At 39.0% G+C, this 72,089-nt stretch overlaps 1 protein-coding gene across 1 annotated transcript; it reads right to left on the minus strand.

Annotated features, from left to right (window-relative positions):
- Positions 1-8,271: 8,271 nt before the first annotated feature.
- On the minus strand, positions 8,272-60,421 carry LOC117424187 (neural-cadherin-like). The gene is made up of 33 exons (XM_058992745.1): positions 59,195-60,421; positions 44,158-44,355; positions 43,621-43,846; positions 42,494-42,698; positions 41,840-41,951; positions 41,152-41,401; positions 39,072-39,214; positions 37,334-37,506; positions 36,083-36,251; positions 35,242-35,412; positions 34,765-34,937; positions 33,980-34,147; positions 33,540-33,789; positions 32,956-33,083; positions 32,559-32,745; positions 31,809-31,952; positions 30,967-31,250; positions 29,039-30,653; positions 28,405-28,498; positions 27,724-27,908; positions 25,503-25,729; positions 22,924-23,201; positions 21,216-21,430; positions 19,384-19,511; positions 18,845-18,972; positions 18,523-18,646; positions 17,082-17,262; positions 16,354-16,520; positions 14,530-14,794; positions 12,982-13,162; positions 12,215-12,459; positions 9,213-9,367; positions 8,272-8,912 (listed from the first exon to the last, which is right to left on the minus strand). The coding sequence occupies exons 1-33, from the start codon at positions 60,198-60,200 to the stop codon at positions 8,484-8,486; spliced, it is 8,604 nt and encodes a 2,867-aa protein (XP_058848728.1). The 5' UTR covers positions 60,201-60,421; the 3' UTR covers positions 8,272-8,483.
- Positions 60,422-72,089: the final 11,668 nt, after the last annotated feature.

The following is a 72,089-nucleotide window of genomic DNA, read 5'->3' on the forward strand; positions in this document are numbered from 1 at the left end:
TCAACATGTCGAAGAATCTGTAGCTGAGAAATAAAATAGCAGAAGTTCTAAACTACTGACCAGTCTAATAGGGAACAACGACCACAGAGGCTGGAGGCTGGCTTGCCATCACTTCGTATGGGCTTGGACCACTTATTCCCATGGAAGAACATGTCAATGTCTGCATAGCTGAGCATTGTTCAAGGATACATTGGAGTCGCATTACACAGACTACTCGCACCTTCAATGGCCAGCAACACCATGTCTCAATTGGGTTGGAACATTGTCCTAAGACCGTGGTGTTATGTGAAAACAATTTGTCGTGGCAATGGCAGTCATTCAGTTCGTTTTTATTTGTAAGCAACATTTCACAGCAGTATGGGAAAAATATTAACTGTTTATAAAATAAAACATTCCATTTTAATCCCATGGCACAGGACAAATAGATGGATGTTAAGAACCTTTAGAATAACAAGCAATGTGAAATTATGTACCATAAATAGGGTTCTCTCAAGCACAAGAGTGACCTTGTAATCTGTTCAGGAGCGCACATGCTGAACTGTGACGTCCGTGCGTGTTAAACTGCATAAACAGAACTTGACAGCTCACTAGACTCGCCAGCTTGAGGCTGTGCTCTTTCATTAAAACCTGAAGCAGCTTGAGGCTTCAGCAGCTTTCGTCGTGGTCACCTTCAAGCACACTCGTTTCTACTTAGCTTTTGTCTTTTTCTGTCTCGGGGTTATCTTGATTCTGTTAACAGGTTCTGAGTGTTGATCCTCCAGGAGTGGGGGTTTGACATTTGCACCAATTAAATCCAACAAATGTTAAGAATAAACAGAGAATAAGGGGCTCCTGAGTGGCTCATCCAGTAAAGGCACTCCACGTGGAGTGCAGGATGCACCCTATAGCCTGGATCGCAGGTTCAAATCGCTGCCGACCGTTCCTAGGGGGCGGCGCATAATTGGCCGAACTGGAACAAAGATAAGCAAACTATCCATAGTTAAAACATTAAATTCAGAAGTGCTCCAAAGCAGTGTTTTCAATTAGTTTTAAAGTATGTGGCAGAACAAGGTATTACGGGGCACCAAGCTCATTTAAACAATCAAAACTGAGCAAAACTTCTAGTAAACAGATTATGGATCTTATTTGGAGAGGACTGCACAAGTGTTCTGTTTGTGAAGAGGATCAATGATAATAATAACTCCATTCATTCCTATCAGGATCCTGGGTAGGTATAATATTCCAATAGCCAGCCAGCCAGGATGTGTAAATGTCTTCCTGTGTCCTCCAGCAAAAACAATTATATTTTTTCCTTTTCTTTTAGTTGTTGTTAGGAATGAGCGGTACATACTGTATTTATTTTCAAAGTTTGGCACGACTTTCTACTACTGCCTCCACAGATCATCTTCTCCCATTCATCTTCTGCTGTCAGCTGACAAGAGCTCAGGTGGTGATCTCCCATACCTTTCTTCTTAAAGACACAATGGGTGTGTTCACGGAGATCATTCTGCGCAGATTCTGTGCAGAATCTGACCAATTTAGCCAATGGGTGCGTTCACGGAGATCATTCTTAGAAGATCATTGGCTAAATTGGTCAGATTCTGCACATAAACTGTGTTGAATGATCTCTGACAAGCACCTATGGATACATGTTATGATATCATAACAAAAGGAATATGCTTTTTGGAATATTTGTGTAGCTGTTATGTACTGTAGTGCATTAGAGTACGATAATGCAACAAAAATGTACTGAATAATAATACCTGAAAATAATCTTAATATTTGGCAGGACTGTCATTTGATGCTGGATGTTGATAATATATATATATATATATATATTATCCTGAAATAACTGTTATTACAAAAGTAATAAAAGCATGGTTGTCTATTATCCAGTTTGTTAAGCAAAACAACAAAAAGCAGTTTCAATTGTTTGACATAATAGATTATTTGCAAAATATGTGAAAAGATATATATATATATATATATATATATATATATATATATATATATATATATATATATATATATATATATATATACTGCACTGTACTGTATATATATATATATATATAAGATACTTGGCAACCGTGTTAATTGAAAAACAAAGGGTAGGAACAGTTTAATGCAAGTGAATTTTCTGGTGTTGAGTAAAGAAGGTCTTGCCTTCTTTTCCATAACTTGACTGTCAATGCCATGTGAGTCATCCACACATTCTCACAGGAGCCAAGAAAATTGAAAATCAGTGATGCTTTACAAATGTAATATAAAAAAAATACGATCCCAAATCACTAGCTCGGATATTGTAGTTGGAATAAGATTTAAGAAATAACAAGAAGATCATCGTGGTTTAAAGATTAATATATTCTATATATACAGCAAGGAAATTAGCAAAAACCTGTCTAAGAGGATTGTGTTCAGTCCATTATGTCTGAATTGATGTTTGTGTTCTGTGACAGAATAAATAAGACTTTGATTTACTATTGTGGTTGTTGATGTGTTTTGCTCATACTGAAAATGTGAGATCTCGGGTACTTAAAAAAAACAGCAAACATGCTCAATCACAAGCCCTTTTCTATTGTTTTTTATGCTAATTAGCAGGTCAATAAATCGCCCTTGAGGGAAAACACCAAATGGGAGTTAAAGACAAGCAGCAGCACCACTGTTTTTAATAGCATTTTTACATTTCTCATACAATTTTATGGTTTTTGCATTCATTCCGTGTGTAGTTCTGGGTTGCGTTTCTCCCAAATTAAGGGATGATGTAAGTATAGGTGCAGTGCAAATAATTGCGGATGCAAAATTCAAATTGCATTGCGGACAGGCACTTATTTTGCACTGCGCCCTATGTAAGCCTAAGAGCAATGCAAATTACTCAACACGCACAAATAATGATCCGCAATTATGATAATAAGGGCCTCAGTCTATTTAGCGCCCGCACTTGCAGCCAGAGTTGTCAAGTCTGCTTATAATAAGCGGGATTGGGCTTCTTTTTTTTTTTTGAGAGTCGCGGGTTGGAATTTGCATAAACGCCCATACTGTAACATGGGTTGTGCTTGTTTTGGGCTTTTTTTGGGCTTGTTTTGAAGAATGACGTCGGTATTAATCTGTCAGAAATCTGGCAACCATGCTTGCAGTCCAGAGGTGACGGAGTTACGAGTACAGAGTAGGTGCTGTATAACATTTCTGGAGCACGAAAATACAAACCAAAAAATATATATATTTCAGAGGAAGGGCAGCAAAGTCCTATTGGTGCACAGAAAAGAAAAGTTTTCTGAGAAGGAGCTGAGAGTCCTTACGGCTGAGGTCACTCAGCATGAAACAAAGTTGTTTGAAAAAGCCTCAGCCAACGTCAGTTATGCTAGTATCCTCAGGAAATGATATGTATTGGCCTGCCCTTTTCAGCATGACATCCAGAAATGTGCCTAGCACTCTGGAAAAGACATGGCTATCCCTCCAGACATTCCAACTGTGGTCTGAAAGGAACCAGAGGCTAAGCAGTGCAGAGAACACAGCACTTTGATTCTGGTGTCTCATCCCTCAATTCAGCTATTAGGTCTAGGATGACCTGCAGAGTGACACGATAACACTTTAGCACCGTAACCTCCGACATCCCAAACAAAGTGACCCTGGGATTGAATATGCAGGGTCTTCTTCGTTTTGCCCTTCTCCTCCGAACGTGTTCCTGCCTCTTATCAACATGAGCCAAGTGTTGCCGCATCAGGAAGTGTACCACGGCAGCCATCCTGAAGCCAATGACAGGTCCCTGCAGTTGTGGGCTTTTATACAGTTCTTAGTTACTCACTTCTACAATGGTTTGCACCTTGTAAGAAGGTGTAAAGTTTTTGGCAAAAACTATAATGCTTGCACCCGCTTAGTATCCAGATACCAACTAATTCCATGCTGTTTTCTTCATTTGAATACATTTCAATATAATTTTAATGGATTAATGATGGCAAAGTGCAAATTTGATGGCGGGTGCAGAACGTCAGGTGAACACCATTCTTTACGTACGTCGCAATATAGGGTTTTGCACCCGCAAATCACTTTGCGCTATCATTAAATGTACCCCTAAGTATTGTATCTCAATCTGACTTTACCTAGATTTGAGCTGCTTTGAGCTTGTCTGGAGAATCCTACTGTAAGTGTGAAAACTAAACAGCCTCCCTCATCCTATTCACGTGATTCACAAAGCCAAGTAAGGGCAGATTTAGAGAAGAATGTAATAACTCAATACTGGAGCAACAGAATGCAGAAGCACTCAAGATTATTGTAAACACTAGAGTAAGGGAAATGTATAAACATTACATTTGAAGCTATTTACTCTTTAGGACTTGGCATGTTATTTCTCAAGCTGGGGGTGATCATGTTGACCCCTGAAGGCCATTCTCTGACCCTGTGATTACATTTTTTCCCCAATAATGTGTCTCGATTTATGCAATGACAGCTCGAAAAACTACCCACCTAATCTGAACACAGCTCTCAATATGGTTTCAGTTGTAAACCAATCTTGCACGTCAGCATCACTCTCCTCCAGACTTCACAAAGGTTCATGCTGGAGGTTGATTGACCTCAGAATTTAGGGGAATTTCTCATTCATGTGTTCTTAAGATTTTTTTTTTTTTTTGGCCATTCGATACAGGCTTTCATTAAATAAGATCATATAAAGTGCTCAGTTATCCTAATTCATACAAGATGTGTGGATGATTATTAGCTTATATTGTTTCCCATCTCGCTACTGACACTAATTGCATCTGGGTATCGTAGATCAAAAAGTATGAAACCTTATATGCTATTACTTGAAAATGAAAATTATGACTTGAAACTGCACTAGTTTAGAGGTTCTGCTCTACTTTCAGTAACACCAGCTTGAAAGAGAGCTGTTGGCATCAAATGTCTGTGCACATCACATTTCAAAACAGAGAGGATCATTGAGAATGCCAATATGTAATTTTAAGTGCTAATATAAACCAAGCAGAGAAGCGGGATGTATACTGTTACAAATTAAGTCATGTATAGCAAGATAAAAAACAGGTTATGAACAGTTTTAGTAATCAAATGCAAAGAACAGGTATGAAGCCAACAAAAAAAAAGTTTTTTAATACTTACAAATAACATTTGAAAATACTTACATTTTACCAAAAAAAAAAAAAAAAAAAAAACTACTGTATATTTCCAAAGACAAGATAAACAGGGTAAAGAACATATAAAATAACAAATGCCAGCAACAAACTGGCATCAAATATTCACTTCTTGAACAGAAAGAAATACCAATAATCGACCCCTAGATTTCCTTTTTGTTTAGCAGAAGGTCATTTTGAGAGGGTCTAATTTCTTGGATGCACTCACTCACTGACGCTGTATTGGTAGCATGTAATACTTCACAGACTGTTACTGCAATGTGCAAATTTAGGTCAATACATATTGTGAGTTTTGCAGTTTATATCCTCTGCATCAAAAGCTAAGCTCACTGTACAGCATGTAGTAAAATCATCGATTTCTGAAATTAGATTTACCACTGGTGGCACACAAAACTCAGAAAACATTGTGCTGATATACACACTGAATGTAGCCAAATATAAACAGTATACTAGCTTCTTGTGACCAGCTCCACACAAAGCATTAAGACCACTCACGGGCAGTCCCTTTGGTAACCAGAGGAGAGGGTTCATTGTTTATAAAATGCATGTAATTGTGGTCAATTCAAGTTTCTTTTGAAACTAATCTCACTATGAATATACATTTGAAAGAGCTGCTTAAAATGGTTTGGAACCATTGGCGCTGCAATGGTTAACACAGGATGACAGCAAGCGTATTAACTACTGTCACCTGTTGTGTGATCTTTGCATGTCCCAGGTCCTTCTGTGTAAATACCTTTATGTTATATCTCTCGGTTGAACAGGCTGTCACCAAGCCAACATGTGTACAGAAAACTAAATCCATTGGGTTCAACACATCCCAGATACTGGAAGCCCCAGCAGACAAAAAACAGCGGGTATTTTAAAATATATTTATATATTGTTTAATTATATTTCAAATATATTGTATGCATACAAACTAAGTTTATTTGCATAACATAATTTATGAAAAATATTTGGTATGGGCAATTCAAATCATTGTGTATTGTATTTTTGTAAAAGTTTATAAAACACTGGGATACACAGCTACTATACTACAGCCCCATGTAATTAGTGTTTTTACTGCCTCGGCAAAAAGCTTTCCCTGGACAGACATGTGTTGTGTGCCTCCTGTAATTTGGTTTCTGCTGCCATTGTTCTCTAATGGAATATACATTTCTAACACAAAGGGGAGTTGACATGTAAGCTTACGTTTCTTGTATTGTTATCTTCAATTCATTCCCCATGTGGAAAAACAATATACAGTTGTCCTGTAATTTGTATGTAAAATGCAAATATGCCATATATTGAGTTTTGAAAATTACAGCTATAGTACATACAGCATATTTGTCATATATGTTATATATGAGGCACATACTGTGAGTCCCTTTCCATATTTTAAGGAGAACATATTTAAGTATTGTCTCTCTGGTACTTTCAAAGAGTTCTGTCAAGTATGTGGAGATTTACATATGAACTGAAGTATATCATCAGCATCGTCATCATGTAGTATTTTCAGTTCGGTTAATTTGTCTTTGTGTTTCCAGCCATTCCATATGATATGAGCCAATTAAGTTTAATACCACTGCTGGACTTTTAGAAGTACTTGAATTATTCATAGATTTACAGTACTGTGCAAAAGTTTTAGGCAGGTGTGAAAAAATGCTGTAAAGTAAGAATGCTTTCAAAAATAGACATGTTAATAGCTTATATTTATAAATTAACAAAATGCAAAGTGAGTGAACAGAAGAAAAATCTACATCAAATCAGTATTTGGTGTGACCACCCTTTGCCTTCAAAACAGCATCAATTCTTCTAGGTACACTTGCACACAGTTTTTGAAGGAACTCGGCAGGTAGGTTGGCCCAAACATCTTGGAGAACTAACCACAGTTCTTCTGTGGATTTAGTCAGCCTCAGTTGCTTCTCTCTCTTCATGTAATCCCAGACAGACTCGATGATGTTGAGATCAGGGCTCTGTGGGGGCCATACCATCACTTCCAGGACTCCTTGTTCTTCTTTACGCTGAAGATAGTTCTTAATGACTTTCGCTGTATGTTTGGGGTCGCTGTCATGCTGCAGAATAAATTTGGGGCCAATCAGATGCCTCCCTGATGGTATTGCATGATGGATAAGTATCTGCCTGTACTTCACAGCATTGAGGAGACCATTAATTCTGACCAAATCCCCAACTCCATTTGCAGAAATGCAGCCCCAAACTTGCAAGGAACCTCCACCATGCTTCACTGTTGCCTGCAGACACTCATTCGTGTACCGCTCTCCAGCCCTTCGGCGAACAAACTGCCTTCTGCTACAGCCAAATATTTCAAATTTGGACTCATCAGTCCAGACCACCTGCTGCCATTTTTCTGCACCCCAGTTCCTGTGTTTTCGTGCATAGTTGAGTCGCTTGGCCTTGTTTCCACGTCGGCGGTATGGCTTTTTGGCCGCAAGTTTTCCATGAGGGCCACTTCTGACCAGACTTCTCCGGACAGTAGATGGGTGTACCAGGGTCCCACTGTTTTCTGCCAATTCTGAGCTGATGGCACTGCTGGACATCTTCCGATTGCGAAGGGAACTAAGCATGATGTGTCTTTCATCTGCTGCAGTAAGTTTCCTTGGCCGACCACTGCGTCTACGGTCCTCAACGTTGCCCGTTTCTTTGTGCTTCTTCAAAAGAGCTTGGACAGCACATCTGGAAACCCCTGTCTGCCTTGAAATTTCTGCCTGGGAAAGATCTTGCTGATGCAGTATAAATACCTTGTGTCTTGTTGCTGTGCTCAGTCTTGCCATGGTGTATGACTTTTGACAGTAAACTGTCTTCAGCAACCTCACCTTGTTCGCTGAGTTTGGCTGTTCCTCACCCAGTTTTATTCCTCCTACACAGCTGTTTCTGTTTCAGTTAATGATTGTGTTTCAACCTACATATTGAATTGATGATCATTAGCACCTGTTTGGTATAATTGTTTAATCATACACCTGACTATATGCCTACAAAATCCCTGACTTTGTGCAAGTGTACCTAGAAGAATTGATGCTGTTTTGAAGGCAAAGGGTGGTCACACCAAATATGGATTTGATTTAGATTTTTCTTCTGTTCACTCACTTTGCATTTAGTTAATTGATAAATATAATCTATTAACATGTCTATTTTTGAAAGCATTCTTACTTTACAGCATTTTTTCACACTTGCCTAAAACTTTTGCACAGTACTGTACATATAACTGAACTGTGTTGTCTGTCTGAAACATTGTTGGGATTGATCCAACTCTGATCTTTTCATAAATTGCAGTACTTGGGAGATTTACTTTTGAGCCACTCTTTGTCCTCATCTGCTTTTGAGGTTCCTTCGGCATGTTGTCTGCTGTGGTCTTTCCCTGTGAAGACTTCAGAGATCGCTGACCTCAGCTCTTTCGTACAGTGCTTTGAGCTTCTCGAATCTGGGCCCCCACTCCTTGAGATAGTCATAGCCCTTATCCTCTTCCATGCCAGCGGAGCTGAATGAGCTGAGGCTCCCGGCCAGAGATCCGCCCCCCTCTGTGGAGTAGACCTGCAGCGAGTCGAAGGGCGGGCTCTCCTGCTGCTGGTCTGCATCCCTGATGATGTCACAAAGGTAGCGAGCCAGGTCCTGGCTGGAGAAGGACAGGCTCTTCCTGGAGGAGTTGAAGAGACCACGATTCTGGCCCCTGGGTGGTGGGACGTCCCTCCGCAGGGGGGCATTGTTGTGATGCTGGTGGGCCCCTCCATGTTTGGCGTAGGCGGACTGCGCAGGGCTGGCATGGAGAGACTTCTGCAGTTCAGTCATATCATAGGCATTCTGAAATAAGGACCACAATAAAAAAAAACATTTTCAATTTAGAGAATAGCAGACTGATGTTCAAAAGCTGGTGAAATAATGAACTAACAGAGGAGGTAAGCATCAAAGGTGTATGTTTGTTTGTTTATTATTTATTTTGATTCGGGCTTCTAATTATATTTGGTATATAAATTATCTTGGTGGGACCTCTAATCTGTTGGGCAAATAAGCTTATAATACTTAAAGAGTGTATTTAATTGGTCTAATTAAATTAATTATTCTGCTTTTTAAATCTTTTGAATGACTAGCCACCTTTCTTACCTGGTCTTGCTCCCCTCCCCCTTCCTCGTCATAGTTCAGCACATTCTCATGGATGCCCTCCCAGCCGTCATGGTGCGCAGCCACATGATAAACACCTTCTTTTAATCCTTTATAACTCCTCCAGCGGGTCCATAGAAAAATACCCAATAGGAGCACTGTATACGCACATGGGAATGGGGGGAATGGTGAGAATCAAACAATCTCATAGCAAAGATCTGCCAGTAAAGGAGAGAACATTTTTACAACAAATGATTTACCTTCTTTGCAGTTTCTGTCGTTCCATGACTGAACTGCGATATGAACTATCATTAATGAAACATGTATGGAAATACCACCAAATCTCGGTTAATGAAATGAAGTTGAACCCTGTCCCGCCTTTCAGCAAATTAAATGCCATGAAATGCTCCATTCCCAATCTGCGTCCCTGAAAATGCTATATTTTGCAGTATTTGCACTTGACAGATGGCTTGCTTATTAAAACATTCCGCATTTATTCAGCTGTCCCAATACTTAAAGTTAACAATAGCTATAGGTTATAAAACCCACTTAATATGTTCATCAGCCACCCCAGAGTGGTGTTTTATAGACAAAGCTGTGTATCTATGTGTAACACACTGGCAATGTGGCATGCCAGTGACATCCCCTCTCAAGTACTTTATGTGGCAAATTGGTAAACATTTGTGAACTTGAAGGACTTTTTGAATACCCCATGCACACTGTAACTGCACTAATACCATTTACAGTGCTTTAAAATGTAACAATATATGAAAAATGCTTTACAATAAGTGCAGAGAATTCCTGTCTTATTACAAAAGACCTAACACATCGTGCTGGTTTCTAAAGTCATCAATTACAGCAAAGTTTAAAAAAATAAATAAATAAATCATTATATACAGTACATTTAAACAACATATACAGAAATCAGTTGTGTGACAGACAACGAATACACACAAATAAGGAACAAACATTGAGAATGATGAGCGATAAACAGAAAGTGATGAAAATCGGAAATAAGTGAGAGAGACAGATAGGGGATTTGAGACAGACTTTTCTTTTATTTAAAAAAAGATTCCAGGCACAACACAGTGTGATCATGTATCCTTAGAACTGGCGTAAGGCATTACATAATGTAGTGAAATAATTGTTTCCTCATTCCCACAAAAATGTAACATCCAACAAAGAGGACTATGACCTCCAATAAAAATATAAATCTTTATATACAACGTATACAGGGCTCCTAGTGTAGAAAAAGCAAAACATTAGGCCTCCATCTTAAAAAAAAACTACTCTGCAATGACACACGGATTTGTTCTTTGATTTAAACTGGTGAATGCATTCTGATAGTATATTGCAATTGACACTGCAACTTTATTTATACACCTGGTTGTTCGTTAAATAGTATAGATTTATTGTGTGAAACTTTATTTACAGTAGAATGTATTTAAAGGCAAAGTGGAATTGTCCTCTCACCCTTGCTGCATTATTAATGCCTCATAGATGTACAGTATATATATATATATATATATATATATATATATATATATATATATACACTTTCCGGTGGCACTTTAGATAACTGAGCATGAATAGCCATGTAATTACATTGTAGTAACTAGGGCAATTACCAGTGATCCCTGCTCTTACATGATAACTACTGTGTTGTTACATGAACAAATTGACTATTATTACATGGCGCTATTATTCCATGACTATTATGCCACGTAACATAAAAATGCAAGCATCCTATCTATTTACCAACAAAAGACTTTCCATTTTCCATTTTTCATACCTCATTTAAAAGCTTTTACTCCAGTCTGCAATTTAAGCTAAGAATGTGGGCAGCTAGACTCTTGTTTGACTGTGTACTGACTATAATTACAAAAATACTACCAGCCATTAGTTGCAATATTTATGTTAGCTCTTCTTGGTTTCTCTCCCAAAATTTAACCCATGGTACAAGGCAACTGATATTGTAAATAAAGATTCCTTTAAATTCAAAGGTAATGGGTAACACCTTACAGGGGAAGACAATAAACCATTGTTGCACATGCCTAGGACTCAATACAGAGTCTCTCTGCAATAGCCCCCAAAAACTGAAATAGAGTGCAGCACATTCAGAAGAATATCACCTTCAGTTGGGAATTAGTTCTGTGTCTAGTCTTTATCTTGACATGGAGAGAACAATAATAGTCAGCCCACAATAAATTCCCTGGATGTATCCACAGACAATCTGTCTGTTTCTAACCTTTGAACACATTTTAAATGTATCTCTCCGAGCATGAATGTACTGTAAAATGAAGGATTACTTCTGGTTTGTGCAGCTGCCAAACGTTAGGGGAAAAGCAGCAACGAAAAAGCTGAACTGTTGGAACAGAAATTCTTTTTCATTATTTTTTTTTTTAAAACTGTTTCTTTGGGCCAAAATGTAACAATGAACTCCCAGTAAGGCATGTTTCCGGCAATGTGTGCGTGTTGATAAATGGGATATTTAACAGTATTAGAATTTTCTGTGGGATGTAGGAGTCTTTACAAACGAGGCTTCTGTGTGGGGGTGTAGTGTTTGGAAGATTAGGATAAATAAATACAGCTTTATTTTGTTAAATAAAAGCAAAACTTTTTTTCTTTTTTTTCAGCAAACTGTTTTTGAAAACAATGAGGGAAGGAAGAAAACTTGCTCTGAAGTTAATTTTTGATCAATTAAAAACTCCCATTTCCTATCTGTGAAAAGAAATCTGCATTCAGTGTCTCTCATTATGTAATGCAAACCTGGTTCAAGTCAGTGCTTTCACAATAAACAACAGAGATAGACAGCCTTTTTCACAATAAATATACAGACAATAAACTGATAAGGCAAAGGATTAAAGGAAGCAGGAGTGTCCAGTTTGTAAAGGAGTTTTGCCAACAGGAACACATCATGAAACGCCCACAAGGGTGACAGTGGAAATGACAAAGAAAGAAAGAAAATCACCAAAGGTAGTACAAAATATAGTTGCCATAGCTACCTAGGAGCGCCAGGAAGCAAATGCAGATTGCGAACATGGAGCTGAAACTGAGCCCCACATCATCGTGGTATATAGCCAGCGTGATTTCACAGTGCCGGCCCGTGTAGCCCTCTGGGCAGTGGCAGCTGAATTTCGACGGGGACTGTGCGATGCAGGTACCATGGTGGCATGGCCGGTTGGCACACGGGGTGAAGACACAGAATTTGCCAGTGGAGTTCTCCATCAGTATATGGCCAGTAGGGCATCTGAAATAAACAACACAACATCATCAGGTTGGGTGTATTTCTTTACCTTTTCTGCTACAACACTCCCACTACTAGGCAAAGGGGCTTGTTCATCCCCATCTGTGAAGGGTTCAAGACCTCTTCTCTCCTGTTCTTCCGGGCTAAAAGCCTATCCTGCAGACAAGCTCTTCTGGAAGAGGTAGAGAACAATGACATGACGAAGCACACATCCTTCCAGAACAGCCATTCCTCTCTGTTACACCCTGTGTTTGCAGGAGTGCTATCTCTGTCAAGAGAAAAGCATATGTTTGGTAGCCAATTCACCCGTTATACAAATGGAGTTACAGCAAGAGTTTACAAAGAGCAATGTCCACTGTTATTGATGCGTCATTTTGGTAAATTGTTTAGACCCTCTAGATTTAACTGGGTTTATTTGCAGAAGGTATCCTTGCTCTTCATCTGACATGCAGATCCTCAGCTGTATTTCCTGGGGTGGAACAAGCCCATTTGCCAGTTGCTTTTGAAGGTGTCTCTGTCCGTTACCTGCAGTCGTGCATCCTCCAGAGGTCTACACAGACGAAGGGGGGGCTGCACTTGTTCTTCTTACAGGCGTCAGAGGAGCACCCCAAACTGACTCCCTGAGCGCTCACGATGGACGCCAGCTCCGTCCTCTTGGAGTCCAGTGGCACGTAGCGGTTATTCAGCCGGAGATCCCGCATACAGCCTGACGGGACCAGAAAACAGACAGACGCAATGATTATGAACTGCTACTGCCAGGCCTGTATAGTTTAGCATGTTATACTAAGATTTTCACGCATTAATACCTCAGCATTAGTAGGGGACAGAGACAAGACACAGTTTAAAAAAAAATTATTATGACTTTGTTTAAAAACACCAGATTTTCTATCTGTGTGTAATAACGGGTGTCAATGGTAATACTGCTATGCAATCGGGTGTCACATACATTCTTCTTTATTCTTACAATCAAAGCAAAGCCTACAGTAAGGAGCTGGCTTTTTATTCCCCTAGGTTAATTGTTACAAGTTGAATACTAAATGATGGATGGTTGGAGGTTCAGGGGAGTTATTTTTGCTTTAGTTTACCTAATGGGTTTACATTGTATTCATTATTTAAAAGAGGAAAACACTGATTTGTTTTACTGTTAAACCCTCTCCTTGAAAATAAAATAAGCTACTTCCCCATTTCTGTCATCCTTTTAGATTTCCTTTTTTTTAAAAAAAAAAGTGTACTCAAGCATCTCAATATAAAAACTTTTTTTTTATTCACAATGAATAATTCAGTTGTATGAATCAGTTATGATAGCTGCATAAATAAAACAACAGAGCATCACATTTCTTGTGAAAAATACTAAATAAATCAATCAATCAATTAATAAATAAATACATCTGTGACTAAAACAAAACAAATAGAATAAATAATGGGTATCTGTGAGCGCAGATATTTCTCTACAGAAGAAAGGGTGTTACTGGTATCAAACCAGTCTGATAACATTTACTAAAAAGCTAAATAGTAGCAACTACACAAAAGCCACTTCAGTAGGATTTAGCTCTTTAAACATGCATGTTTAAACACTACATCAATACGCTGAATTTTGAGTAGTGGCTTTGACCTAGGAACAGGGCACGCAGTGTGGAGTAGTGGTTAGGGCTCTGGACTCTTGACCGGAGGGTCGTGGGTACAATCCCAGGTGGGGGACACTACTGCTGTACTCTTGAACAAGGTACTTTACCTTGATGGCTCCAGTAAAAACCCAACTGTATAAATGGGTAATTGTATGTAAAAATAATGTGATATCTTGTAACAATTGTAAGTCGCCCTGGATAAGGGCGTCGGCTAAGAAATAAATAATAATAATACTAAAAACCTTAAATGGGATACACCAAAAGGGCCTTATTGTGGAGCTAAATGAGTCATTTATGGATACAGAACCATCAGTGGGACAGCCCTACTATTGTAGTCTACGCATTCTAGCGCCTCTCTTCTGGCATTATGAATATTTAACCTTGAATTACTCTGCTTTGCTATGCTTTTACTACCACTGCAAACTTGTACAAGGGGAGCTCAAAGTACCTTGAAAGCTCCTGTTGTCACTGGTGGGGAAGGTATTACCGGCCACCACTGTACTAGGGTCGATGACAATCTCTCGGCTTGTTCCCAGAGCTGAGCTGAGCTCCCTCCGCCCCACTCCTCCATTCAGACGCAGGGTAAACTCGTTGTCATGGCGATCCAGGTGCACCATATTCCACTCCCCATTGTCAACCCGGTAGGACGGCAGCTTCATGCTGTAGTCTCCATCTCCGAGATTGTAGAACACTGACAACAGCCCCTGGAACACCTAGCCAAAAAACAAACACAATCGCTTAGTGCACTCATAGGGCCCAGTTAGTTTAGAAAAAGCATTTTGGGGAAGTTAATCTATGCAATAACGAAAGCAGTAATTAGAGTGAATATGGAGCAATTTATATTTTATTACTTGCCATCTATCAAGAGCAGCGGTATATATAAACATATGGCTTTCCTGTTTTGTTTTTTTAACTACACCAAAGAGAATGGAGTTTTATACAATAGGTGAAACATATTCCTCTCCATGACTTCCAGAGTGGACTGTGCCTCAGACAAAGACTGAGACTGCCGTCAGAAACTCATTTCTGAAATCTAACATCTTTCTGATTTTAGCCTTAGACTGCTGACAGCATTTGTGTCGGTGTCTGGCTTAATATTTTGTCTCTGTCAAGAACAGTCTTAAGTCTTTAGTCAACTTTTTAATTCAGTACTTTCTGCTAGAAGGACAGTCAATGGACAGGTTTTGCTTTAACCATGAAGATTCAACATTCAATTGTCTGTTAGTAATATTTACTGTAATTTGTATTGAATATTTGCAATTGCATTATAAACCTACACCAGTTCTTAGTCCCAAACTGGGATATATCAATGGCTACAGAACTAGGAGCTGGCGTATTTATTATCAGGCACAGACTGGTGCAGTGTTTGTGCGAATTACTTCATGTACATTACTAAAGATTCCGCTTGCATTTCCAAATTCGAAACTGGAAAACTATTTTAAAAATGAAAAGAATCTTATTAAGTCCGATAGAGGCCAGGGGGTCTGATGGATTCAGGGTTAACATAGGAGGACTTTTGTGTTCAGAGGGGATACAATAAAAGGTCTGACTGACTGAATGGAATGTAGTGCGTTGCACTGGATTTTTAAGCATGCATTGCATCTTGTGGTTAATGGCTATTTAAACACATGCATATCAGAGACTATTGTTTAGCTGTCAGTTTGCTAAGAGGGTCAGAAATAAATGGGAGCGTCATCCTTTGAGACACATTTTAAAACTTAAGACTTATTATGTAAATGGAAAACTACTTTAAAATCTTTGTACATTTGGGCCTTTTCATGGAAATGAAAAGTTTGTTAGTACCTTGCAAAAGTCATTAATATAACATTACTGGCAATCCTAGGCCCCATCAGCACAAAACCATGGGCTTCAATTATTCTGATACCATTTTCATGGAAAGGCCCATTAGCTTAATTTAAGACAATGAAAGTTAACTGGCTATAACAATGGTCCACGCCAGTGTGGCCCACTTTATAGCGATCTACAGTATATACCACTGATTAAAGAAGTATCAACCCAGGCTTTAAAATCCATGCAATGTTATCAGTAGTCCTTTTCTTGTGCTTTCTATACCTAATCACTTCCTGTGCTGTAGGTCAATTCCACGCCAATGTCCCAGCTGTAATCAGAGAATGTGATATACAGCACAAGTTGCAATTAGGTATAAGGAAGCAGCAGTTTAATTTTTGTTCATCTATAGAAAAAAATCTATGAACATTTTCATGAAAGGAGGTGGGAGGGCAGTGATAAGGGTTGCTCATGATGGACTCACTTCCAGTCTGACATACTCGGCTCGCTCTTTTGAGGCCATGCTCATGATGACGCTGCTGTGTTTGCGGGTCCGGATCAAGACTTGCAACTGGGTCTTCCTGGCAGGCAGCGAGGCAGCCAGCTGGTACTGGATGTAGCTCCTGCCATCTAGTGAGTACTCAGGGGTCACTGCCAGACAGAAACAGGCTCTCTGGTAAACATGTCTCTGTAGCTCTTAGAGACCTGCAGTGCAATACTAATACAGAGACAGTGTGCTTGTTCACAAATAGTCATGAGGCCAAGTTGTGCAAGTAGCTGTATATCAATTAGCAATATGGCATTGGTTATGAATGGACTACCTGTCCTATTCTTTACTTAAAGAAATAACAAATTATTAGCACTATCCAGGAACAACTCAAAACACATGTAATGCCCCCTACCTGTTAGTTTTACAATAGCAGTATTGTTTATTTTCTATTTTTCTTTATATTTAATAATGTAGTAGCAATGCATGTAAGTAACGTAAGTAACAGAAAATGATACCAGCAGGCACACATCCGGCATGTCAACAGTTTTCTAATTACACAGGTGCTGAAGTTTGCAGGCCAGTGCCATCCACTGCACCTGCTCCTGCTTTAAATCTCACAGACTGCCTCAAGCAGCTCATGCTCACTGCTTTGGATATTATTGCTTAAATCAGGCGCTCCAGTAAAGAAGGAGTCTGCAGGTTGCCTGTGTGGCATCCGCTACCTTTTTCACACTGGTGCCCGCTGAACCCTGGCAGACACTGGCAGCTGAAGGAGCCCCACTCTCCTTGGCACTTCCCTCGCTGTCCACAGGACAGGTAGCCCATGCTAACACAGTTGCCGTCGGTCACCACACAGCCCGGGGAGCTGTTCAATGACTCGGCTGGAGACCCAAGGTCATAGAACTGGGGGGAAAGAAGTAATTACAATATATACATAGCCTTTTTTCTGCAACTGTGCATTAAATTAATACATTTTTCATGGTTAAATGTGTTATTGATGCATCTTGAATATTGAATGAATATAAAGGCATGTAAAATCTTCTCTCCATTCATTAGTAACTAGTACCGCTTTCTCGTCTCCGCCAATAATTTAGGATGGAAGTTTGTATTAATGATGTATCTGTATTTTTCAGTGTCCCTGATTCAGGTCAGTCCCATCCATGGAAGTCTTTAGTTTCACTGTGTGCACCCCTCTGCTGTGTGCTCTATCCTGCTGTAACTAACACTCCACAGAAATTCCTTAAAGAGCAACTTGGTGTGGGTATGAAATATCACAGGTAATTCTTGTATTCCTCTTATTTGGATCTAGTTGTATTTTGTTTTCTGCTTCAGGCATCACCTCCTGATGACTTTTTAACTACAAAGTTTAAAGCAGCCCTGGGCTCTCAGCTGTTACACCATTAACTTGTCCCCCTCCAACACTTCTACCTTGTATTTATTACCGATGTACTTCTTACATGAACTAGGCGCAGAGTGTTGCAGGGGGGAGAGGTTAATGGTTACACTCTGGTGTACCAGCAGCCCTGTTTGAGAACCCTGTTGAGGGTAGGTTTTAAGAATGCACCAGGATGTAACGACTGAAATCGAAAATGACATACACCACCATTTAAACAAGAAGAAATATACTGTACATTAGTTAAGATAACTGTGATATTTCACAATGCCATGTTTCCCTTTAGGTGGCCATAATGACCCAGATTAAAGATTAAAAATAATGAAAACTTCAACAATGATCAAGGGTTGTATAACATCAATACTGAAGCCTATACTGGAAAGAAGTAGGACAATGGCTTTTAAAACACCACAGATGAAAATACCGTGTTCATTCTTCATGATAATGCATTTATTTTAAAGCCTAACCAAACTCCACTGTAACACAGGATCCCATTATTGCTGGCTTGTATCTCTGGCGGAATATCTTTGAAATATTGAAGCAGCTGCTGTTACATGAGTGGCAAGCCCTGCTTTTAAAAATAAACTCCCGAGTGATGCTGACAGAGAGGCAGTGTTCAAGCATAAGATAACACACTGAAACTTTAACAACATTTCCACTACTTAGCCTCGGCACCTCAATCACATGAATGAACACACCTTTCTTTTCCTTTTGTTCATTATTATGCAGCACTTAAGCCTGTATCGTATTTTCACAGCAGCTCTCTTTACCTTGCTGTCCATGATGAGGTTCCGGACGCACCCAGTGAAGTGCTTGTGCTGTAGCTGAGGGTAGCTGTATGGGAGAGCCTCCTTAACCCCACCCAGCTGCAGCACCTGGTTCACATTTAGGTGCCTGAAAAAAAGTAACAACAACACACGATTCAGCATCCTCTAACAGTCCGCCTCTAAATTGGAATTCACTGTTTTTTGTGTAATGGGTAGTATTGTATAGACAAGCCCAGCTCTTTTGCATTGTGGCTGAGATGAAAAGATAATTAAAGTTCCAAGACAGTGTGTACAATATATTGGTTACTGTTTTAGTTACCATTACCTGTCATGATTAGGAGTTTCTCCTGTGACCTCACAGTTGGAGTGGTCCTCTGAAGACAGCCAGTTTCCCAGACCCTCGATCTCTGTGACTTCACCACTGCTGCAGTGGTCCAAAGTGAAGCGCACCTCCTGGAGACGATACGCATTCCTGTTCACTTCAAGATGACAATTTGAATTTGGTGCAATAGCTTCTCTACTGGGGCTGAATATCCCTGCTATGGGATGCCGTATCTCTGTACAATGAAGGTGGTTGTCTTGTTTGGTAGATTAAGGCAGTACAGACGACCAACCCCTAACAATGTGGGCATCCATATAAACACTGTGTCGTACACTAGGAACCTTTATCAAAGATTATATTGGTGTACCACAGTGAAAGCATAACAAAGTGTAGTCCAACGTACAAGCATGGTAAACATCAAGTGAATATAGTAAAGAATTAAAAGTTAAAACGGGGGTGGTACACTGTCATTCCCGTGGTAAGCATTTGAGAAGCTCAAATTATTAGAAGTAAACCCAAGTGGTTTGAATGACGGCCCCCACCTTGCCTTTGCCTTTCACATCCAATCGGTGCCATCTTCTGTCAGCTGTGTTAACATGACTCGGCAGCTTTAGCACCAGTGTGCCTGAGCCATGGTTGACTTTCAGCGTTGGAGTACCGTTTATGAGCTCTAAGATGTAAAAAAAAAAAAAAAAAAAAAAAAATGACTACAACTTTTAAAAGAGTAACACAAATGAGAATTGACTGTAACACAAATAGTGAGCTCTTGTTGGCTTTTGACTTACTGCCTGTTGAGGTCCAATCTGTAATACAGATCTCTGTCTGTAAAGAGCACAGTATAGAAGGAACATTTATATTCTTTATTAGTGTTATCAGTAAACAACATTTACAGTCGATCTGTTCAAATGTGAAATCATTTGTATGAAAATCATTGTATTTCTTGCTCTTATTGTATTACTTGTATTGTAACACTTAATGTATTTGCTTACGATTGTAAGTCGCCCTGGATAAGGGCGTCTGCTAAGAAATAAATAATAATAATAATAATAATACTGCACTTTTGTTCAGTTTTATAGTAAGATATAATTAATTTACTTTATCCACTCTACCTTACACTATATGCTATACCTATAAATCCTGTACTACAGAACTACAGCAACGGCTCATTGAAGATAAAAGCCAACACACATGGTTGAGTCTGGACTTTACTAAATTTGCTTTGCTCTTTACGTGACATTCAAAAAAAAAAAAAAAAGTCATGAATGCAGATGCCTTAAAAGTGATCAAACAAGCAAACAGTTAGTTCTGCTCACTCTAATTGAGATTAATCATGATAGGATGTGTCATAAAATGCACTGGGGCTTCAGCTGCAAGTCATTACAGAGTGACTGGGAATTGCTTCAGCAGGACTGGGCTTGGCAAGAGCCAATTTAATACGTACTAAGATTTCTGCTTTCACACAGGCATCCTTTTAATATTTTGTTTTTCGCTGTACATTCCTCTTACATCAGTCCTGCTTTCAAAATGAGCTGCTGTATTTAAAAATAAAAAGAATTAACAAAGGAACCAAAGACCTATTGCTCAATTACAGTGGAGGGGTATGTGATTTCGCTTTTTCTTTAGCTTCCTATCAGTATAGCTTTGCTGCATGTTTATCATTATTTGTTACAATTTAGTCGTACAAAATTTGAGAAAATGTCCCCACAAAGATAGTAACACCTGAAAAAACGACGTTGTGGGGACGCCCCCACTTTGTAAAACACATTTTTAACTAAAAAACTTCAAAAAAAAATAATTAAAGTGCCAAAATATTTAGTTTGTTGTAGACTTTTGTCCACCCTGTGTGGAGTTTTGTCTGACTGGAGTTAGAAATAGTAAATCAAAACATAGTGAGAATCAATGAGAAGTCCTCACAAATATAGGAATGTGTGTGTGTGTGCGTGTGCGTGTGTGTGTGCGTGAGTGTGTGTGTGTATGTGTGTTAACCTCTTCTATTTACTTGAATGCCTGCCACCACTGAGGGCCCCCTTCAGCATTTCTCAGAGCAAGGCAGTGAAGGACAGAACAATGGTTCATATAGAACACCCGCTACAAAGCAGTAACCTTGTGAAATGAAAAGGCCCCAAGGTTCAGTATGCTCTCAGCAATGTGGAAGATCCTTCAGAAATAATATTCAATATGCCAACAGTTTTATAATTAAAGACTTCACTCAGAACTACTAATTTCCCTGCATGCTGAAATAATAAACAATAAGAGAGTGTACTGAATGGTTGCCATAGTGTTACCTAAATTGCTGCTTAAATATTTGAAACTAAAAGGTTCCCTTGGTATCTAAACTGTGTCAAAAAATACCCATCTATTTATCATGAAATACCTATTGCAATGAAGTCTTCTGGGTCCCACAACCCAGGCTCTGCCACAGGCCCGCTGTAAAGAAGCAGCCCATCTGCAACCTCAGTGATAAACTCCAAAGAGAGGTGACTCTCAAAACAAGGCCTTAAGGGGGGAAACCAAGCATAGCCATTGCCATGGAAACTGTGTTTGGTCTGCTGGCAGTCAGGGCCTTCAAACTGAGGAGGACACTGACACCTGAGGAAACATATAACACACACAAAAAAAAAAAAAAATCAACACATTTTTCCATTTAAAACCTCATAATCTGCACAAAATGATGAGACCTGCCCCAATATTTCACACTCTAGATAACACAGCGTACATGCAGCCTCCAGGAGATTCTTTTTATACTGCACCTTCCTAATGACTGCTGCAATTTGCATCGGCATCAAAAACATCCCTTATCCGCCACTTAGCCTTTTCTGCGCTGTTCTCTGAACATCACTCAGTTATCTGGAGACTTTACTCAGCACGGTGTCCTGTGAATGCTTGAGAGATCACTGAAAATATGTGACTTCCAATTTAGTGATTTATATAACCACTTTAGACTAGGCTCCTTGCATACATTATTGGCTCTTACTACGTTTTCGTTATAGTGACACAGCTTTTTGAGTCAACTTACGTGATTCTTTTTGCTGTTGTTTTCAAGTGAATTGCTGTATATTATCTTGCAAGTAGAGGAGAAAGAGGCACATTCTCTTCTTGAAGTGCTACTTATATAGTAACATCCTAGACCAAAGCTATTTTGGTAACACAATGCTAAAATAACACTTTGGTCCAATATAACCAAACCTGCGCTGTAATTCTGCTGTATTAATATATGCTTTAACCACAGTGCATTTGCACAGCAATTGATTCATACCTGTGAACTGGAGCCCTGTATTATGTTACCTTTGATCAGTGGTGAGGACTTATTTTCTTAAATAAATCACATGATTACGCTGTGAAGCACCATGTGAACATCAAAGCTAGCCTGACTGTTGGGTAAAAGACCAAATATTGCAGTATCTAATGTTAAAAGCAAACCTGTGTAGTACACATCAAATTGACCATGCAAACTGTGTCATTTGAAATGCGTTTTACCAAGGCTTTAAAAAAATCATTAGCATTAATGTTTTTGCTAGTCCCTTAACATTTATCTGTAGAACATTTTCCAGACTTCTGTATTTCTGATACAATCAAGTCCATTCACTCCTACGTATTAGGACCTAGAGATTCACCCAATTCAGAGTGAAAATAACATTCTACAGCTGAAGACTTGTAAAGAAGTTCTTAGCATCCTAAAATAAATGGAGAGCATATTTGTGGACATTGTGCCTAAAGGAGAATGCAATTATAGGACCTCTAGATGCTGCTGCTAGATCATATTTTGTAAGAAAGAAATAATGTACTTATAACCTCTTACCCGAAAATCATGTTTTACATAGTTGTCTACCGAAAGCCAAGTCACAACAATATTTCATCAATCTGCAAAGCCCCATGTCTCTACCTTTCGTTCCACGTTTTGTGCAGATTAGTGGCGGTTTGCTTAATAGCAGAGATGAGCTAGGGTCAAGTGAGCAGTATCAAAAACAGGTGATCATCAATGTAGGGGGAGACACTGGAGCAATTTCAAAACTATGATTGCAGACATAAAGTGGGTTATGTTGTTACATCTTGATTCAGGGAGATGAGCATTTGCATCTTACCTGTATCCATTTTGGCTGCCCATGCATATGCCGCCATTGTGACAGGGGTTTCGTGGGTAAGAGGCACACGATTGGTGGAGATGCTCGCGGCTGCTACAAGTGCATACCGCATTGACTCCCACTGTCAGAGACACTAGGGACATGTTCCCAGAATCCACCACTGTGGGCGTGTCGCTAACCGTCAGGTGATTGGAGCAGCCAGTACTGTCACTGCAGTCAGTCTGTACACACTCATCAACATGGACCTGGGTCACATTCAACTGGAGAACCGACTGCAGCTGAGAGAGAGGGAGGCAGAGGAGGAGAAAGAGAGTGAGGAGCAAGAAGAATTATCATAAGCATGCCGAATTGCAAATGAAGCTCTGAAGAAGAAGAAGCCTTTGTTACAAACAGGATTAAAAGTAAGCCTGCAGCTACCAAATGAGCAGAGAACCAGAAAGAACATCCGTCTGAGAGCTGTTCCCAAATAAAACAGATCAAACTCCTTTTCCGGAGCATTTGGCGTAAGATGAATCTGTCAGGAACCAATAACGAGAGAAATTTATTGCTGTATAGCCTTAATGTGCTTGGACCAGCAGAGTACCACTGTTGGCCACCTCTGGTGATATGATATGGGATGGGCAGTAGAGGTCCTTGTTGAGTATGCAAGCACCTATGATAGGTCACAGTCTCCCATACCGACATATAGGGGACTTGATTGAAATTAGACTTCACTGAACAAAAGAAGATATGCAGCTAGCTGTAAGAGATAAGAACTTGAGAACAGAGAGGGAGAGAGGGAGATGTGGTGGGGGTGGTAGGGAGGGTGGAATAGTACAAAATCATGCCCTGGGCCTCATAATTCCAATCACAACCACACACAGCCCTAAGACCTGATATCAACTGTGCTGTATCAGATACCAGTGGCTTGGTGTTGTCAGGTCTCCCTTCACTTTAGTTTTCAGAAAGATAGCACAGATCCTGCTGTAGCCTCTGTTTCTGAAAGATGCAGAAACTGCCCCCGCCCCCGATGCCTGTGTGAGTCTGAGAGACCCTGACAGAGGAAGCAGAAGGGAGGCTATGGCAGGCAGGACCTGCCTCCCGGGGTCAATTGCAGCTCAGTGCCCTCGGAGCGGGTGCATTTAGACAAACATATGTGAAGGGCTCTGACAATCACGCTGCCTTATTCCACACGCCAGATTAATGTGTAAATTACTGTGTGAAAAGGTAATTTGTATTCCATTCTCCAGTATTCAGCATCTAAATGAAATTGCACACTGTTGCTCTAGCTTGCAGTAAATTGCCACAATGGACAGATTAGCTGCTATAAAACATATACGGAAAGCTAATAATTAGCAAGTGCTGGATCTACCTTGCTCTAGGGAAGGGAAATCAGGATTCTTTCTGGGCTTTTGTTTTGGGTACAACTATGACAATTAAAAGATATTTGCAGGTCTTTAACATTTTAAATCAACATCTTTGAAATACCCAAAGGCGTAATATTAGAAACTAGCCTTTCTGGCCCAGAGGAAGTAGATTGGTATGCAAGAACAGAACTAATGTGTATGAGCCAGAGCCAATAAAAGCTGTTTTTAATCTTTTTTTTAAATTTCATAACCATATTTGTTTTAATCTAACAATTTTAGTTAATTTGCTTTAATACTTCTCAAAAACACCCTCAAATGTCAGTGCAATTGTTCTGTACAAATAAAGGAACAAATAAAGGAAAAACTGTAGTACAAGTGAAGCAGTCATTGTATTAGTCAGTATAATCAATCCTATACAATGGATTATTGATATATTGTCTTTTTTTTCTTTGCATACAAGCTCATGTGATTATCTTGCATATAAGCATACTACCATTAAGTGTCTCTGACTACCCAGTAATTGCTCTGTAATTGTATATGCGGTTGCACTACAGTGTAAATACACAACCACATGTGTAAATACAGTACAAATCAACCAGTTATTACAATATTACCAAATGCCTTGTAATTGAGCACAACCCTATCTACGAGAATGTACACAGTAGTGTTTTAACAGAATAATTGAGAATTCAGCACGATCAGGTTATTTTTAGTGCATCTTTACCCGCGTGCTATCATTTGGCTTTAATATTTCCAAGAGTGTAAGCAACATGTCCCTTGAGATTTCATGTCATCTGTGAATGCAGGATCTCCTGCTCGGCCTCTGTGTTATCAGCCTGTTCAGAGAGTGTGTGAATGTGCAGCTGGAGAGCAGTAGGGTTCAGTGCACAGAATAAGCCATTATTCACAGAAGGGAGCTGTTCAAAGTTCTGAGAATCAGGGCAATTTCATCAGTCTGAACCATCATCACATTCCCCACTCCACATGCTCCAGTAGGGTAAAGTTGATTTATGTATCTGAAAAACCAAGTGCAAATTTAACATTGTGTCTAAAATCTTTTATCCTAACATGCCTCCTTTTACGGTTTATTTTGTTTATCCCACTGAGGGGGAGACATTCTGTTTTCGGCAGCTTTCTCATTTGAGTTTTGTTTTGTTTTTTTGACATAAACCAGAAATGTAATGTTTCATGTAAGTAGATGGTACTGTATACTGTAGCCGTACATTAGCCTACCTCCTGTCTGTAGGCTGCAATGTATCCATGCAGTTTTTCTGGTCTGAAGTATGAAGAGCCGTGCACAGAGAACCTCACATCGGTCCTCCTGTCTTTCACGTTCATCACACTGAACACGTTGATGTTGTCTGGGGGAGCAGGGAAGATCTCCGCCAGAAACTCCTTGAAAGTCTCGTACCTGCTCTTGCCATCTTCCCCTTTCTGAACAAACTCCCCTGCCGTGATATCTGAACAACAGCACAAATATAGCACCCGAAGGGCCCCATCAAAAAGCTTGCATGCACACTCCAGAAAAGGAGAAGGTTTAGTCCATGCTGAAAGTCTGAAAAGGGACAGATGATGGCTCTGTGGTCTTTATCAATGCCAGCTCACCGCTGTCACTCCTATATCTCGGCTATTCTTGAAGAGGGGTTTAAAGAAGACATGGGGCTCAATTCAATTAACTTTTAGCTTAGATTAAACAGGTTCGATAAAATGCCATTGAAAAGGCCTTGAAATAAAAAATATCACCATGTCCACTTTCTTAATTATGTGAAATTCTATATGTTTTTTTGAAAAATGCTTTTTTCCCCCCGCTAACAGTTAATTGAATTGGGCCCTTGGTCAATAGTTTTCTTTCCAGATTCATTGGACATTTCTTTCCAGTTCTACATTACCAGGTTATTTGTTTCTTCCAGTGCACTTACAGCGGGAGAAAAAAAAACAGATCAATAAATCAGACAAATACAGAGAAACAGTACCATGTATAGCGTTGGGAGATCTGAAAAAATAATTCCAAAATCAAACTGTGGACAAAGACTTAGATAGGATGACCGTACAACTAGACATGACCTCTAGACATCCAAGTGGTTAGTCCCTCCAGGGCTGGACTGATTCATATTGGCAGAACACTATTGCCCAAAGAACTCTGTGAATGCATCAGACCTCATCAGCCATGGCTGTCAGTCCTGTACCTTTCAACAAGAATTATGATTCCTATATTACAAATCTGAAACCCATTTTAATAAAAGGGAGGTGAATCAGATTGATCAAATCATTTCTAGTTCCTCTAGAGGATTTGGTGTATAAAAAAATAAACAAGTATGGATTGCGTTTAAGATAAATATTCAAACTGTCTTGCAATACTGTTACAATATTCTATTAAAGAAGAAGCCATCCACAGTACTATATATATATATATATATATATGTGTGTGTGTGTGTGTGTGTGTGTGTGTGTGTGTGTGTGTGTGAACATTGGCACAACACAGTTCTTTAGATCCCTCTGTTAATCCCAAAGCCAATATTGTAAAAACTCCAAAAATTGTTATTCTCACTGGGCTTTCACAGCTTAAAGAATTAAAGAATAAAGAATCCTATTAAAATCTCTCAGTGGAGTCTGCCTCAAACATCTTTTTCCAAGCCAGCAAAGGCTGATCCCCACCCACGCAAAAGAGAGGTATAATCAGTATAATGCAAGGATAATGGAAAGTGTTCTGAAAATCTATGCAGTGTTCAAAACAAAATGTTGATGATACACAGAAATAGCAGGTGGTTTTACTTAAGACCTCCTACACATGTTTTGGAAGTTTCCTCCTAGTTCTGCGGCAGTTTTTTTCAAAAATTGTGCAAATTTAGCAAATTTTTATTAAAGCAGGTGTGTCTATTTTAATCCCATCTAACAAAAAAACCTAGTGGACTAATAGTCAGGCTACACAGTAATATAGGTATTAGGTGGACACCATGGAAGCTTTTCCAATTCCCTGCTGACCATTTGTCAAAGATAAACTGTAAATTATGCCAAATTGTATTGTGATTTTTTTTTCTTTTTTACAGCAAGCAAGCACCAAACTCATTTCACTTTTGGAGGGACTTAAGCTGGTTTAGAAACCAAGCCTCTAGAGATGAGTAGAGCTTTATTATATTTCTTAATGAAGCTTAGATTTGATCAACATGATTTCTTGCAGAAGCAAGTATACGATAGCTTTCAAACAAGACCTCCTTCCCTTTCAATGACATGTTCTTTGCTTTTGTTTATATCTGTTAAGACGGCCTATCGCCAAATAGAATCCATTTGTGACAAGCAAAAAATCTGCCAAGCAGAAGCAAATAAACAACAGTCCTTTAACAAATAAAACCCTATCTGAGGATTCATTGGGTTTACTGTGAAATGCACAGGCTGTGTTTGTGGCAGTAAACGTACACCGAAGACTAAATGGAAACAATTGCAAAGCTTGTCTTACCTGAGAGACGTATGGAGCCAGAGTTGTAAATTGCTTCGTCTCGGAGCTCTTTGACATGGACTTTTACACTCGATACAGCATCGGGCCAGAGTCCATCCGATACCCTGACCTTAAACTCATAACTACCCTGTGGTGCATTTTCTTTGATTATAAGAAAGCCAGTCTTTTTGTTCAAAATGAAGTACCTGCATTTGGGAAAGCACAACATATAATAGCAAACAACATACCGAATGAACACTATTCATTCACTTTTAAAGTCCCGCTTTAGTCCACAGGGCTTTTCTTTTCTATAAATTGCTGACAACTACCTTGCTAACACATTACACAGGGGTAACATTTATATACATGAAATAAGCGGCCAAGTGCACTTATTAAACATGTCCCTTAAAATAACACAAGATCACCTTTAATATTTTATTTCACACTGATGTATCTAAGAAGTTCCCCTTTGTACTATTTTATAACAAGCTAACAAAGTAGCTGTAATCTGTGTAGGCCATTTATCTACAGTACAAAACTATAATGCTATACAAATTATTCCAACAAGTGTAAGAATGACATTTTTTTCTAGTTGTAGTACTGTACATAGAAAAACAATAGTTGTATGTCAGTTCCTCTTTAGGTCTATTGGGAGTTTGTCTTGTGTTGATTCTGTTCAGTTGGTTGGAATAAATGTCTTACTTAGGTACATGTCCCTCAGAGGTATAAGTTTTGTTGTCCCAGTCATCTGGATCTGGAGCGTAAACCTTCCCCAGAACAGTTGTCGACATTCTCCCTGTTTGGAAAGCAGGATGATACTAATTGAGTTAGATGTTCCACTCCTTCTGTAGTACTTTCTGTTCGGTCACAGCGAGTGACTGTCAGCCACAGTGAAGGCCGGCTAACCCAGTAACTGCAGTATTAGAACTCTGGGGGAGCATTAACTCACTGAGGGAAACCACCACTCACAGTTTGATAACAAGGATCATTTTCACATTGGGAAAGTTCTGTATTCAGTGGGCCTCATTCCTACACACGGTATGTTTTGCCTGTCCCAAACATTCTAACAGACTCTTTAAACAAGCACTACATTTCCTGATCCCTCATCCTAAAAAATATACGTTTCATCCTCCCTGTATTTCCCTTCCACTATACGTACAAGCTTCTTGTCTGTGTACTCTACTAGTTCACTCTTGGGAAATCGTTCACATTTATTGGTTTAGTATAACTGTCCCTTACTGAAAATAAAGACATACATGTCTCTGTAAACAATATATTACCAAAGGAAGTAGCAACATAAATACAGGAGCAATGTAAAGCACACACAAAGTCCTACCTCTGTGGTTGTTGATATAGATTTCCTTGTGTCCCGGCTCATGGGGGTGATCATTTTCATCTCCTATGGTGATGGTCAGAGTGTTGGTAGCACTCTTTGAAGGATGCCCACTGTCTTTCATGATGATGGGAAGATAAAACTCTTTCTGTTCCTCCCTGTCAAATTGCCTCAGTGCTGTGATAGTGGCTGTGTTATTGCCATTGTCCCTCAGGATAAAGTCTGTACTGTTTCGAAACTCCTGAGGCAAGCTAAATGAAAAGGGCGAGCCATTTTCAGCGATATCTCTATCAACCGCGTGGAGAAGCAAAGAGGTCTGGTTCATTCGAACAATCTGAGGCCCCGGGGCGTTTTCCCAAACCACAGGCATGTAGGCGGCTTCGAACTCTGGTCCGTTGTCATTAACATCAATCAGGGGCAACTGCACTGTGGCACTTCCTGTTTGGGCAGGACTTCCCTGATCTGTGGCCAGAAGAATAAGATAATGCTGTGCAACCGTTTCACGATCCAGACTTTTTGCAACCGTGACATGTCCATCTTGGTAAACAGCAAACTGCCCGTATGGGTCTGATTCTGCAAGAATACTGTAAGTGATTTGTCCATTTGGACCAGAATCTGTATCAGTGGCTGTCATCTTGGCAATACTGGTACCGATCTGGGCATTTTCTGGTAAAGGGTTGAGCTGATAGAATTGGGGAATGAAAACTGGAACATGGTCATTGTAATCCTCAACCTCTACTATGCAATGAGCAACGCTGGAAAAATCCAGGTCTTCTACTTTAATGGTAAGATTAAACCGCTGCTCATTTAATTTCTCATAGTCTAGTTTTTTCTTTAGTCTTATCGTCCCATGTTGTTCCTTTTTGTGGTTCTCAATGTAGAACTTCTGCTCTGGGTCTCCAGCGATGATACTGAAAGTCAGTTGGGCATTCTCACCTATATCCGCATCTGTTGCAGAAACCTCCAGCACTGCCGAGTTCAGGTCACTGTTCTCAGAGATTCTTGCGCTGCAGGAATGTTGGGTGAACTTAGGTGCATGATCATTAACATCCGTCACCCAGATAGTTGCAGTGCCAGTTCCTGTCATGCCTCCCCCGTCTTTCGCTTCCACAACAAAAAAGTACTTGTCCATCTTTTCTCTATCCAAAGCCCCCTTTGCTACAAAGATTGTTCCAGTCGTAGGATTAATGCTGAACAAGTCCAAATGAATGCCATTCTTTGCATTCCCAACAATTCTATAAGTCAACACGGCATTATGACCCACGGTCGTATCATCCAGATCAGTAGCTGTCATCTCCATGACGGAGGTGTCCACTGGGGAGTGCTCCAACACGTTCCCGTTGCAGTTGTCTGGCATGCAGGTGAAAACAGGAGCATTATCGTTAATGTCCCACACGTTAATGATCACGTCTGTGAATCCTGTCAGCCCCTCTCCCCCTTCGTCAGTCGCCAGCACGACAAACCGCCAGACCGCCCGCTCCTCTCGATTGAGTGTCTTTTGAGAATAGATTTTTCCAGTCACCTCGTCGATTATAAATTCGCTTTCTGCTCCTTGTCCATGCAGGGAGTATCTCAGGGCACCCTGGTCCGCATCCTTGTCAGGGTCAATTGCAGTCACCTGGAAGATCAAATGGGACACATTAGCTTCCAATCATTTTTTGACATAGTTAATTTGTCTAGAACTAAACAACAATAATGCTAGTTACTATGAAACCGGTACATCTAAAAATACCATTGTTATCCCAGTGGCAAAGCTGTGGTAGTTATTTCCCAACTGATCATTATATTCATATTACCACAGACGCATGCAAGCAGCATTTCTAATGCAAAGAGATAGGTGAAATACACGCTACCAATAAATGACTACCCAGTAAGATAACAATGCAATTCACTGCTGAATTCAGTAGGTGCAAATTCAAGCAATACTTTACCTGCAGTACGAACACTGGTGATCCGTCCAGCTCCTCTGTCACACTCCCATAATATTCATTCATTGAGAAGACGGGGGCCTCGTCATTCTTATTGATAACATTGATGATGACAACGGCGTAGTCCTCCAATTTGCCATCCGAAGCCAGCAGGTGAAGTCTGTACCTCTTGACCTGCTCGTAGTCCAGGGTTTGAGAAAGGAAGACGGCACCAACCTCGGGCTCCACATCGAACACTCCTCCAGTGTTCCCAGACGTAATCTGGTACCTCAATTTGGCATTGGCACCTAAAACACGACAACCAATCAATGAAAACTATGGAATGGTTACTGTAGACAGAAACAGAACTCCTAATCTGACAGGCACAATAATACCATAGATGATACAGTGGCAGCTGAAAACAAAACATGTTGTTATTCTGTTAAATGCACAGTAACAAATACAATGCTGACCACTCAAGGTTCTGATCAAACACAACAGTAATCCCCAGTTCTTTTGAAACGAATTCTGGATGGCTCATTGAACTGCCACAGTTGGGCTACTTTTCTGCTTCTTTGTTACACACTGACAAGAGGCACAGGATAGTACAGGTTATGCAATCTGTCCCATGGCAATGTAAATCATCTATCCTACATAGGCAATGTGAAGCCTTCATTAAAATTCTTCAAATAATCAGGGTTGTACTTCTATTTAGGTAGCATGATCAGTGTCATACCTGACCATTACTTTCATAACGTGTACAACAGTAGTCTAATCACTGAGCTTAGCAACTCATTTCCTAAATGAACAACAATACATAATGTAATATATTTTGCCCCTGAACCCTTCCTTTTCTCGCAACCTACCTTCATCTTCATCATTAGCGCTAACAGTGATAACAACGAAGCCGACATCTGCGTCCTCATCTACATTTACTTCATAGACACTCTGAGCAAAGATGGGCTTGTTATCATTCACATCACTGATAAAAATGCGCACATATGCCGTGTCTGGAAAAGCAATAAGTGAGAGATTAGAAACTTGGATGCTCCTATTCTGTCAGCTTAATTTCTTAAAGATGGCTTTTTTTTCTGATGCAAAGAAGCAGGCAGATGTGAAGAGGGGGCTCTTGGGGCTGAGGCCAACCCTGCTAAAATATGCTTTCATATGGATATCAAAAAGAACATAAGTTCCAATACAATTCACCAGATAAGATACATTATTTAAGCCACTTAAATAGAGTTTACAGTTTCACTCTAGGGTTATGCTAGCCTGCAGCTAAAAACAATAACCTAAACATGTTACATAACGCAAGTTGTTAAATGAGCTCTCTAAACTTGGGAGCCTCAGAACTGTTCTGGTTGTTTTGTACCGTTTCTCCATTGCATGAATGTTTTAAATTAAAGAGCAAGCTTCAACAGTGCTTTTCCAAATCTGACAATTATTATTTAACAATTTATAAATGTACGTGCTTTTCAATTTCACATATGCCTGCCTTCAGGACAGGAAGATGATGTCAGACCACCCTTTTAAAACCCACCCTCCCCCCTTTTTATTTTCCCATCCTGAGAATAATGCTTTCTATGGTGGCCCAGGAAGCAGCTCTGTGTATGTACCTGAATTAGCCTGCCCATGTTTTCCTGGTCTGGCTGACTCCCAGCCATCCATAGACTTCACCTCCAGGAGATAGGATCCCTTCATCTCCCGGTCAAAAACTGCTTCTGTGTAGATTGCACCTGTCTCGGGGTCAATTCTGAAAAATTGATAGTCTCCACTCCGGTCTTTTAACAGGGAATAAGAGATCTGAAAAACATCAAGGGTTCCTAGATTACAGGTGATATGGTGTATTTACCATAAGTATGTATAGTTTTTTCTTACAGTATAAGATTTTCTTTGTTTGCAAACTTCGGATGACCAAAGTGCCACCTACCAAAGCATATACCATTTAAAAAAAAAAAGAAAATTGTTTGTTGGGCCTTGCATGAAAACTTCTAATTAGTAACCCAGACTTACTTTTCCATTGAGGTCCAAGTCAAGGTCATTGGCGGATACTTGAAGAATAAAGGTCCCTAATTCAGCTCCTTCTGTGACTGTAGCCTCATAAATCGAAGAGGTAAAAAAGGGAACGTTGTCATTCACATCTGTAAAAGCAGTTTGGAAGAGAAAATAAAGAGGCAGATCGTGTGAAATTGTATATACAACTGAATATTCTCATAATTGTCAAGCATACAAAACAGCATTCTTTTACAGTCAGAATCACCAAACAATATCAATCCATTGGTGCTGAGCTTAATGATTTGATCATGTTGAGAAATCTCAATTTATACCAATCGACCTTAAGTAATCCACATTTACAGATGTACAGAGTGGCATTTGTGCTAAAGCTGCTTGATGTTATCTGAGTAAAAACATCCTTGGTTTGAGCTCCAATACTATACACTCTTGAAAGCTGTTTTTTGAACTCTGTGTGATAGCAGTGCCTTCAACATACTGCTTCATATGTCCCTGCGATCTCAATGTTATCTCTTACTGACAGCCCAGGCCTTACCATTCAGACAAATACGAATCCCTAGTTGAAGTGTACTGAGGGGGTGTACCTGTGATGTTGATGTAAACGGTGGTGAAGGCTGCCAGAGGAACAGCCGCCATGTTCTGCGCCCGCACCTTCAACATGAACTTCCTGGTGATCTCATAGTCCAGCGGCTCGGCTACCAGTATGGAGGCTGAGCCGTCCTCGCGGTTAGGGGTCAGGTAGAAACGTACTGGCTTGTTGGTCTCAGGAACGAGTCCGTCTTCCAGGTTGTAGGTCACCCTCGGGTCACCCAGAGGTGATATGGCTTTTATAGTCTAAGAATTAATTAATTGCAGAAAATAATCTCACCCCTTAAATTCTCTGTGTCAAACGTAACAAGTGATGTGACTTTTCAATAATATTTCTAATGATTTACACCAGTCCAGTCTTGGGAAATACTAATTAAATTGACAGTATAAATAATACATAAAAAAACAAAAAAATACTAAGAGACAGTAAACCAACCACAATAGGCGTGTCTCTCATGGTGTTCTCTGGAATGATGACCTCATAGCGGTCTTTCTCCCACTGAGGGGGCTGGTTCTTCACGTTAGTGATGGTTACAGCCAGCTCCACCGCACTGCTCCTGTTCCCACCATCTGTTGCTATGATCTCACGAGTGATGTAGGACCTCTGAGAAGAGCAAGTTGGATCCCTCAGTGAAGGAGACTCCTTTGGGACTATCCTTTCGTTAACTATCGCCACATCTGTTTACCAGCTCTTTAAGAAAAGAATGCAGCGAGACTCTCATGTGCCCAATTATGCTTTGTTTTTCAAATGGAAAATTGGCAATATGTGTGAAACTAGTGTGTGTATCATGTGAGAATGAGTTTGTTTTATGGCAAGCAATTTGTACCTTTTAACTATAAAGCATTAACAATAGTGGGTAGTAGTTATATTTAATTACTTTCTTGTTGGTCTCGAGAATTGCTGCTTTAGCCCAAGCAGCAAGGGTCTTGTCTTAGGTTCACATGGTACTGGGTTCAATTTCTGCTGCTGGAGTTTGTCCAGAACCTTTTGTATATGGAGTGTTTTGGGTTGTGTTTAAACTTCCCAGTACCGCTGCCCTGTGACTTCCGACATCAAAAGCAAGGTAGCTGTTACTGCACACGCTGAATTTTGAAACATCCATTATAACAGACATGTTCTGACTCAGATAGTAAGCAGTATATTTCCCATAGAATCCCCTTTAAAAGTTAGATTAGGTTTTCCCGATGTGTATTTCAGATTCTATCAGTAAATCCACCGACCTGGGATATGGGCTCGTTCACATACACCCAGCCAGTGACAGGATTGATTCGGAGGTACTCTGGCTGCTCCCCCGACATGGAGTAAGTGATGACAGCGTTGGTGCCGTAATCATCATCGTGAGCGGCAACACGCAGGAAACTGGTTCCCACCGTAGTGTCCTCTCTCAGGAAATCTAGATGAGAAAATAACACCCTGTCAATTCATCTAGTGTGCCTTATGCAAAATCCCTTTCAGAACTAAATTAAACATTTTTAAGGGTTTTTCACACATACCAATAATATGTTTGTTTTTTTTACTTTCAAGCACAGTTTATTCAATTTTTCTTCTTTTGAAAAGAAAAAGCTAAAATGCAGTTCCTTTGTATTCGTTTTTGTTCCTTTGTGTAATGTTTTTGTAACATTAACATTCGCTTTTGCCTCTTTATAAAGACAACGTACACATCTATGTGTGTAAGAGAAGATCTGTTAGCCACTCACACTCATAATGCAGGTTTTCAAACTTGGGGTCGTTGTCGTTTTCATCCAGGATGAGGATGTTGAGCTGGCAGATTCCAATGAGAGGCTCTGCAGCCTTGTCAGTTGCCGTGACGGTGACGGCATACTCTCTCTGCTGCTCGCGGTCAAACTTCCTTGTGGTGACGATCACTCCTGTAAGAACCAAAACAATTAGCACCTGCAAGGTTACACTGGGCATGGATAATCAAGATATATAATGTAGCAGATAAACCAGACATATCCTTGAAGTAGTGTTATTTATATAATTTAATTGTGAACCTCATGGAGACAGGATGTATCCTCATTGGCGTCACTATGTAGAAAAGCAAGCAAATGAAGAAGACATTTGATGAATGCATCTTAAGCTGTGTTGAAATGTAGACTTGACATAAGTACACACAGACACAGAGCAGAAATTCTGATTTAACACATTAACGATGAAGTGGGTATGGAATGGAATTAAATAGTGTGCCACACTCACTGCTATTGAATTACTGTACCTTGTACATGTGAATTGATAAAAATACATTTTTTCATTGCTAAAAATCTCTTTAGAGTGAAACGAGGGTGTTCACATAGGGCTAGATTCTCAAAGCCACTTACTCCAAGACAAAAACTCCTTTTACAATTCCAGATATCAATAAGAAACATCTTTTGAAAACTCACATGCCTCTAAATTGAATGCCTGAGTTGTTGGTCTGGTCTACAGTGGTGTGTTTAAGACATTTTGAAGTCATATCTTTGAGAATGTAGCCCCAGAACTCTTGTGACAGTTCAGGCTGGTGGTAGCACCAGTGTGGCCCCCCCCCCCTCCCTACTGTACCTGTCTCTGGGTGGATGCGGAAAGCTGGCACCGTGCCATCTTTATGCATAAATCCATAAGTGACCTTCCCATTGGCACCTTCGTCTGCATCATCAGCATGGACCTGTAGGACCAAGGTTCCCGCGGGCTGGTTCTCCACCACAGAGGCGTGCTCCCGATAATTCTGACACTGATCAAGAGTCAATTGAAAAAAATCAAATCTTTAGATGAAGTCTCCAGAACGAACCCTCCTTGCAGTCTATCTGGCCAGTTAATGCTTGGTGCACGACTTTAATTTGAAAGTCACCAGGTTAGGTGACCTGGTTTTCCTTTGGTGTTTTCTTTGGTGTGTTTTTAGTGCTGTGAATAGCTGCAACTGCAGGTTTGTCATTACCTGCCAAATCACACACACACACGCTTCTTTTGCTTCCAAAGCTCACAGTTAGAGGTGAACATTTTGAACTGTACTTTTACAAACAGAAATATGTGGTGGGAATAGTCTTGTGTGTCTTGTGGAATTAGTTAGATGGAATTGAGGCTAGAAACATGAATCAAATTAAAACTAGAAAAGAAAATTCCATTTAAAAACACACACACACAAACCACTAATGATTTACACGTGGAAAAGAGACATGAAAAACAAATGATAAATACAGGGAATGGCATGCTAACTTTAGGTGGATGGCATCAGCTGTTACATCACTTAACTGCTATATATCTTTAGCCTTTCTAGCTCCTTAATCATCAAAACTCATTCTTATTTCTGAAAGGTTATAAAACCCCTCAGGGTCTTACATCAATGAATAATCCCTGCTAAACTACATCAAGCCCGTGAGGGACTCTGTTTTCTGGAGTATATGACACAATGATGCATACAGATTTTAAAAAAAACGGCTCGATTTCCTTCTCCTAAGTATGATTTTTTGGGTGGTATTGATGAACTAAAAGAATCTGTCATAAGCTACTTGTAATAGAATCTATGATATATTAGTCTACCAGTCAAAAAGACTATTAGGTAAGTTAGCACATCGGTCAGTTCTTAGACTATTGAATGCTCAGGTATAGTCAGCAGTCAGCATATCTTTCATATCTGGATATTATATATATATATATATATATATATATATATATATATATATATATATACACATATATATAAATACCCAGATATGCCATATATATAGTATTAAACCTATAATTAGAAACCCATTTTCTGGTTTGGTCAAGTAAAAAAACAAATAAGCCGGCAGATATATGTGTATATATACATACCTTATCAAACATAGGTTTGTTGTTGTTGACATCATCGATTCCCACAATCACCTGGGCCATGCTGGAAAGGGGGTGTGGGCCACCTGATGCATTGTCATCCATTGCCGTGACATTAAGAATATACTCGATACCCTGAAGGCTTGGGGGAGGGCTGGACCGGAGCCTGATTAATCCTGAAAGAAATCAAAGATCCACAATGACTACAGATCTACAGAGACGTATGCTTTGTACGAAGAGGAAACGCATGGCAGTGCAGTATTATAATTATTTTGTTCACAGCAGGGTTGCATGCTCAATACAATAATACATTAAAGAGTGGAATCTGAGGAGCTGACTGTCATGTGCTCCTGAAGAGGGGCGAGGACATTTTCAATAATCCACGGGTATCTATTTAAAACCAGTGTAACTAATCCATTCAGTCATTCATCTCTACAAAACATGGTGGGTACAGTATCTGCATGATTTGGAGAATAATGGCTTTTTATTGTTGTTGCTTGGTACAGTAAAATGTGTCCTCACTTGTGACACTTTATATCAATAATTGATTTAACAGACTATTACTGTATGTGTGCTCTGTAGGATTATGTACTGTGCAGAGAAGTCTTTTTGAAAGCTGGAATTGGTAAGCATGGCAAATAATGATCTAAGCAGAAATAACAACAGCGAATCATACTGAATGTTAAAAGGTAAGAAATAGGATATTAGAAGGTAATAAATATATTATTATGAAAATGTAGGAGATACTGTATAATGTAGCCATTTAAGATATAACAAGAAAATACACTTTTGTTGTTTTGTTTTTTTTTCTAATCAGATATCCTGGTTAGCTATCACATTTAAGTTTTGTAGATATGACATTCCTGTATACAAACATACATTTAATAACATGGAGAGCTTACTACCCAACTTTGCAGTACACACCAGCATTCACTCTACACGCTCTCGACCTTTCTGACGGGCATCTCCATGTGGTCAATAGTGCCAATGGTCATCCCATTTGAGAGCATCATGGCAGCCAACAAACTTCAGACCCCATTAAGATGGGAAAGAAGTTCCTCCCGGGCAAAATGGCTCACATCACATCAGATGATTTTGAACAAGACCACTGGGCAATTTTGGACGCCATCTCATATCACGTCTGTCCTGTAGACAGGATCAAACCTAAAAATGCACCAACGGCTGCATTGGAACCATCTGGTGATTATGATTCTCTTTATAAAGGTAAAGAAATGTATACATCTGTCCTGGTCAACGCACATAGAGGTGGTTCTGATGAATAATATATCAACATTTTTATAATGTCATTCTTTATACATTTTGATAGAAAAAGTACTGAAGGATTGACTAAAAATGTAAGGGAGACCCTAACATTGGGGGCCACATGTTTTCAACATCTCTTCCTGTAGCTCCGAAAACAAAATAATTACTTTAGCCATTGCAGCTGAGGTATTTCAGTGCAGTGGAGAGCAATATAAATATTGCAATGCCAATTTAATACAGAAGACCTATTAAAATCGGAAAACTATCCTCTCTTTTTTACCCCTACTGGAATGGAAGACAAATACAAGTCTTAACCATGAATAGCACGAACTCTCACAGACTCCTTAGTGTACTCAGCGTGGTTCGTTTTACATCTGTAAGAATAGTTAATGACTGCTAGAATAGTGTGAAGGCTGCTTTAAGATCTCCCACTTCAGTTCAATAACTGACAAGCTTCAAGCAGAAAAATTGATGTCACCTTTCTGGCTGTCGATAACAAAGTTTCCTTCCTCGTTCCCTGTGGTGATCTTGTAGGTGAGCCCGTCTCCGTCGGGGTCTTTCGCCTGCACCGTCGCAACCAGAGTGTTGGGCCCCGCATCCTCAGAGACAAACGTTCGATAGCTGCGGCAAACAGCAATGGAGAATCGAATGGTTTCTAAATGTCAACACTTTATTGAGATAAACAAGGGTCTCAAGTCAATAAAAGGCATTTCTGTTATAATAAACATCAGTTGTCTGACTAGTGCTTAAAGGGCAACTTGTTATGGGTAGGAAATATCAGAGCTACAGTATCTTAAAGTAATTAGTGCTAACAAAATAGTGTCTCCACATCTATTCATTTTATAGGTATGAAAAAAATGGTAACACTGCATTGTGTCTCTAATTGCTGTGTATTTACATAGTAGTTACTTAGTAAATACACATGTACTTACACATAATTTCAATGTTATTATGCACAGTTACAATGTACTTAATGTATACATCTTTTGCATGATATAACACTAACCCTAACCCTTTTCTGATACAATTGTTTACTTACATATATCATACAAAAAGATTTACACATTAAATACATTGTAACTATGCATAGTTGGTTCAGTTTAAAAATGTGTGCATCCAGTTAGCTGTTTTGCCAGCCCAACAAAATAAAGTTTGTGTAATATCTGTGATTTTTTTTTTCTGAAGTAAAACCACAGCGAAACAGATGATTGATAGACAGCAGAGATATGATAACAAGCCACTCGTATCAATGATTAGCAGCCTTTCACTGAGGCATCTTGTCTGTCTGCTTGTCGTGTAGCTTCGGCGCCTGCCATAAAGGTGACATTGTTGGTTTGTGATCTGTCAGAATTTTCAGAGCTGCTGTTATTCTTCACCCACTTCAGGTGATGACGGGTTTTTAAGCATCACCTGCTTACTGCAATGAAACCGCTGGCAGGAGCCACAGTGCAGATTTCTCTTCATACCTTAATTACGCAGCAGGGCATGTTGGCATTTCTCATGATGAACAATGACAAGTGACTGACAGAGCAAACAACCCAGCATTTTTGCAGCGGTAGTCTATCATCACGCAGTGCATTAAAGCTATTGGTTCTCAGATAAAAAATTAAATAAAATAACTGTATATTTAAGGTTTTAAATAAATCTGTCTCCATTATGATCATGTAATTATTATACATTATTATATCGTAGTTGTCGTAATATAATTCATCCAAATGTACTGCGTGCACCATATATCACATGCAATCTGTTTATAACACAGAAACTCTTCTGAATTTGAAAGACAACACATTGTATTCTGAAAATCATGCTAATAAAACACATGAAGTGGAAAAAGTCCCCTTTTCACGCCTGGTCAGCTTCAACTAATGATCTGCTCATAAACAGTAACTAGGCTATGTGTTTAACTGAATTAGTCCTGACATAAAGACCTCACTGCTCCATTTAACCCTCACAGAGCTTGTGTTACAAGGTTTGTCTCATGACTTCATTGCGGCAGCGTGTCAGGATGACAGTCTCTTCTCACAGTCCTTTAGCTGTGAATCTGGATGTTTCTCCAGGACAGTCAAAGACATGGCTGAGTGAACCTGCCTCACCACTCTACAGTGCTGACAAAAAAATGGGCCAATTAAAGGAGCCTGGGACAAACATAGCCTTAGGATCAGTTACATCTACAGCAATTCAGGAAGTTCAAAATTAAAGGCAGTAAAAAAAAAAAAAAATCAATGATAAAAAAATTCTGAAGATGCAAAGTATTTCATATTAACAGTGGCTAGGAGTTTAAGAGTGAAAGTGTAGCAAATGGGAAAAATAAACCATTTTATACTGCTTAATAATCAGTTCCGCACAAAAGTGGGGGGTCACATTATAACAAGGGACCACTGCAAAACGTGAATAGCTTCACCATTCCCCTGCAGAGCTGCGTAGTTCATTTTCTCAGATCCGAAGCCCTCCTGGTGTTTGTTCTACCTGGACCCTAAATTACTTAATTGAACCAATTAAACCTCCTTCCAGGCCTTAAACTGTTAATTACTAAATGATACTTATGTTCCACTCACATGGTCTGCGAGAACTCTGGGGGTTCGTCATTAACGTTGGACATGCGTATCCTGACGGTGGCTGTCCCCGTCCGGGGGGGCTCCCCCTTGTCCACCGCCATGATGACAAACTCGTACAAGTGATTGGGCCTCTCATAGTCCAGCTGCCTGGCTGGGAAGATGGTGCCGTGAGCGGAAACAGTGAAATCAGGGCTCAGCGTGTAGTAGGAGATCTCAGCGTTCAGCCCTGAGTCGCAGTCATTGGCTGACACTGAAAGAAAGGACAGGCAAGGTATATCATCTTATATACCCCTGCTATGTGAAACTAAATCACTATATAATTCAATTGGGATTATGATACTCGGAAAACGGGAGTGTATAATATAGGGGATTAAAATATTGAAGGTCCTTCTTATAATTTTCACATACACTTTTTTTTTTAATCCTCTTTTCCTCTTCTATAAACAAAATAATAAACACAATACTCTCCAACAAGTACAGTAGTACTGTTCTAATACTTAGAGTAGTGTACAGAGTGTACATTTAAACAGACTATAGTAATATATGTATGTATTTATTAATTAACAAAATATATGATTACTCACATAAAACAAACTCTCAATTTCAAGGTCCCAAGGGCATGGTACAATGCAATACAAGGAGAGCAATTATATATAACACAAGATGCTGTTGGCCTAGTTACACTCACCCTGCAGTAGTGAGGTTGCCGTGGTTACAGTCTCTAGGACGCTTTCTTTGCTGTAGATTGACTGCAGGAATTCTGGGATGCAGTCATTCTCGTCCGTGATCATAACCAAGACCTAACAAGGGGGGATGGGGGACGGACAGAACCAAAAGTATTAATGCTTATAATTGTCCTCTTCCAGAGACAGTCGAGAAGCTGGTATTTTCAAGCAATACTCGTCTCAATACTCGATATTTATCAGAGGATTTTGTATATTTATGAAAAGCTGCTTTTGCTGGATTGCGCTCTTTGTTGTTACAGTTACCAATTCAGCGGCTTTAGCAGCAACCGCTGCTGTTTTGTGGTTGGGTCCAAAATAAAGTGGAAGGACAGAAAGAAAACACTGCTAAATGATTTACTAGGTAGCATTGCACTAAATTGCCCATTTCCAACTTCTGTTGTTATTTATTGCCAAGAAGCGGAAAAATAAATCACCAAACAACAGCAATCATGCCTCTTGCTATAGGCATCTGTCTTTGTAATAGCTTGCTTTAAAGTTAATGGTTCTGACAAGTTCTTATTAGCAACTGAAAAGCAAGGTCCTTGATTGATCAAAAGAGCAGTAGCAGCACAGGCAGCAGTAACGAGACTGCGTTGCCTTTCTGTGTGTTGTTTTACCTCGGCTGCACTGCTCAGCTGGTCCTGGCTCTCTGTAGCCCTCACAAGCAGCAGGTAACGGTGTTGGTCGTTCTCAAAGTCGACACTCTGCGTCAGGCTGATCTCCCCCGTCTCCTTCTGGATGCTGAACAGGCTGCTGGGGTTGATGAGGAGGCTGTAGATGAGAGCTTTCTCCTGGAAGGACTTGGCTGTCACTACCAGGAACCTGGAGTGGAGAGCAGTGTGCACAGTGCTTTATTTCAGTTATTCTCAACTAGTTTTACTACGAAACTATGGTGTAGGGACGAATATTTAAACATTCAAACAAGGTCAAAACTACAAAAGCTGCAGAATCAGGAGTCTCAATCTGCATATTAATATGTGCATCACAGTTCCAATTCAGATTATCCTGTACAAAACCCAGGACCTGCTAAAGCAATTTGGAGGACAAATATACTAAATAACAGAAGTGATCTGGACTGAATCAGCACAGGCCAGTGTCCTAAAGGCACCTAGGCATCTGTCAAGTACATGAGCCTGCAAACTGGCTGATCTACAGAGCTCGTTCCCTATTCACTGCCTCGGGGGGGCAGGGGGAGGGGGGAGGAGTGGGCTGGAGAAGAAACATTTAAATATATATATATATATATATATATATATATAAATATATATATATATATATATATATATATATATATATATATATATATATATATGGCTCTTTCAATGACTCAATTCAGCTTTTCAGCTTTCAAACAGCTGACCCATATTTAGGAGATGGCAATTATATCATACATTTCTAAAATACTTTGTTCAAACACAATTGCAAAGAAATACTGTATTGGAAAATTGAAGATTATGTAACTTGCACAGCCACTACTATTGTAAAATTTAACAGCTGAATAAAGCCAGGTAGCTTATAAAAGACAGCGTGTCTTGTCTGCACTGACTGCTCCATAGAGAACTGGGCGGCCTATTTTCCTGCCTAAGGACTTTCAACAGTTCAGCTTTAAGAAGTTAATTAAACTGATCCATTAATCAATTACTTTAACAGGCAAAAGGATTATGTGACACCTAGCTAGGCATTTCGAAAGAACTATATGCAAGTGTTTTTTTACAGAATGAAAACCCTGCTTGCATATACTCACGGCTGTCCCTCAGGAGTGTTTTCAGGGATAGAGATGGAATAGGAAGTGTAGGTAAACTGAGGAGCCCGGGGTCCTGCAATAACAGACACCACTGCCGACTGCCCCCTGTTACCCAGCTTGTCCGCAGCAAACACGTTCAGCAGGTACTCCTTGTCTTTTAGCAGGGGAAGGCCCGTGGTTTTAATCAAGCCGCTCTTCCTGTCCACATCAAACCGTCCGTCGCCTCCTGAAACCAAGAACCATGTTTACACTCACACAGTATTTAAAGGCTATCTAATTGACAAGATATTCACTGTGCTCATTGTCCAGTGTATGGCTCAAGACTCAATACATTATATGACAATTTGAATCTTTCCCTCATTCATGATCTTGGACTTCCTTACTTTACAGTTTTAATAAACAAACGTCACAAAGGGTCCCATTGACAGCAATGCACCGCAGTGTGTCACCGAATGACTGATTCGGTTGATATTAGACTGGAAACAGCAGATAAGTGACTTTTTAAAGTTAAGATCCCAGAAACGCCAAAGCACTTACCGTCTGACAGGAAGTACTCAACCTCGCCATTGATTCCCTCGTCCCCGTCTCGAGCGAGGAGCCTGAAGACCACGGTGCCGGAAGAAGCTCCAGGAGACACCACAGTGAGGAATGGAGACGTCTCAATAGCCCACTCCGGAACGTTGTCATTGACGTCGGTGACTATCAGCTCCACACGAATCAGGTACCAGTCCTCTCCTGTCAAAGAGAGAGATGGTTCTTATTGGTGATCATTTGCAGATTTTCCTGCCCATTTAGCTCAAACAGTTAAGTATCTTGTTTTCGGTATGCAAGGCATCAAGATTAATCATAGCTGCCAGTACCCATTCTCCTTCAGGTACTGTAAGTACAATAGAGTAAAGTGATTAAAGTGATTAAAGACAGCCCGGCAGGTTCAAATAGGTGTATGGTGGTTAGTCCAAACAGTCCATTGTTGTATGTGTGTTGTGTTTTATGCATAAAGGGGAATTACTGTGAAGAGACCCTGCCATGTACTTTATCCAGATCATTGCACTTTGAGTCATTCCCAGCAATTTTATTAGCTTTATTGAACACACATACTGTACCTGAGTTTGGGATCCTTACAGTTTGTCAGGTTGGAATGTTTTTACCAATGCAATGGAATTAATCCTTTTTCTCTTTTTATCATGCAAACGGTTAAATTGTTAAACCCTCTGCTTTTGGATCTGAGTGATGATTTCAATATAAATAACACCATCAACAGATGACTTTAGTATTAACTGAGATAACAATACCAGTTTGGTTTTTCCCCAGTGATACGTGTCTATTTTGAAGGGTGTGATTTAACATTAACATTTGATGCCTTCCAGAAGCCACAAAGGATATGAAAGTTCTTGACGGATATGAAAAACCTTCCTTGGTGTTTGATGTGATTGTTCAGTCGATTTGATTACTGTTTTCCAGTCTGCTTCTGAATAACAACACATCCCTCAAGGTCTTGGTTAACCTCATCTGTAGACCAATGGACCACAGTGGGATAAAATATAAATGCTGGTGTAATCCCCTGGGATTTTGCATAAATGCACTGGAAAGGGTTTAGCACATAACACGATACAAACAAAACAGGAGTGGTTCCTGCTAATGCACACTGTGCAGCTCAACTACAGCAAAAGTTACTTAGTGAGCGAAATATGACCAAAAATAATGGATATTTTCAGCCTGCATATTCAGAACCTGGTGATCTTTTCATATTAAAACAATTACAAGGTCTGTCGAAGACAATGACCATGTTTAAATGATTAAAAGGGCATCTGTTCAAACCGACCAGACAATGCCACTCTGTATCTGAAGTGGGAATCCGCAAAACATTTAATCAGCACTTAATGTCTTTAGGCCATTTTTTGAGGAAAACCCGACTCATTTGGTTTAGCGATGTGCATATCTGATAAGGGATTTTAAAAAGAGATAATGCTGTAATCACATTTTATCCTTACTTACTAAAAAATATATAAGTTTTAGCACAAAGAGACAACTTCCCAATGTTTCGGCATGTTTAATATACCTTTTTCAAGGGAACGTTTTTTGACGCCATGGTAACCACACATTTATTTCTCTTTAAATCTAATGTCTTTGTGATGTCATTCACTATGTAGCTAATGATGTAACGATCTACTGTTCTTTTCTATTTAAACCTTCAGGCATCATGGTAACTAGTTTATATATATATATATATATATATATATATATATATATATATATATATATATATATATATATATATATATATATATATATAACCAAAATATGGAGCTCTAAAGTTGTGTTTACTTGTCCACAGAACAGGGATAACATAAGCCATGGAAATGTACACCTCCTCACATTGCCCTGTGTATATGCCTGATGCAACTCTACAAGTATCATGCAGGCATCCAAGCAGAATACAATATGATTCCAGACACAGGCTTTAAGACCCACAGGCAATCGTATTCATGCTACACATAACAATGTATTCTCTATCTACAGTAGCTGCATTGCAAAACTCTTTGACTTCCAGATCCTGCATTAGGATGATAGCCTCAAGCCTGCCCAAGAGAGACTAAGTTGAGACAACTTGTAACCAAAGCTACATTTGAACCCAGGCCTACATTGGTGAAAGGCTGGTGCTGTGCTTAACCTTGAATTGGATCTAAGGCTAGCCCCTCAGCTGCTTTCATATAATGTACAAGGCTACTCCTAGGGCTCGAGGAGAAAATCTAGCTAGCAATGAACCAACCACTATCAACAGTGGTTTAATATTACATAAATTAGATGTATCATGCATGTATCATGCAGTTAAAATACATGGAATAAACCAATGTACAGCACAGGATAATAAACTGTTTTAATAAGGGATTGGGGATCAGCCCGTGTCAAAACTGATACAATCAACCTCTCCATTAACCATGTCTATATTAAAGAACTGTAGCTGAAATAACCCCTTGCCTGATTCACTGCCCATTATTTCAACAATTCAACACATTTTGTTGCTCATCCCTTACAGAATCAATGAATTTACAAGCTGCCCGGTTCATCACAACAGCTTGGAATAGTATTCCAACAGAGAATATTTTATATACCTAGCTCGATTTATCCAAATAGAGATTATAATGCCCTAACTTATTATGTGGTTCAGAATCTTTTTTATGTGCTCTTACAATAGGGCTATTTTAATTTGCAACAATTGGATAACAAGTTTGGGTTGCCGTATGGGTTGCAGGGTAATGAAAGTACTTCAGGAGCTAGTTGATTAATGGGAACTTGGAAAACATCAAAAACAACTAAAGCTGTCAGTGCCAGCACTAAAGTTTCTGACAATGTGATGTTAATAGGAGTTAACAGGTTCTTCTGAATTTGTACCATAAATAAAACTTCAGATCTATGCCTACCATTGATGCCACCAACCTAAAGTACGGTACATAACAAGATAACCGATGATAACAGGAGCTTGAACGTGTGGCAATTATAATAGTTTGCAAAGAAATCACAAGTAATGAGCTTGTTAACAAAATAAATACCCACAGCCTTGCAGAAGCGACCCGATCCCTGATGGGTACTGACCTTGACTGGCAGAGCATCCCATCACAACAACCTCTGCTTCCAAGTAGTAGGCTCAGCCTCTACGCAGACTAATCTTCTTTCACAGAGGCTATAAAAAGCAGGTAAGTTGCTTTCGATGCTAAAATGTCCAACAGCGATTACGGACGTCCAATATGGCTCCTCTAATACATTAGAGGAAACCAGAGGACAAAGCTTTTCACATAAGCAAATGGATGGCTCATGGATATAGATCTGAAAGGGGACTCACAGCCACAGAGAGCACTTCTACTGCTTGCTATGGCTTTCATCTGCAGGGATCACTGGGAAACATCACTGTTCTTACTGTTCAGAAACTCTTCTGAATCTTTTGCTTTTGCTTTTGTTTATAATAGTAAGGCTTAATAGTAAAACAGTACTATTAGTAAACTATTAGTAAAACAAGTGGATCATACACACTGAAGACACCAGCCTTGCAAACATACTTCAAAGGAGTGCTAGCCAAGGTTTTAATATGAATTGTATTATATTAGCGCTAGTATCATAATTACTTGTCCTCCTTTTCTTCTCATAAAGATAGTTTGGTTCTTTGCATGTGTATTTTATACATTAGTTTGGAATATGCAATTATTTCAAAGACAATGCTGTCTATGTAAAAGTTGCTGCTTCTTCCTGGCATGAAATAATTTCCTGTCCCGTAGCTCAGTTTTATTCCAATGGTCTAGCTGAAATAAGGTCATGTAAACGGCCTCACAGGAAGTTTTTTATATACTAGAAATAAACATTTTTAAAATGTTTTTCTACTGCATTGTGCTTAAAAAAAAATCTGAATTAAAAGTATAAAAACAAGCATGCCGCTAACAATTTGGCATTTTAAAAGCAACACAATGCAACGCATATTTGCTCCTTAACAAACAAACAAAAAAACCCTAAAAATATGCTTTAAAATAGTTCTAAGCTTATTTTGTTTTAAATCACAAGATCAAAGTGACATTGCTTTCTGTTTTCACAAAAAGCAGAGATTATCTTCAGAGACTTCTGCAGTATGTCTTTAGATAAGTAACAATTTATGCAGTCAGATCCAGAAAGCTTAACATGTTCTTTAATGTAGCAGTAGAACTACAGAGATCAGCTTTACTCCTTGCACAACTTCTGCAGAAGGCATGTACTTTACTGGAGATTTCAAGCAGAAACAGACTGTCATCTTACAGTTTAAAAAATACCGAAAGAGCAGGCTACAAGTGTATGATGGAGATGGTGGATGTTCAACAGAACAGTATACTTGGATGTTCAATAGAATTAATTAACATTTTTGTTGGCAATTATTGCCTATTTTTCTCCAACATAAAAGTTCAGTTAGTATCTGTTAATACAGAATACAGATAGTTTTCGTGTATAGTACATATGAGGTTCTCCTGGTTTCCCCATTTTGATTCTTAAATAAACGTAAATTCTAAATCCTGCAGATTGTCGCGTTTGTTTAACCTGTCACACATAAAAATGGTATTACATTCCCTCCAGCAGGCATTTGACTTCAACAAGGCAGGAAAATGTACAATATATATATATATATATATTACTATAAACCTTTGATCAAGCCATTGATGTCTCTGGAACCACATACTTGTATTTCATAACTGGTCAGTAATCAGTTCTGTCATTTTCAATACATCCACCACTTCAAAAAGCATGAGCCTCTACCTGCCAAACCTGTAATGGTCTGACGTGCCTGGGAGCGTCTGTTTTAAATCAGCGTCTTGGTAAATCTCCTGAATGGCCACACACTGTTTTAATCTGTCAGAAGAACAGGGATTAGAGTAAACCACACTTGATGAAATCCACCTGTATAAATACTGCTTGAAGCTCAAATTCACAAACCGTAAATTCAGCTAAAACTATTTCAAGCTACTCCACTTCCAATGGTCCCACAGAGCCAACTTCTTTATGTTATGATTGGAACCAATAAACAGCGGTAATTCCAATAACTGCTACCCTACAGCCATATTATTGTACCATGAGTATCATTGGGTTTTATTTGTTTCAAAGCCATTGTTTTTCTTTTGCTGGTAATGCTGTGGTCTGACTATGGTTCTGCTAAGATTCTAATGGTAACTTAACTTTATTTTTAAAAAATGAATCTGAAACTGCAGCTTAAGCTTCGGATGAGTCATTTGTAAAACACAACAACCTAATTAACATTATTTTTTAGCATATGTGCAAACCATAAAGTAAAAAAAAAAAGTAATTTTCTTAGTTGTATATTCACTGCGAGCTAAATTAATTGAAAAACAATCAAAAAAAAAAAAATCACTGGCCCTGAAAGGGAGCCGTGTGTAAAGCGATGACTCTCAGTCATGCCTGCTGCCAGTAAACAGGCAAATCTACAGCAAAACAGCACTGATGTGACACATTTAGAAAATCCAATAATTACACTACAGTAATCATGAGAGCACTTGCTGAACCACAATAGCCTTTTTGTCTCCAGTGTGCCTACCTAAAAACATCATCTGCTTCCATTACTGAACGCTGCGCCATTTAAAAAAGCACTGTAACTAATACATAAGCTTGAATAATCTGTACAAAATGTGGTGCAATGTTGGAAGGAAAATGATGGGAACATTTTAACGTGATAGCTGCAATAGCTCTTTATGAATTCAATATGAATTTCAGGAATGTTATTTCATCAATTAACAGGAAATTCACATATAATTTATAATGTTATTACATGTGAAGTATGTACTTATAATTACAATTAAAATGAAATGTATTCTATTATAAACTGAACAAATATTTGTGTGTATGAAATTTTTTTTTTTAATCTTTTGGTCTGGATCACTCAGCCTGCTTGAAATGTATGCCGCCAGTTTCAAGATTACAAAAGTCCTGTTAGCTTTAGAGGGAGTCATCATAGAATAATGAGTGCTCTGCTGCATGGCTGAGATGATCTGTAAGGTTCATAATGTACTGCGATTAATGTTTATTTCATATGAATTACATTGCAATTACGAAGTGGGCACAATGTAATTACATTGATATTAACGAAATCTAAAATGAAAGTTTACAAAAAATGTATGATATTATCCCTCAGATAATTTCAGATAATTCCAATTAAATACATTACTTAGAAGTGTTATTTACATGTTTATAACTCTTAATCTAGCTCATATATTCATCTGCCACTCACCACTGAGTCCAGCAATACACTGGTTAAAATTAAACTGATGAACAAAATTCTACTCAGTGCAGGGTACCTCAGATATTCAGTCAGGTCAGAACTTTGACACAATAAGGGCTATTCCAGAAAGCATCTAATGACTAAATGGGCATCTAGGCTTCAGATTACTAATTGGATAAAACTACATGCTACTGAGGCATGGTCAACCAAAGGACCAAGCCTCATTTATCAATGTGCCACTTCAACATTAGTCACAGAATGGAAGCCTGTTTGATGGAATTTGTGTAAAGCAGCAAACTATTTTCTGCCATTTTACACCCAATTTTCAGGGCTTAGTTCTACTCAAGAGGAATCTGAATTTGTTACGGATCATGGTACAGCTTATTTCTATTAGTAGCATTATTAGTTTTCCAGCTAGCAGCCCACTGCTGTGCGTTGATACTTATCTAGACCAGGGACACGCAGCCTGTGGCCCGTGGGTCGCATGCGGCCCGTTTATCATCTGACTGCGGCCCAGTGTATTAATTCCATTTCACTTATGAATATATCGTAAATATTTTTTTAAACTTTGTTGACTTGCTTTTTCTAATTTTTCACATAAAAAGCAGCACACTATTTAAATTTGTACTGCAGAGGGTAATTGCATCTCATCAGCTTGTCTACAACTAATTTCACAAGTCTTCCTCTCCTTTCTCAAATGCACAAACCTGCTGCATTGAAAGAACCCATTCCCAACACAGGAGGCTTGTTGCTAGGGAAGTGACTTCACTGCTCTGTGACTTTTGCTACATTGCTGCCTGGTACAACAGAACAACTAGTCGGCTAAAATAAAAACCGCTTCAGCAAGTAGATATTTAACTTGCTTTGTGTTATTGTGTAAGGCGTGTGTATATGATAACAGTACGATTTTAATGCTTTGTTTTTAATTGTTTTGTATATTTTTGTTTGTGATGTGTACCATGCAGTACGAAATAAAATTAACAGTAATTCTAAGGGAAAATGTATATGCCTATGTATATTGCAGCTCAGGGTTAAACTCGGATTATTCTTCAGTAATGTGCAGTCCGCTATAAACATTAGGTGAAACTAGTTTTCTGGATATGCAGCCTGTGATAAAAGTTTGGTTGCGCACCTTTGATCTAGTACCTTGATATCTAGCCGATAGCAAAACTTAGTATGAAAAAAACAGGCCTTAAACAACCACTTTGAAATGTAATATAGCACTTAAAAAGCATGTTTAATAATCCCCTAAAGCAATGACACACTGGTTTAGCTCAACTCGTTTATATGCTGTGTGTGTGGTAAATAAGCAGTGAAATCTCTGCCTTGTGGGAATGTGCCTCATTTCACAGCTTTCCGATATTTCAGTCTTATCTTATTTTAGAGATTTCAATTTTTTTTAACTTTTTAAATGTCTGGCATGAAAACAAAATGCATTGGTTATGTAACTCCTCTTCTAAAAATCTAAGAGGGTAGGGAGAGCATGGTAAAGCGTAGGTAAGCTTTGTAAAGAATAGTGAGTTATGGTAAAGCATATTAATAAACATGGCAAACCAGGGTAATCTATGGTAAATGCACCATAAAACCATGGGAAAAGCATAGTAAAACTGCAAAAACACCATGCAAAAATACTGTGGTAAACTTTTATAAGGGCCAGTTTTGTCTTAATTGTGACTCTTGATATAAATACCATCACTGCTTGCTTGGCTTAGTACTTTGACCACAGATCAGCGCAAACAAAAACATCAAGAAATAGATGGGAGATGCAATGACTGACCAAAGAAAACTCGCCATAGAGTCACGAGCTCCCTTAGCTCCATGACAGTGTTTCTAATGTTCACTCTGCACACTGTACTATTGGGTTGTGAGACTGATGCATCAGGTGAAAATTACAGTCAATGCGATGTGTGAGTTACACAGGCGTCCCTGGGCAAGGAGCCTGGTTAACTCCACCATAACTCAGGTTTTTACTAGGAGGAAGTCGTATGTTCCAAACTAAATTATGAGGGCAAATATTTAAAAAAAACATAAGTTAAGCTCAGTGTTATTTTGTTTGTATCCCTTCTACCCCTGTGTCGGTGGTTGTTATTGTACTTCTCGGTTAAGGTAGGGTTTTAAAAAAAAAAACTGCAAGGTTTTCTGATGAATAAAAAATCCAGCTGCAATACATGGATAGGACAACAATGTTTTCATTCATCATGAATCAATGTGAAAAGCACAGTCTGTTATTTCAGAGATGCCAACACTTTTTATAATTATTTATCCCTTACAAAAAACACAGAAATCCAATACAGTATATACAGCATTTGAACTGCATCTCTATTAAGATAACTTGTTTTCTAAGCTTTCAGAGAAGGTATTGTTTGTGAAAATGAGAGTAATTCTTAACTAGAATGACAAAAAAATTTCACAATACAAACAAAGAATCCCTTTATTGGTGACGGATCATAGCGTTATCTAAACATTACTTGAACCTTTTTCAACATAACTTTGCCCTTTTCTTTCCACCTGGATTGTCACACAAACAGAACATGAGGATCCCACAGGCATATAAGAGTCTTGCAAAGGTCCTGCTGTGATCAGTCTGGTTTCCCAAAGTAAATGCCATGAAGGCCCCCTGTCTCTGCTTTCACACCTCAAGATGAGGTAGCTCAAAAGGAAAACCTGTCTAAGCAGCCGAGTCTAATTAGCCGACTTCTTTACCACTAGACATGACCGACACAAAGACTCATGTGATGGTTACATGCATTTTAATTGCTGTGCATTCTCTGAACGCAAGAGTATGGAATACATTGAGTGCCCACAGACAAAGCCAGCAACAGGAACCCAGACACTATGTGAAAACCTCTTTAACCTTGTTCAAAAGAGAAAAGAGAATGTAGAAGCAGCCGACACAAGTGAGTAAGGAGCATTGAACACCTTAATTAATGAATATATATATATATATATATCTTCTTTGATATGCATGAAATAGCATTTTACAGTCCGTAGCATTGATAGGGGATCTGACAAGAACGCATAATAGACGCAGTGTGATGAGTGCTGATTTTGAGACTACAGCATATCTCCATTTGTCTTGCAGCAGAATGGCTGAGGTGATTGTTTCTGAAGTCACAAGGCAGCGGTTAGTAGGTCACGGTCACTGGTCCCAAACTCACTAGCAGTCAGTCAGCTTCTTCCCTGGTAACCCATCTTTCATGGAGTGGTACTGTGCTGTATAGAGACACCCAAGCAACTCTTTATTGAGAAACAACAGGCACATTTGGTGACACTGCCTCTTGAATGTAATCACGATACAACATAACTGCAAGACGTTGGATCTAGATAAGCATCTCTGGTGGCACAAGGTGGAAATGGCACCTCTCATTTTGGCTAAAACAGGGAGGTAAGCCTATGGGTGACTTGTTGTTTCCTTTATTAAGTTCACTACTTGAAATACAATAGAAAGGGTTATGGTTCCAGTATTTCGATCTGCCTCTGCCTAGATCAGTAGACCCCAGTTTTACTTGACAACACCCAGAAAATAGAATTTGGGAAAGAATCATGTGGTCTAACATGCTTCAGCAGCACAGTAGTGTTCTAGTTGTAATAACTTATCAATGCCAAGAAGTACTTAGCTGCAAAGTATATTTTCTTCTGTTAGGAGAATGTAATTTACAATGTGAAATATTGCAAGTCTTATTTTGAATTATTAATACAACTGTGTTTTGAACTGAGCAGCATATGTATATATAAATATATAATGACTCTAAGTGGCTGCATACTTTAGGATTAGGCAACAACAGATAATAGATTAAAGAAATGAATCATATTCAGAAACACGTGTTTGATGTGGGATCTTGTAACTTGTGAGGTCCTATTAAAATCGCTGCAAAAGAGAAATGTCTGGTCCTGAAATGAACTCTCTAAAAGAGGCAACTCCATTCCTTGCTAAAGCAGATTTCACCCGCTGCTGTGACAGCACTATTAATGTTTTATGTACCATCATTATTTGGGTCCCAGTTTCATTAAAAAGGAAGGGGCTAAGCTTGGCTTTAAGCCTTTCTGTCTCAAATGTTAAATGAATGCTATCAACCGTTCTTAATGTAACTGCTAAGTAAATTGCACACCCCCAAACTGCTATCTAAGATTGCTCCTAACTAATTTAATATCCCTCTTTTTAAATAGACTAGTCAGAATATCTTGCTTAATTCCAAATTTCTATATATTTCAACTCTTTTACTCTTTTAATAAAAATGTATTCTGAAAAAAATTACCGCAAGTCACAGCTGCCAAAATAAATGATACTGGACATGCACAGATTTATCCAACATTTTTCTTCCTTGTGACAAACAAAAAGAAGTCAATAGCAGTACTACAAGTAAATATTGTAGGCATCTACAAGATGAACGTCTATGTTGTAAAAAAAAAATTTTAAGAAAGATACTTAAGCTTGGAGCCTTGGGTTCAGGTGTTGCTGGATATTGGGATACCTTTCCATCGCCATTTATAAAGAAGAAAAATTGCAAGTTGGAATTTAAACGTTTTTCTTTGTTTATTAGATTCCCTAGGAGACACAGAATTGATGATGATGCAGACAGTACTGTGGTGCTACTATGTCCACCTCTGCTGGCTTTGGTAAATGTCTTTTGTTCTTTAGACTCTTCCAGGAAAGTAAGTTTAAAGAGAATTATGTGATACATGATACATCAGTTATCTTAACAAATCTATTCTGTTTCTTGTTTAGATTTACTTTGGATAGCATTTAAATTTCCATCATCACATCCTGGGGATTTCTTTATAAAAAAAAAAAAAAGAAAGAAAGCTTAAAGCACTCTTGAACTCAAAACAGCTTGCAAACGTCTTACAGCTTGTACACCAGGGTGTAACCATTAGCCCTCCAGTGGATGTAAGAAAGACATCAGTTAGAAATACTGTGGTATTCAGTGATGTCAGTTCAATGCCTTCCATTAAAGCTACTTAATTGCAGGGCAAAATAACTTGTGAAAACACGCACTTGCAATCAATTGTGATCTATTTCTTTACAGATAGCTTTTGTCTCGCATAATCTCATTGGGTTTCAACTGTGGTTTATTGGAAATGCTGTCTATTTATACACAGCACAGCCATTCATTTTCTACATCAATAGGTCATGCTGGCGTTGCAACCATTCCTGGTATTATAGAATGTTCATTTAGGTTTCATATTGCTTATCAGAATGTGTGGTTAAAAACCACAAGTGATTTCACAAGGGCTTTGACATTCACATTCTATAAATCATAGAGGTCTGTCAGAGCATGAAATATTCATTTAAATCCTTAAATAAAAGCAGCAGACCTAAAGAAATACGGTATAAACAATGTCAACAAAGGCAGGGGTTGCGGAAGACAAAATTACACCATAACACTGATTGCCAAGTTTTTTGGTAACAATAATATTAATTTAAACCCATATACATGTATATAAAACATAAAAAGAAACGATTAAAATTAATTTGACAAGCGATTCAGAGTAAAATGAACCGAGCCTGTTATGAATGTATTAAATTAATCTTAAGGAAATATAAATAAGAAGAGTTGTCTATCACAAATATATATATATATATATATATATATATATATATATATATATATATATATATATATATATATATATATATATATAATTTTTATTCCGTATTATCCCCATGGGTAATGGAAGTGTACCCAAAAGAAACCTGACCTAAATTCCTCCATTGACACTTGGAGTGGTCCACTACTTGCAATAGCAGACGGATCTGCTAATGCCCTGAGCTCTGTTTAAAGAATGCATTCATCATCAAAAGCTCTCTGAATTACTAAGGAAAGATGCAGCCCATATGCCATGTAATTTCCTATCTCTTTCAACCAGATTAACAGATTGTATCCGAAAGTCTCTTCCGATGTGAGCTTTAACTTCTGTGGGGATTAAATGTTGTTGATGGACAAAGAGGGGGCAAAAAACGCTGCTGCCAAAAATCACAGAAACACAGCTTTGACTGTTCTCAAGGCAAGCAGAATGGGATAAGAAACATCTTGGAGTGAACTGTGTTTCAGGCATCCCCCTCAAGCACTCATTCCATATCGCTGCAGCTGCAGTCTATCACAGATATTACTCAACTGCACTAAATATTTCACATGCAGAAAATGAAGGTATACAGAAAAACAGAATTGGATAAATAGGTTTATAAAAATATTAATAGAAGGGTGAAATAAGCTAAAAGCCTTTATTCTGTAGGATACTCCTACTCACAGCCCCATTGTACAGATAAGAGATATTCTTGGCAGGTTCAGTAAGCATCACAGTGGAGACAAATGTAACCAATAAACACGTATAAAGGTTTTATCAAAATGTAAAGCTTTGACAACAGCTATACCACATGATATATGTTGACAGCAACAGCCATGTACAACCTGCAGACAGGCAACTTAAAGGGAGTAAAACTCTAGTAGGTACTGCTTTTCAGTTGTGGAGGCCAGATACATCCAGATAAATCCAGATACAGTGAGGTCACAAGTGAAATTAATTTGATGTCCTATTTTATCATTGGACAATAGCCCACATTACCAAATGGCCAGACACTAAAAATAAAAAAATATAAAAATAAAAAATATATATATATATATATATATATCAAAAGATATCAATAACCACCAAAGTGTTTTCCAGGCTGGATCAAGTTAACGTGAACTGTTAGCTGATCCATTCATTTCTTCAAAAGCACTCAATCATAGACTGTGAGATAAACCTTATAAGAAGTTAAGACCAACGTCCTGGCTAGTCCCTTTATCAGTGTAATGAAACTGGTGAACTGCCAAAGGTCATCGGCAGCTCCACTTTCACTACCTGATTGAAAACAGCTGTTCCTTGCTGATCTTTGCTGTTGATCCTTTCAAACCCAAGAAAATACAACTAACACATGCCCCTGACTTGTCATAATTAAAATGCTGGAGGAATGCAAGGGAATGGAATTATTAATAGCCTTTATTAAACAAAACTGTTGTGGTTTACAAAGACTTTTTTCTGAACTATTTAAGGGGTCCTCCTGTTGCCAGTGTATCCGGCAATTCCAAATCCCTAATGTGAGAAAGTGAATGGGAGAGGATTACAGGGCTAATGCCATGAGATGAAGGAAGGTTGCCATGAGATGAAGAGACTTAGGCAGAAAAGATCTTCAAACCATGTCTCCTCACAACATCAATGGCAACGGACCAGGACCGAAATTAAACCTTAAGACACTTTTTTTTTACTGTCATTTAGGATTTCCCTACCAGGAATCAATAATACTGTATGGCTATAAGCACACTGGGCTAGGTCATTAGAATTTCATTATGTGCTTATAAATTGAAGATATGTAGAATAAAGGTTAAGCCAGTTTTAACCCTAAATAATGGAAAAATAAAACAACATAGTTCTGGTAAAATTGTGTACTATATTTCATAATATTTAGCATATTCATTTATAATATGTGGCAGTAGTAACTGTAGTATGGTAAACTGCAATGCAGGGATCACATTTTAAATAGCTTTAGTGTTTTAACACAACATTCTGATATCAGGCAAATGGCAGAGATTCACGTGTTTAACTGGATGGTGGCACAGTTGATTATTGCATTGATCGGCATTGAAGGTTTGAGTTCAGATCTAGTTTAAATACACATTTAAATGTATTTAACATCTGCTGTATAACATGTATGTTTATTTCTTAACCTTTTGGTGTGCAGTGTAAAGTACATACACAACACAAAATCCAAAAAGCATTATAAAACATATACTGTATTATGCATCATGCGTTTCAGTCGAAAGAAAAGTAAAACCCCAAACCTACCCCCCTGTGTTCTTACACATCGAGAACGTGGCCAGTCCACACAGTAAACAGGGGCCACACATTTTAAAAGTATCATATCGCGATGCTGCCTTATCTGCAATAAGGTGTTTTTTACCTTAAGCTCTGAATTTGAGTGGACCTGGGGGATTCGCACAGTCTGTTCACAGCAATTCAGCAGCAATTTCAACACCGTACAAGCTGTTGTAAAAAAAAAAAAAAAAAATACTTCCCCGCTGGGTATAATTATGCTAATATTAACCAAGGTGTACATCACAGGTTTAATTGAATGTTGAGGACTGGGACTTAAATTAATTCAAATACAGTAGCTATGGAGAACTCGATTATCAGTTTGAGTAAATATAATATAACCTAGTGTGTGTGTGTGTGTGTGTGTGTGTGTGTGTGTGTGTGTGTGTGTGTGTGTGTGTGTGTGTGTGTGTGTGTGTGTTCGTTCAGCCACTGTCATGTATTTTAAGAGTTTTTTTTTAATGAATATTGGAAATCGAAGGAGAGATACGTGTGTTGAAGATACTAACACAAAAAAGGCAAAACCACAAGAATTTTGCGAATTTATAATACTGATCAAATAACTCCCATAGCTTGTGAAAATATCATGCAAAGAGTAAATATTACGAACAATACGAAATGCCTGTCAAGTTAATACGTTTAATTATTATAAATCAACGTTTTTTTATTTTGTTTTGTTTTTTCAGATTTTATAATATAACTGTTTGAGAAATGCATGCTGTCTCAGGTACCTACTGCAGCATACACCCTATTACACCGATCTTAATGGGCATCAGCAAAGTACCCCGTTAAAATATTCAAGCTAACGATACAAACCCCACTTGAGATTTAAGTTTTTGGGGGCAGTGATAAACGACCTCACATTAACCCTAGCACTACCAACTGTTTTCAACAATCTCTGTTCTACCTTGCCTGAAAAATAAGAGAAGACATTGCCAAAAATAATTTAAGGATTGATAACTATTTAAAATAACTCACCTCTTTTATCCTGTATTTTAACTGTAATCTCTACAACGGGCTCGGTTTCTCTGTCCAGCCGTCTGGCGATCACGATGTCTCCGGTGTCTCTGGTTACAGTGACTGGAGAGTTCTCCACCGGAGGGTACATCAACTCGAAACTGGCCGACTTGAACCTGATAGGGTTCAAACTCATCACAACAGAACCGATGCTGGCGTCTTCAGACACCGTTATGACCACTGGGTTCTCTGACTGTAACAGCGACCTCCGTTTTTTCAGTAAACCAGGGTAATGATCTTCTGTCTTGGCTGCAGCCAGGGACCACCGCCGGGGGAAGATCTCAACTTCCATTTTTGGGCTAGTAAGAGCCGGTTTGCCGTGGTCTCTTGTGAAAACGTCAAACTTAATCGGGCTTGCCAAGCCGAGAATGGAATCGACAAGTAAAACTTCTCCTGTTTTGGGTACCACATAGAAATTGCCGTTTTTAGGCTGGATAGAGTAAAATAATTCTGCATTTTTCCCGGTGTCTGCATCCCATGCGGTTACTTTGTAGACCACTGATCTCAAGGCTGTGGCGTCGTCCAGAGTAATTTTAATATTGGTATTATTAAATGTAGGTTCATGGTCATTAATGTCCAAAACATCAACCTTTAGCAATGCAACTGCGGCCACTATACTGACTTTTGACGAACAACTTTGGCAGCATATACCAAGCTGTAGTACATATTCTGATTGGACCTCTCTGTCCAAGCTTTTAGTGGTTTTCATTAAAATGTGACCGTGCTTGTGATGGTAATACATATGAAACGCAGCACTCCCTTCTCCAAGCAGTATCAGGTGCACCGATCCAACCTCTGAGCACCATTTCTGTGGGTCGATCCTTTTAATAGGAATGATTAGTCCGTTTAATTTGGACCCAGGTGGCGAGTTTTCAAAGACGTGTCCATAAAAGAAGGGTTTTCTCAGTTCTGTCTGATCCCCCAAAACCGAGGATATGAAATACGACAGTAAAATTGTCCAGATCATGATTATAACTAAGGTTATCCACGGTGATCTTCCCAGGTGCGCCTGCTGGAAATACAGTTCCTCTTCGAAATTATTGTCACGGTAATCTATCCCGTAAAACCATTAAAAAAAGTTGATCTTGTTGACATAGCTACTGCACTTTTCTCTGCTGCTGTCTCTCTGATCACTAGCTTAAGAAAGTCGTCTTTCCCTATCCAGAACAAGTGCGCACTGCTGCTGAGTGTGTTGGTATTTCTATCAGCATTCAGAATCAGCTCTGCTGGACAGCGCCACAGTCAGGGGGTGTGGTCTCCAAGCTAGGGAATCCCGGGGGAACCCCTCCCCACGTGACTGTTACCGTGTACCTGTTTCTACAAGCAGTAGCCCGACATGGTATTTTGCTGTTCTCATTGCAGACTACTGCGATACTAAACCAAAGGCCTACAGTTTACATAGACTCAGACCTATAATAATATTTAAAAAAAAAAAAAAATACTTTAAAAAGTTCACATTAAACATGCAATGTGCAGACCCAAAAGCGTTACTAATATCCATAAAGTGCAGTAGACTATTTTGTTGATAAGAAATACATACGTCCGGTATGCTAACTTAGCTAGAGTTAAGATATGTTAGCAAGTTATTTTATTGTTGTTTTAGACTGCATGTATTACGTTGCCAAGGGTATGTGCGGCTAAAGGATGCTATAGTGGCATGATTAGAAGTTGCTTTTCTGGATGAAATATATTATATACACTACAATCAAATCGTGTCTTCTATAACAGCATATTACAATGTGTGTGTGTTAAACCTTCAAAATAATGTATGTTCTCTGAGCAGGCATCTCGGGCGTATACAATTCACGAGGATTTCCTGTGATCGCCATTGGCCTCCAGGCAAAGATATAAGAGAATACTGAATGATATTCTTATATCCCTTAGGTGCAATTAGGGGGTTGATGATAAATAAAAAATAAAATAAAAAACCTGTCGATATCCCAACCCAATTCATTTTACATTCTCTTTAAAAACACGTTGGGATATTTAATCATTGCGCGTCAGTCGGATAGCACAACATAATTTTCTTTCAGTTTATGGAAGCATACATATAATGTCTGAGAAGTCAGACAGTTCAATATTATTCAGTTGACATTTTAACAGAATGACTGCTAAAGTCTCAATATATTCAATTCAATGTATATCTATTTTCGGATCTATTACACCGCACATTGGGGAAACTCTTATCTAATGCCTGTAGCAGAGGAAGTGCTGTGATATTCGTTCTAGTTTATATTTATTACATGTGATAAAATGTACTGGTATTTTGGAAATATTAAATCTCTGTTTAATAATAGCAAATAATGCACATACATTCTTGTCCAAAACTAATTTCTCTCTCTCACACACACACGCACGAACGCACACACACACACACACACACATTGATTTTTTTTACACATTGATTAAACCAAGAGGCTATATTCAACATATTAAACTGCCGTTCTTCTACGTGTGCAAATTAGGTGTCTTTGGAAAGTAGACTTTGCCCATTACCAAGACAAGGACATACTGTACTAGGCAGTGCCCAAGGGGCAATGTTCCGCCAGGACTTACACTGAAGCTGATGAGATCCGAGTGTCCTAAAAATCTCCATCAATATAATTGACATTGCAAGGAATCAATGTAGGCACACCAAACATTTTCAGCTTAACAAATTCATTATGTATTGCATATTCATGAAATGTGATGTGGAACTTCACTCACACTCAATCAAATCAATTAGTGGTGATTTTTACCAATTAGACATCATTTGTTGACACAACAATAGAAAACAATTTTCCAGTATCCTTTGAAATGGTTGCGCATTGTCCTATACAGTTTAGCAAGGTATGTAGGTATTCCTTTACAATATCATATGGGAAAAAAGCAATGCCCCTTTTTTGAGATCTATTGAGATTCCTGCAGGCAGCAAAAGGATTGCACATGATTGTCTCTCAGTGGTGACTGCTTGTTATCATAGTCTTGGCAGGTACCAATGCAGGAATCCATTTGTTGGAAGAAGATGAAGGACAAATATCCCACCCAGTCATTCTGAATGGGTAGTAAATCGATCACATTTGGACTGCCACCACACTTGTTGGACTTCTTGCTTATTAAAATCTTTTGCTTGTTTTTTTTTTTTTTCATTCAGGGATACCAACAAGATATTTAGCAAACAAGGGGACTGGGTTGGATACATAAGCAATACAGGTCCCACCCCCAAAACTGTGTTATTTCTACAAAAAGGATAATATTTTGTGGTACCACTGTTTCTGTGATGACTTGCTTATGAAAAACATATATATTTATCTGAAGATTAACTATTCGGGGTACCAGCATGTTTAGAGGGTAAGCTGTCTGGAAACATACTCACAAGCACCACAAACCAACCAGGTTAGCTTAATACTTTCACTGTCCTGAAAACATGTCTGTTTTTTTTTCAATAGAATAGGGTAAACTACAAACAAATGGAAACAACACTTGAACAATACACAGGGGGTGTAATACATTAGCAACACAGGCGGTATATAGACATTTTAAAATGCAGGATCTGTAATTGCACAAGTCATATTTGCAGGCTTCTCAGCTCATTACATTGTGAAATACAAATTACAATACACACTATGGCATTAGAAGAGTCCTGCTATAATGCCTATTATGCAGGCACTGTACCATGGCATCATAATGTTTATTAATGGGACTGTCTAGCAGGCAGTTCATCACTGCCTGCCTGCGCTAGGCAATGCACAACTTAAAAAACAATCTGCAATTGCTTTCTGTCCTAAGAGATCTGCATATTAAAAACCAAACAACATGCTGTGTCAGATGACTGCAAATTTAATGTGTAAGTGCTTCCGCTGCCTGTGATTGGAAGGCGTATAAAAGAATAAAAGCATTTTGGAAATAAACAGGTCTAGTATGACAAAGACCATCCATCCATCCATCTTTACTTTACACTCTGTATCTTACAAATGAAGTATGTCATGGAGATCACTGTCACACGGTTAAACTACTGTAAGTGACATTCAGGGATATCCACCACAAGATCAGTGTACTACACTAATCGTATGGGTTTTTTTAGTTTTTTTTTTTTTTGGGGGGGGGGGGGGGATGTTGTTTATTTTATAAATTTGGAATCAGCAATTATTTTTTCACGTTTTCTCCCAAATTTGGAAAGCCCAATTCTTTTTTTTTATTTCAATCCAGCTCACTGCTGCCACCCCCCACACTTACTCGGGAGAGACGAAGATGGACACACACATCCACCGAAACGTGTGCCGTCAGCTTCTTTTCACTCTGCAGGCCCGCCATGCAGCCACCTCAGAGCTACAGCATTCAGAGCACCACGCAGCTTACGGGCAGGCCCGCAGGCGCCTGGCCAGACTACAGGGGTCGCTGGTGCACGGTGAGCCGAGGACACCCTGGCTGACCTAAGCCCTCCCCACCCAGGTGGCAATTGTATGGCACCCCCTGGAAACTCCCATCCACAGTCAGCAGTTGAATAGCCTGCACTCGAACCAGTGACCTCCAAACTATAGGGTGCATCCTGGAATCCACGCGGAGTGCCTTTGCCGGATGCGCCACTCGGGAGCCCACTAATCCTATGTTCTCATGATGATCCAAGATGGAGGTAGAACAGATGATCCAATGTGGATAACATGTTATTATCTTATTATATAGCCCCATAACAGTAGGGCAGTCAGTGGTACTTGCAGATCAAACAAAAGGGACGAGGAACAAAGCCTGCCTGCTGTTAAGAATCTGAGGAAGGGCTACAGGTTGCTGACAAAACCAGGCAAATCACAGGCTAAGAAAATGTGCTAAAGTTAATGGGTTCATTGAAAATTCCAGCAATTCAAATGCTTTCAGAGGGAAGGGAGGGGAAGTTCAATTAATGAATGATCACATTGGATGGGATAAAAAGGCAGATCAGACAAATTACTGACCCATCTGCTCAAAAGCCATGAAGAGCGATGAATGATCTGCAAAGTAAAAAATGAACAACTGTATTACTGTTATGGTGCTGACTGCTGTACCGATACTGAGGGAAAGCTTAGTGCATCTAAAGAAGTATAGTGAGAGACAGAGCTGTAGTTGCTGTGTGGGGCAGTCATTTAGTTTTGAACCAAGCCAAATTCATCTTTTGTTTTTCATCACGTTTTGCACAGTTATCATTTTTCCTGTTTTTCCATTTGTTAAATTACAATTGTTGCTGCAAAAAAAAAAATAACCTGCATGATCTGGAATATCATTATTCATATCCAGCAAAAAATTCTGCCAAGCCGGCATTTCAGTCTGATACCTCTCGTCTCCAGAGTCTCTCTGCTGCTGTCACAAGCACAAACATGATGATTATACTGAACTACTATTAAACATAAAAAGAGTTGTTAGAACTATTCTGTATGCTCCTTCCTTGGGAGGAGCTCTATACACATGATTAGATTTTTAAATATCTTTGATTAGTTGATTTCTCAACTCATCCGTATGTAATCTTCTACAGTATTTGCTGTACTATGTTGAAATGCTTATTGACCTTTTCATACAGCCGTCAAAGCCCTTTCTTGGTGGCCGTGAGGGCTTTAACTCAGCCGTGAGGGTCTGAGCCCAGCCACTGCCTGTAACTTGGGAGCAGTCACATGGCTTTCCACTAGCCCTGGCTGTTGTTTGGGTGAGCAAGCACACCTTTGCAAATCCATGATCTGGCTGGAAGTCCCAGTCTAAAGATCACCAAGTATGAGCAGATCACCAAGTATGAGCACATCCTTTCTACCAATCAGACTGTTATGACAAGATTGTTTGCGTCCGTCTTTATTTCCTGCAACATTTTTTTTTTTCTTTCCAAGATTAATCTCCTAGTCTTTAATTATTCTGCCCCTGGGGAGACAGGCAAAATCGTTCAGCCTGAGATTTTCATTTTTCTTTGTATTTGCTTCCAGACATGCAGGCATTAGGAATCGGATAATCTTCTAATCGCTTTGTTGTAGAAAATAAAAAGGTTTCTAAATTTTAATATTTCCCTCGTAATCACCTTAGAACGCGTGTGATTTGATCTAAAATTAGCAGTTACCGAGTTCAGAGGTCAAGCCATTCTTCACTGTGCTGAAAAAACACCAGGTTTCATCTGTTACTAAAGTAGTTTATATAAACTAGCACAGAAACATTGACATTGCAAATAAAAAACATTGACACTGCAAATACTGCAACAGTACCAGTACTCTTCACTTAATTAAAAACACTTAAAACTGTCTTTACAGGACAGACCTATTCAGACTGTGGAGGGTGGCATCAAGTTAGGTTTTTTTTTTTTTTTTTTTTTACTAAACATGTTTAATTTAAAAATAAAATATAATACAGTACTTGAATGCTGAATTAATGTCAAGTAGAATTAATACAATATTCTGATGAGAGTTGAAAATTGTGCAGGGTAACAAACGCATTCATGCATCAACCTATTATTCTAAATATTGTATGTACAAACCAGCATACAATATGCAATGACATTCATTGTGGACTGGGTGGATGAAACAGCTCTTCTTTAGGCAAAAGAGCAGCTGGAAAAAAAAGGCTGTTTGTCCCACCAAGGCTCGTCCCTTCATACCCAACTAAACTGATCTTATTTAATAGGACAGAATCAAATTATTATTATGATAATGATTTATTTATTTTGTTAAATACGATTCCACACAGTTAAAAATACTAAAATGTTCCACCGCTCTGGCTCTTTCATGGGTCTGTATTAATGATATACTGTGTTTTGGTATCGCTTGGCTGCCATATGTTTTCAATGGACACTCATTCAGAAAACAGCTGAACCTTCATAAACGGTCTTGAAAGATGTCTTTTAAATGGTTTTCTTTAGCTTAAATGCTGATGATGGGTCACAAAGCCTTCTCAAAGGTCAATCTGTTATTGTATATCTATCATTCTACAGGGATTGCTGCTTGGGATGCTGCGCATGTAACAGGCGGTGTTGGGTGATGCTCAGCCCTCACCAATTCTGACCCAAACCAGTGACAGATGAGGTTAAAAAGGTTAACAAGAAAATTATTCAGGCAAAGAAATGGTTCCGCTAAGAGACATGCAATCTAGTGAAATGTATTGTAAACGTAAACACTTTTCAGCATGATCAACTGAAATGCACATACAATCGCTTTTACAGTAAAATTGTTAGAAATCTGCATTCCACGTATGCTTTCTCATGGCGTGACATTATTATTATTATTTATTTCTTAGCAGACGCCCTTATCCAGGGCGACTTACAATTGTTACAAGATATCACATTATACATTATTTCACATTATACAGATATCACATTATTTTACATACAATTATCCATTTATACAGTTGGGTTTTTACTGGAGCAATCTAGGTAAAATACCTTGCTGAAGGGTACAACAGCACTGTCCCCCACTGGGGATTGAACCCACAACCCTCCGGTCAAGAGTCCAGAGCCCTAACCACTACTCCACACTGCTGCCCATTCAAAACAGCAGGTCTGTGGTTTAGAGTTGAGTATAGACGCCACTCACCAGGCAAATACAGTACAGGAAGGCAGACTCCAATACAAAGAAAGAGCCGCAAATAGAGTGGCTCTCTTGGAGAGTGAAATGGAAAAGTTACATAAAAGTGAGAGTGTGAATTATGAGCAGGAAATACAGTAGTGCAAACTGGTATGAACATACTGCTTGAAACTAGCAGCCAACACAGGGGTTACTGAAAACACTGTTAGCAAATTAATCGAAATAAAAAAAAATGTAAAAAGAAAAACAGCAATAAATAAAACATTTCTCTGGATCTTTTCGTCACGTTCCACTTTCTAGTAATGACACAATGCCTGAAGCAGTCTTGAGCCTGAATACTTACACAGGCAATATAAAAATCTTATGTACTTAATGAATAATTTACTAAATCCATTTCTTTCACAAGAATAGCAGCAGCTTTTTTCTGTTAAATAAATGGACACAGGTCAGCAGCGCTAGAAAGCAAACATGTCTACAGAGATTATGTTTTGGGGGGGGGGGGGGTAATTCTAAATTAATTGCATTTCCTGTGTGCCTGGGTTCTTGTGCCTGGTTTTCAAAGGGATTTTTTTTTACCTTCAACTTCATGCTTCTTGCCATTCTGGAACAAAGGCCTTGCTAATCCTTGGTCCCTGGGTCCAGTTACTTTTATTACAAAAGGCTGTTGTGGTCTTTGATCTTTTGGAATTGCTGGATCTTTGGAATTGGACAGCTATTCAATCAGACTATGTGACCTACAGCAAAGGTACCAGGTTGCAGCAGTTTTTAGTGTTGCCCTTGAAATATTTTCAACTAAAAGTTATAATGCCAGCAATAATGTTAATAAAGCTATTGAGATGTAGAAACAGTATACAGTACATACAAAGTGCAAGTTTAAAGTTAATGATTCACACATCCAAGCCCCTGGCGAACAGGGAGGTTTTCACATCCCTGACAGTATGTCGTCCATCGCCGAATTGAGAGTCTAACAAGTGGACACCACCTAATAGGATCAACAACACAATATTTAAGACTTTTTTGAACACTGCCATCTACTATACTAGTGTATTTCCAAGTCTGTCATTTAGTCTGAGCTCCTTAAAATCCCCCTTTTATGTAGTATAATGTATTAGCAAAGGCACTGGAAATGAAGATTGTACGATGGAGCTGAGGTCCAGGTTGTGATACTGTACAGCTGAAATAACCCCAAGCACAAAACAGCATTGCTTTGTCAGGTGTCAGGGTCATTCGAGACAGAGAACATTTCTGCTGGTGCTGCGGCCTTCCAGAAAACATCTTGCAGCCCCAGGGCATCCAGCCTGCAGTTTAGAAAAGCTTGGTTTAAAGAACTAAACCTTAATTGGTATCCACAAGCTCCAAGAGTAAATCCCTTTCAAACAATTATCAAGTTTGTTGCTGGTATCATATTTTCCTGCATATACTGCAGGGACAATAAAATGAACCAATAGTGAAGTGAGCAAGTATCCTGTGTTTAGCTAAAATATATAAAAATAATTTTAACTCTACATAAACATATTTTTTAAAGTTCCAGGCATTGTTTCTTAATTGTGTTGCACTGTGAAGAAATCTAACAGCTGTGCTCATCAGTAACCGGGGGCTTCCAACTGAACTGCAGGAGAAAAGAAGGGAAAAAAAGCAGAGCAATATTCTAAGCCGATTACTGCAATCTCCAAGGTTATATTTTGTAGATCAAGTTCCCAATTACAGCTTACATTTTAACTCAGTGGCACAGACTTTACATTTTTGAATTTAGCAGCTCAACTTATATTTGCATTGGGTAGCTAAGCACAGCTTAGAGTGAACGTTGCTATTTATATTATGGGAGATATTTAGCTTTGAACATTTTTTTAATTAAATATTAGTAACACTTTACATTGTGTCTCTAATTACTGTGTATTTACATAGACTTAAATACATGTGTACTTACACATAATTAAAATGTTATTATACGTTGTTACAATGTACATAATGTGTAGATCTTTTGCATGATGTACACAATATTTACACATTAAGTACATTCTAACAATGCATAATAACACTGTAATAATGTGTAAGCACACATGTATTTACGAAGTAATTACTATGTAAAAACACAGAAATTGGAGACACTTAATGTAAAGTGTTACCTTAATATTTTACTCAATGTTTTGGGAGCACTATTACTACAATTCTCTATCACAAGGGATTAATCATATATTGAATGAATCGATTAATCAATCACTCACATGGTCTGATTAATCGATTAAAAGAAGGTATTAAATCCTTTGCTTCCCTGTTGAAATGTTGCACATGTATGGAAATGCTTTTTGCTGTAATACAGCCCTTAATTGCAGTTCAAACCCACTGAGTCTTAACCATGGGGTGGCCTCTGTATAAGTACTGCACGTGAAGTGTTGAGGCTAGAGAGGTCAATTGCTGTCTGCCGAATAGGATTTCTGTTCCTAATTGAGAGGGTTGTTTATTTCCTCATCTAAAAAGAAGCAGAATACTTTTAGATTACTTGGATGATGAGATGAGGAAGCAGGAGGACTGGAAAAACATATTGGAAAACTGCCCCACTATTAATCACAAGGCCCTCTCTGCTCAGAAGAGGTTAAGACTGAATGGCAATGGTTGTTGTATAGTATAATGACTGAATGTTGTGTGGAAGCTCACAGAATACTCGCTACAGCCAGTATCACAGACCCTCTTTCTGGTTTTGAGCATGAAACATAAATCTAATTATGTCCCACACAGCACCATTCAGTTGCCAGAAAGATATTCCATTCTTGGACCAGCAGCAACCGTATTTCTGACATCAGGAGAATACCCAGACCTGAACCAAATGCTCTGTGACAGATCTTTCTGAACAGGTTTAGTTTCAGTCGAAATATAAAGGAAAATACCCTTCTTCCAAACCCACCACAGTATATGCATCGAGTCATCTTGTCATACAGCCAGGAGCTCAGTTGCTGTGTGGTCAGCAGTACCTTGGATTCAAACACTCAGATTTACTCACTCAAATGGAATAACAAAATACATCCGGGAGCTTTAAGGAGTGCACCAGTCCAGAAGTTTGGACAGAGTTAAAAATAATCCCGACATTAAAATACGACATCAAAATACGTAGGACACCTTGGACACCTTTGTTTTAAGTTGGCATGTCTGAAACTATTATTTCAAATGTATGGTTTCAAGTCAGGTTTCAGACAACTATACATTCTACAAATTAAAAAAAAAAAAATTAGAACGAATTCCAGGTGAAAATACTCAAGTTACAAAGCTTTTGAAATGGCAGATGGAAGAGAGAGAAAGAGAGAGATCTCTTCCTTCCTTACCTTCTTTCTCACATACAATTAGTTTGCAGTGGTTGCTGAAGCTCATCAATCAAATTCAACAAGCTGCATGAATCCATCAGCATTGACCAAGCCTAACCCTGGTCCCCTCCCAGCGGCTAGTTTAGCACAGAGATGCTTATTAGGGGGACAGTGTAAAAATGAACAGCTGGGTGGTTAATTGCTACGCAGATTTCAGCAGACGGCTGAATGTGTCTTTGTCTCGTTTGACGCTGCCACCCAGTGAGGCCGCCATTCATTTCTGAAGGCAGTTATTGTGCGGTTGGAGCATCACTGCTCCTATTATCCAGTCGACAACGTCATTGTAAAAGAGACTTCGTGAGGCATGATGGGGCATCACAGACACTGCAATCACTGCAACAGAAGAGTTTATTAAATAGATCGTTTGTAGGCTAACAGATCCCCATCTCAGTGTGTGTCTTCTTGCACTGGCACTGGGGTATAGTCGGGGGCTTGTGGTGATGAGGAAAAAGTTGGATTTTTATCTGCCTTGTATAATACAGCATCTGTTACAGCTAATTAGTTGAATTACAGATCTGCTGATTACACATCAACATAAAAAAAAGATTTCTACAGGGGTTCCAAACACCTTAACGTTCCACTTTATAAAAATCCCTATTTGAGTGCTGTTCATTTAGGAGCTACATTACAGTTGACAATACAGAATATTGCAAAGGTTGTGGAACGATACTGTTTTCCAGCTAGTCGGGGACATATACCCATAGGGATGGGTGAAAAGATGAATATATTTAAAGCTTAAGCATCAACTCTACTAGCACCATGCAGCAAATCATATGGTTTAATTCTCAACACATGACTGCTTTAGGCACACCATGCTGTCAATGTGTCTCTGGCAAACAACCTACATGCACCTTCCCAGGTGATCCTTGAAACATTCCCCAGATTGCCCTCTTTTTGTTTTAATAAAAAGTAATAATCATAATGCGCAGATTTAAAAGGACAAAGGGTCTGGGTCCCCGGGTGGTTCATCCAGTTAAAGCGCTGCCTCTGGGAGCGCAGGACGAGTCACACAGCTTGGACGGCACCAGTTCATGTCCAGGCTGAGCAAAGAGGCCGAACTTTGCTGGGGACCCCGAGGGGGGCGTCACATTGGCTCGGAAAAAATACTGAAAAATTCAGCAGCCCAACTAAAGTACATTGTCAGTCAACGTTTTATATAACACAATCATATGAATTCTAAAATTGTAATGTTCAATAATAACAGACTATAAAACTGTCATTGTCCTTTTTCAAAAGGTGTATTTCACATACAAAGTGGCCACACGGGCAGTCAAAAGATAATTTTTCAAAGAAATGAAGAAAAAAAAAGATTGGCTTTAATCACTGCAATCATGCACTCCCTGTGTCAAGAACCTACTCAGAAACGTGTCTGTGAGGGCTTCCATAGGTTACGAATGGGACAAGACCCTGCTCAGAAACGTGTCTGTGAGGGCTTCCATCGGTTACGAATGGGAGTATGCAAAACCTAAAGCAAGCATTTGGCATCGTAATACATATGACATAACAGTAAAGCAAGCTCACCGGTAATCTAAGTAAATAAATAACGAAGTTCAGACCAGGTCGGTAACTCAAGTCAAACAGTTCCTTATCTTTAAATGAAGACTGTCCTGCTCCAGGGATAAGCGGTCCTGGAGAGCAATTCCGCTCCAGGTTTGGAGAAGTTATGGAGAAAGATTGAAGTACATCAGGGCCCACATGGAGGAAAGGGTGACAGGAAACACAAACTAGCAAGAAAACATTGCAGAAAAGAGAAGTTAAGTTATTGCCATAGTCTCTTATTCCTCAATTAAAATTACTTTAAAAAGGGGGCCAATGCTCCCCATCTCTGACCCCTCCAACTCATTTCAGCCTGAACTGTACAGTTCATATATTCCATACAGAATTAGTGGTGCCGGCCCGTTAATGTGATGTTTGTGCAAGCTACTTGATGATAGCTACTCGATGCTGGATTGTCCTCAGTGATTACCCTAATTATAATATTCTCTTTCAGTGGATACA

The sequence above is a fragment of the Acipenser ruthenus genome, chromosome 19, assembly GCF_902713425.1.
Source record: "Acipenser ruthenus chromosome 19, fAciRut3.2 maternal haplotype, whole genome shotgun sequence".
NCBI lineage: Eukaryota > Metazoa > Chordata > Actinopteri > Acipenseriformes > Acipenseridae > Acipenser > Acipenser ruthenus.

Excerpts from the sequence above, each read along its gene's own strand:
- LOC117424187 (XM_058992745.1), bottom strand. The coding sequence starts at position 60,200 with ATGATCTGGACAATTTTACTGTCGTATTTCATATCCTCGGTTTTGGGG. Across the intron at positions 44,356-59,194 it reads TAAAATACAGGATAAAAGAG|GAGAGGACTGGTACCTGATT; the intron begins GTGAGTTATTTT and ends TCTCTTTGACAG. Across the intron at positions 36,252-37,333 it reads ACAAACCTATGTTTGATAAG|TGTCAGAATTATCGGGAGCA; the intron begins GTATGTATATAT and ends ACTCTTGATCAG.